This window comes from Echeneis naucrates, chromosome 12 (assembly GCF_900963305.1).
Source record: "Echeneis naucrates chromosome 12, fEcheNa1.1, whole genome shotgun sequence".
Taxonomy (NCBI): Eukaryota; Metazoa; Chordata; class Actinopteri; order Carangiformes; family Echeneidae; genus Echeneis; species Echeneis naucrates.
Window position 1 is genome coordinate 17,670,096 of NC_042522.1, and position 67,995 is coordinate 17,738,090.

General features: G+C 42.7%; 8 protein-coding genes and 1 long non-coding RNA gene across 14 annotated transcripts in view; 6 read left to right on the plus strand and 3 right to left on the minus strand.

The window, feature by feature from the left end:
- Positions 1-74, minus strand: part of egfl7 (EGF-like-domain, multiple 7) — a 10,036-nt gene extending 9,962 nt beyond the window's left edge. The window contains exon 1 of the mRNA XM_029515261.1: positions 1-74. This exon is cut by the window's left edge and continues 175 nt beyond it. The gene's annotated coding sequence lies outside the window, so the exon portion shown is untranslated.
- A 3,117-nt stretch (positions 75-3,191) lies between these two features.
- Positions 3,192-7,462, plus strand: LOC115051693 (uncharacterized). The gene is made up of 4 exons (XR_003841312.1): positions 3,192-4,562; positions 5,304-5,416; positions 5,525-5,610; positions 6,338-7,462. It is a non-coding gene; the product is annotated as an uncharacterized LOC115051693 (long non-coding RNA).
- Positions 7,463-17,620: 10,158 nt separating this feature from the next.
- LOC115051964 (torsin-1A-like) lies at positions 17,621-21,767 on the plus strand. Of its 3 annotated transcripts, XM_029515787.1 has the most exons (6): positions 17,621-17,643; positions 17,732-17,954; positions 18,959-19,224; positions 19,308-19,483; positions 20,000-20,127; positions 20,209-20,453. In XM_029515787.1, the coding sequence occupies exons 2-6, from the start codon at positions 17,756-17,758 to the stop codon at positions 20,451-20,453; spliced, it is 1,014 nt and encodes a 337-aa protein (XP_029371647.1). In that variant the 5' UTR covers positions 17,621-17,643; positions 17,732-17,755. The 3 variants fall into 3 exon arrangements, with proteins under 3 accessions (XP_029371647.1, XP_029371648.1, XP_029371649.1); XM_029515788.1 differs by lacking the exon at positions 17,621-17,643 and having other exon boundaries at positions 17,756-17,954; positions 20,209-21,767; XM_029515789.1 differs by lacking the exons at positions 17,621-17,643; positions 17,732-17,954 and adding an exon at positions 18,254-18,556 and having other exon boundaries at positions 20,209-21,766.
- Positions 21,768-21,957: 190 nt separating this feature from the next.
- Positions 21,958-24,731, plus strand: LOC115052122 (torsin-1A-like). Of its 2 annotated transcripts, none has more exons than XM_029516056.1 (5): positions 21,958-22,169; positions 22,743-23,011; positions 23,085-23,260; positions 23,745-23,875; positions 23,953-24,731. In XM_029516056.1, the coding sequence occupies exons 1-5, from the start codon at positions 21,977-21,979 to the stop codon at positions 24,195-24,197; spliced, it is 1,014 nt and encodes a 337-aa protein (XP_029371916.1). In that variant the 5' UTR covers positions 21,958-21,976; the 3' UTR covers positions 24,198-24,731. The 2 variants fall into 2 exon arrangements, with proteins under 2 accessions (XP_029371916.1, XP_029371915.1); XM_029516055.1 differs by having other exon boundaries at positions 23,745-23,869.
- Positions 24,732-25,214: 483 nt separating this feature from the next.
- Positions 25,215-28,588, plus strand: LOC115052050 (torsin-1A-like). Its single transcript, XM_029515941.1, has 5 exons — positions 25,215-25,514; positions 25,795-26,063; positions 26,177-26,352; positions 26,545-26,633; positions 26,732-28,588. Exons 1-5 carry the CDS (start codon positions 25,271-25,273, stop codon positions 26,986-26,988), a joined length of 1,035 nt encoding a protein of 344 aa, XP_029371801.1. The 5' UTR covers positions 25,215-25,270; the 3' UTR covers positions 26,989-28,588.
- Positions 28,589-28,651: 63 nt separating this feature from the next.
- Positions 28,652-31,097, minus strand: nsa2 (NSA2 ribosome biogenesis homolog (S. cerevisiae)). Its single transcript, XM_029515925.1, has 6 exons — positions 30,963-31,097; positions 29,988-30,175; positions 29,698-29,848; positions 29,410-29,589; positions 29,122-29,314; positions 28,652-28,918 (listed from the first exon to the last, which is right to left on the minus strand). Exons 1-6 carry the CDS (start codon positions 30,963-30,965, stop codon positions 28,851-28,853), a joined length of 783 nt encoding a protein of 260 aa, XP_029371785.1. The 5' UTR covers positions 30,966-31,097; the 3' UTR covers positions 28,652-28,850.
- A 251-nt stretch (positions 31,098-31,348) lies between these two features.
- On the plus strand, positions 31,349-37,254 carry gfm2 (GTP dependent ribosome recycling factor mitochondrial 2). 2 transcript variants are annotated; one of them, XR_003841337.1, is made up of 20 exons: positions 31,349-31,611; positions 31,693-31,762; positions 31,986-32,031; positions 32,110-32,207; positions 32,314-32,439; positions 32,544-32,632; positions 32,738-32,826; positions 32,931-32,991; positions 33,162-33,347; positions 33,422-33,502; positions 33,578-33,726; positions 34,084-34,224; positions 34,348-34,447; positions 34,534-34,720; positions 34,814-34,890; positions 34,966-35,104; positions 35,196-35,378; positions 36,295-36,410; positions 36,490-36,688; positions 36,780-36,919. XR_003841337.1 is itself a non-coding variant. In XM_029515758.1 (20 exons), exons 1-20 carry the CDS (start codon positions 31,570-31,572, stop codon positions 36,906-36,908), a joined length of 2,292 nt encoding a protein of 763 aa, XP_029371618.1. In that variant the 5' UTR covers positions 31,349-31,569; the 3' UTR covers positions 36,909-37,254. The 2 variants fall into 2 exon arrangements, 1 of the variants encoding a protein (XP_029371618.1); XM_029515758.1 differs by having other exon boundaries at positions 36,506-36,688; positions 36,780-37,254.
- On the minus strand, positions 37,112-42,872 carry hexb (hexosaminidase B (beta polypeptide)). Of its 2 annotated transcripts, none has more exons than XM_029515760.1 (14): positions 42,523-42,872; positions 42,271-42,428; positions 41,257-41,322; positions 40,656-40,702; positions 40,432-40,542; positions 40,246-40,347; positions 40,035-40,167; positions 39,747-39,927; positions 39,580-39,666; positions 39,411-39,483; positions 38,248-38,428; positions 37,723-37,813; positions 37,538-37,642; positions 37,112-37,445 (listed from the first exon to the last, which is right to left on the minus strand). In XM_029515760.1, the coding sequence occupies exons 1-14, from the start codon at positions 42,789-42,791 to the stop codon at positions 37,382-37,384; spliced, it is 1,668 nt and encodes a 555-aa protein (XP_029371620.1). In that variant the 5' UTR covers positions 42,792-42,872; the 3' UTR covers positions 37,112-37,381. The 2 variants fall into 2 exon arrangements, with proteins under 2 accessions (XP_029371620.1, XP_029371621.1); XM_029515761.1 differs by lacking the exon at positions 38,248-38,428 and adding an exon at positions 38,763-38,937.
- A 3,072-nt stretch (positions 42,873-45,944) lies between these two features.
- On the plus strand, positions 45,945-58,358 carry enc1 (ectodermal-neural cortex 1). Its single transcript, XM_029516491.1, has 3 exons — positions 45,945-46,237; positions 50,840-52,656; positions 55,664-58,358. The coding sequence occupies exon 2, from the start codon at positions 50,846-50,848 to the stop codon at positions 52,619-52,621; it is 1,776 nt and encodes a 591-aa protein (XP_029372351.1). The 5' UTR covers positions 45,945-46,237; positions 50,840-50,845; the 3' UTR covers positions 52,622-52,656; positions 55,664-58,358.
- The last annotated feature ends 9,637 nt before the right edge of the window (positions 58,359-67,995 follow it).

A 67,995-nucleotide genomic window follows, 5' to 3' on the forward strand; every position in this document is an offset into this window, starting at 1 on the left:
GAGGTGCTCCCCGTGAGTCGGCCGGCGGCAAATGAAATGTCTTTGGGCGTTTTTCAGTTGCTTTTTATGCAGAGCTTCCTGTGGAACGCAGGAATTGGACGGACAATCCCAAACCGGAATTCCTGTGAGTGTTTGGCGCTGATAAAAACCTTCTCCTGCACAAACACTCTCCATCCTGCTCAAATCCTGCTCCACGAATCTGATTCTGAAGCATTTTTCTGCCCCCATTGTGGTGCAGACACTTTAAGGAGGCAACAAATAAGTGTGCACTTCAAGGCCTTCTCCTGCTGCCTTTGCAGTCCAGAGGAAAACGCAGGAATCAACAGCACTGGCGGGTTATTTGTACTTACAGACTCTAATGGCTGCCTGGCTTCATGTCACATCGGTGTTATTTTAGGTAGTTCAGTTGGTGGCTCAATGGCAGCTCATATAGGTTCGTGTTTACAGCATTTAAGGAGATCCAATCTGTTAAATTGCAGCTTGTTTAACTCAAACAGTTGCACGATAAGGAAGAAGCCCCCCCACACCACCACACACACACACACACACAGAGCTCAGGAAATGCAAACACAAAAAATATAACCTATTCATTTTTATTTGCAAATTTTGAGATGCTGTATTTGTTGATCTTCGACACCGTAATCCAATTAACGGTTGGTTGACAGCAAAATTAAAAAAAAAAAAAAAGGGTGTAGTTCCTGAGCTTTCAAGCAGAACAGGACAGCGGTGAAAAACAAAAAGAGGTATGCAGTGAGGTTGTTTGCTCTGCTGCGCTTTCCAAATTCACAAAACAACTGAAACCCTTTTGCTAAATTTGATGTTGCCAAATCTGGAGAAGAAAAACAAACACAGCACACGTCTAATCATTCACGCTCTGTTTGTGAAGTTTCGGGGCTCTTGCAACAATTTTTTTTTTCTTCATGATCCAGCACACCTGTCTGAGTGGCTCTCTAGAGAACAAGGAGAAGTCATTGCAGCTGACGCATCGAGGTGGGGGGGGGGTCAGGCCATCAGGGTTCAGATCAGGTACCTAATGTGAGCCTGAACAGCTTTTGAGTCGCAGCTTCTGACGTGACGTACCGAAGACAGAAAAGGCTGATCTTCCTCTCTGCCTCGAAGGCGAGCTTGACTTGGATTAGTCTGACAACCAGGACTCATTTGTCATTTTAAGAACATGCGTAACCACACAACATCCTCGCACAGTTAAGCGTATACAACTGCCTGACACACATTTATGGTTCAGTTGCTGAGCTTCAGGGGGCATGAACCAGAGCACGGATTACTTATCTAATCTAAATTTATGATGAGAAACGACCTGACGTTCATTCACATTTTACAAGCTTACGTTTTTTTTCTCTTTTGTTTTGAAATGATAAATTAATGTGTGTCCTTTTTTTTTTTTAAAAAAAAGGGCCCTCCCTCCATACAAAGAAGTATTTGTATGAAGTACCTCTACGTGCCGAGGAGCCATGGGAAAGCTTCACTTCGGGGTCGCAGGTGAGACGCACCAACACACCCCTTCAAGGCTGATCGCTCAGAGGAGGAGCTTCAGAATATAGGATGTAAAATCAGCATGTGCTTGTTTGTGTGAGAGAGAAACCAAAGTAGGTGGGTATCTAATTTTAAGGAACTCTTTTCATTCTTTGAAATCAAGACTTGGCCGACACAAGCAAAGTTTTGCAGTCCAGATTTGTCCCAGAGAAGATGCAGCAGCAGGAGGAGGAGGAGGAGGAGGGGGAAACAAAGAAAAAATAAAAAAAAAACTGAAGCATAGCAGCACTTCCTCTTTCAGAGGAAACAGGAAAAGGCTGAGGGAGTCAGATTCTGGAGCCTGCTCCCTTGGAACAATAAAAATCTCACTTTGACAGGAAACGGATCTGCGTCAGAGAGGACCTGACAGATTTTGCTAAAGGGCAGTAGCAGTGACCCTTGATGGGGCATGAACGAGGAGGCAGCTGTGCCGACAATAACGCAAAAAAAGGAAAAAGTTCAAGTTTGTGCAAAACACTGTTCGAACTCCTAGATTTCAAGTCCGCGCTGTGCAGAAGGGATGCATGTGTGTGACTGCACACAGGGGAAGCAGGTGAACGTCCACGCCTTTACAATAAACGCAGCTTTATGGTGGAGAGTAAAAGCAAGGCAGGAAGAGTTCGACGACACAATACAGATTAAATATTATTGTTCCTCACAAATATATCCCAACAAAAGCCTCCTGCCTTGTGTTGATTACAAATTGTTTCCATCTTCAATAGTTTTTGTACACGCCGGAATGTTTTTGTTGCTGGTTTCAATCAATTATGAATGTTTTTTCTGCTAATTTTTGTATGCAAATGAGTGTGTTTCTATGTGTGTGTGTGTGTGTGTGTGATGGAAGGGAAGAGCACCATCAAGCATTTTGGTCCAGAATCTCCCATATGTGTTCAAACAGGCGGAGAGGAAGCAATTTTTTTTGTTTACAGAGAATTAGAAAAACTTTACTGTCCAGTTGCTAACAATGGAAATTTGTCTTTGACACGGCTTAAAGACAGCTAAAAAAACAACACAACATAATTTAAAAGCACGAGAGACAAGTTTTCCCGCTCATTTATTCTTTTCTTTTGCCACCTTTATACCAGACGTGGTCCAAGGAGGGGAAAAGCAGTGAACCAGCGGCAGGGTCACGGCCGGTCAGGGGTCATTAGCGCTCCAACAGATGATCCACAGTAGCTCAAACTGCTGGAGGCGCCTCAGACTGGTCCGGTCAGGATGTCCACCACCAAAATGGAGCAGTGTACATCAGATCTGGACCTTGGAGCAATGGAAGAAGGTTTTCTTTGACGTCGGGTGTGTGAGGCTTTGGACAATGTGGATGTTTCTCTGACACGTAACACCAAACCAAACGTTGCTGCTGCAGGCCAGAAGTCCAGCTCTTCAGGGAAACAGCATTCCCTGATGGCAGTGGCCTCTCTCAGCAGGATAAGGCTCCCTGCCACACAGCAACAATGCTTCAGGAGGCTCCAAATTCCCCAGATCCCAGTCCGATTCAGCATCTGTGGGATGTGCTCAACAAACAAGTCCAAGTCCACGTCGATCCACGGAGGCTCCACCTTGCAGGTTCCAGGACTTAAAGGTTCTGTTGCTGATGTCTTGGTGCCAGATACCAGATCTCACCTCCAGGGTCACGGCTGCTTTGGTAGAAAAGGGGGAATTTACACAATATTAGGCAGTTGGCCGTAACGGCCATAATGTTACGGCAGATAGAAAATAAATTAAGGTGAAACTGAAAGTTAATTTGCAACGTTACTTCAGAAACACATTTCTTTTACTGATTGACAACTATGTTTTGATTATTTTAACATTTGTGTTGGTGAACAAAAGACAAAAATGTTGAAATGTCCATTCCACAGAGACAGCCAATCCTAAATGGGCCCATTTCTTTCCACAAGGCGCAGTGAGTGAGAGCTGCTGACATCCCACCAGTGAAGTAACATAAACAAAAAGTTCATGTTAATCAAATCAGTCCAAGAATTAGCAGGTAAGGCCAACGAATTTCCGACCTTTAAATCACTGAGAGTCGAATTGAAACTTTATAGTAACCTGTCAAAAAGAGAAAAACAATGTAATGTAATGGAAATGTAACATGACGCTGCTAAGCCACGAGTTGACAGCATTTTTATCTTATTTTGAAGAAAGAGAGAAGCATGCAGAGCAGCTGATGTTTCCAGTTTCGAAGCAGTGTTGTGTGCCAGAGTTTCACGGTCAACATTTTGTCATCCCTCCTGATGGAGGAATGGAAGTCTGTGGAATGAGTGTTTTATATAACTGCAGCTTTTAGGGATCTGATACTTTAATAAGGTTATAACGCGCTTTGCTGTCTACAGAAGCGAAGCCAGACCTAATGCTGTGTGATTGTGTTTGTGGTTTACTGCAGAAGGAGATGGGTGTGATGATAGAGACTCACTGCAGTTGTGCAACAGCATTCCTGGCGTTTCTGCAAATTTCTCATAATTTCTCATCTGTTAGATTTTGTTTGCGGCAAATTTAACAACAGCAAATTACTGACTACTATTACGCCGCTTTGCTGATTCATAAGTGACCCGGGCGACACTAAAGATGGAGCATTGTGTCTCTGCGCTGTAGATTTCCATGCTGAGCAGTCAAACAGGACATCCTGTTGTCCAAGGCCTGCCACCACACCATCACTCCCCCCGTCACTCGTCCCCCGTCTCCATGTTGGACAAAGCCGAGGCGTGCACTCATCTGCAGCCCTCCTGGAAAGTCTTTGCCTTGGTGGTCTCAGAGCTTCCTGTGCTCCACTTCAACAGCCAGTTGAAAATCCATCATTCAAAAAAGCTGTAGGACTACTGTGAGACTGGACCAAACCAAAAATATCCTTGACTAATTTTGCTCTGTGTGCGTGTTTTCTCTGCAGCTCCATGTTGTCATGTCCCCGTTAGTGGCCTCTCCTTCGTACAGCATTTCCGTCCTGCTGCTGCCAAGCTCTCCTTGTCAGTCTGTCATCAACAGTGTGGAGCGATTAGGGAGTTAAACACATTCCACCACATTCTGCGTCTCAGAAACACGTGAGTCTGATTTAACCATAGTAATCAAATTCTCCCGCTCTGAGGCTCCCCCTTGGAACAGTGGCCGTTTCAGCCGAAGTGGGGCTCTTTGAAGCTGAGTGTTAAATGTGGACACACTCTGCGCTGCCACAGTAATCCTGAAATATTTTCCCCAGCTGGTTCCAGAATGATTTAATGCTCCAATCAGGAACAAATATTTATTGCCTGGATGCGGCGGTGTCACAGTGAGGATCTTTGAAATGTAATATTTCTTGGCGGTGAGATTCGTCATTACGACACCTTGTCAGCATTTACTGTTTCTGTTCGTGTTTAACTGTTAGATTTCTGCTGCAGATTATTTTTGAAAAAACAGGCAAAGCTGGAAAATTATATTGAATGGGAACATTATTCATTTCAAAATGGTTACAGAGACACGAGCATGTGTGTTTCATAGATGCAGGAACTTAACCGGCTGCCTGCACGTCCAGTTTGCTCCAGATATGACGTTCAGAATGGAGGCCAGTTCAATCTTTGTTTGAGATCAGAGAATCTTGTTTTTTACTGTCTGGGAGTCCATTAGTTGTTGTTTTTTTATTTATTTATTTATTTTTTTTGGTGCAAAATTTCACTTGATGTCCGGCCAGTGTGCCCCCCCGACTGAAGTCCTGGTTGCTTCACTTCCATGAGGCCACTGTTCTCTTGAGAACCTTCGGTGCCTCACCATCATTCCCGTCTCTCTGCGGGCTGTTCCTTCCTCCTCAGGGATGGTCTAAAGGTGGACTCCAAACAATACGTAGAAACGTCTCAAAGATCATCAGGAGAAATGGCGTCTTTACAAAGGAGGCTGAATAAACTGCACCCATCTAAATTAGCAGGTAAGTGTTTTGAATTGCTGATTATTTAACATGCATTCAGTTTTTCTGGCAGATCCACGTGTCCTCTTGGTAATTTGTTATTGAAAGCCTGCTTTCACTCCACGATAGATGAGTTTGGCTTCGTCTAACGCAGGTGATTCTCCTCCTGCAGCAGCGACTCCCACTCTGGATGACGGCTCTGACGGCAGACACGGGTAAGATGTCCACACCTCTAAGTGGATGAATGCTACATCAAAAAGGACTGAGTGACTTCAGGGGGGAGCAGAGAGCAGGAAGGTTTCTGTTCTGTCAGGCAGCCCTCAGGGAGACCATTAAGACCAAGACCACCCAACACACTGACAAGATCTTTGCAAGAAGTAAGACCCAAGCATTTGGTTGCTAATGAATAAAATATGTCATAATTATCTTTTATCTCAATTCAACATTATTATTTAAATTTAAGTACATTTTTAGCTCCAGTTTTGGTCTCCACAAACTTTCCATAAGGACAGTTCAATGCTCCACTACGTTGCCCACGCACCAAATCACCGCTGTGCTAATTTGAATGTTTGTTGTTGTTGTAAATTCTGTTTTCGGCCTTATTTCCTTTCAGGTTTCAACATAAAAATGTTTGTATTTGTGCAGAATTTTAAACCAGAAATATATCGTTCCACCAGCCGAGCTTTGAAGTTTTTTCATTGGACCAAAAGTGATGTGAACCTTTTTCTTGGTTCTAAAAATCCATTCATGTTAATTCTTTATCACAAAAACGTGTGAAAAATTGAATTTTGACAAAAATATCATCGACATATTCAAAGCCCCCAGCAGGCCGCGCCTCTCCTCAGTTCAGAATCCTCGAAGCTCCGCCCTGCTCTTTCTCTCGGGTTAGAACTTGATTCTCATTGATGTTTTGAATTTTTTATATTTTTTTTTTTCTTTCAGCTTTCGTGGAGATCCCAGCTCTTTAGCTCTGTGATGAGGTACAGTATGGTTTGAATTGTTGTGTTTGGTGGGCCCGTCGGTGGACCACAGAGAAGGCATGCCAGCCTTTCTCCTAATGTCTTAATGATGGGTTCATTAAAAAGGTATCTAGTTGGCTAACTATGCACAGATGTCCAATACGCAGTTATGCTATATCAGACAGATTCTGGAGGAGATTAATGTCAGACCACTGCTGAACCCCAGCAGTCTTAATGTTACAGCCATTTGATCTCCTTTCTGTCTCCAGTTGTACTTGAGCTCCAAAGCTGCACTGTCCTTGACATCCATTTAATATCAATGTGAATACCCTCTGCAGCTACGCAGAGCAAATCAAAAGTGGCAGTTTGTTCAGCGTTCCAACAAACGTGCCTGTTGAACTAAGTGAAAACACCCGGGGGTCGTCGGATCCCACCGATGGGAAACACGCAAAGAATACGTTGTCAGTCATTTTGAATAAGTGAGCAAGAGAATATAAATCATGCCCTCATAACCTTCGATGGTAACCAGCATCCAGAGCGGCGGGAAAAAAAAACACGCCTCACAAATGCTGTGGTGGGGCTCACGGCTACCGCACATCGGAGCGTGCAGGATTTATGAGGCAAGGCGCGCTCGTAACTGTGTCAAAGACATTAGCAACAGGGCCCTAACACGCCCACAAAATGTGAGTGGCATTGCCCCATCAACATGGACGGAAAGTAAAAACGGAAAGGCATTAAGGAATGAATGAGGACAAGGGAGGCCGATAAAACGGGAAAGCAGGCTGAGCCGAAGTCACAGGCAAGATGAACAAGTTGACAGCAAAAAAAATAGTTGAGTTTAATCTACTTTTTTACCCCCAAAGTGGTTTCTCCTGCTGTTTGAAAGGCTTTATCACAAACTCCGAAATGTATAAAACCAACTCCTGACTGAAAACATCAGCTCTGTTCAGCCTTCATTCTGTGTCTTAGAGGAGCAGTTGGTCAATTTGGGGCAAATACACTTTTTTCTTTTTATTTAGCTTTCTTGCTTCAGTTAAATGTGACTTTGGTGTCTTTTTGGAAACTTTGAAGCTACAGATGGCAGCCACTTTCTCTCCAGAACAGCCTGCTTGGCTCTGTCGTAAGATGAAAGCATTTTGGAGATATGGGATAAAAACACAAGCAGGAACAACAGGATTGTGTTTATTTTTAAGGCTCATCTCTGTTTTCCTCTTGTGAAATACTCGCTCTTTTGTATTTTCATGGCTGCAAGAATTATTCAGATTGAGCAACAAGAGAAAGGAAAGTTCAAAACTCCCGGGGCTGTAGGGAAGAGAGGTTACAAGAACACATCACTTTGCATTCCCAATCCCAAAAAGTGGGAAAATTAATATCTCCCACTTCTCTGAGAGGTCATCAACCTGGATTTGGAAAAATCTTTGCCGTGCTCGGCTTCGCATCCTGCCGCTGCTGCTGCAGTTTCCTCGAGAGTCATTAGCAGGACTGCCCTGAGGTTTGTTCAGGGGAAAATGCGCTGGATTTCCGGATGTCTGTGTGCAGAGAACCGGGCATCGTTGAGACGTCTCCAGAGAAATATACCCTCTTACTAATAAAAGCCTGCAGACCTGACTGGTGATGAAGACATGTCTGACATCCTGCCGTTAGCAATGCCACACAATGGAAGTGTCAGGTGTGGTTGAGTGGTGGAAACGGGGTTTGTTGAGCCAAGGGAGGTTTGGTAAAACAAGAACAAAGCTGAAAAATGTGTGCGTCTCACAAGTGAAGCTCGTGGGCATTGGCCAGCCTGTACACACACACAAATACACAAAGGGCTTCCTTTGAAGGGGTCAGTGTTTATATCAGTGCACTGGGACTGCAGGGATTTGGTATGCCTCTGGACCCCAGCCTGAGACGCACACAAGGACGGGCCTGCCACAGGATGTGATGAGGGTGTGGTGCTCGACTTTTTTCACTCTCCCACAGACCTCGGGACATGTTTAGGACACACAACGCACACACAACGCACACACTGCTGAACTCATCGGACATAGTAGAAATACATGTGCTGTGCTATATGCCCCCTCTGCAGACTCATTCATTCACAAACACAACAACAACGACGACGCAGATATTCGGAGCCCTCTCCCACCTCAGCGCTCCGCTGTGCAGAGGTTAATGAACTTGTTTTGAATTCCTTCACCGCTTGCAGGAACTACATTCCAAGCCTTGAAAATAGCGGCTAAAACAAAGAGAGGAAGTGATGTGAGAGCACTTCCCATCAACTCCCCTCTGAATTTATCTCAGTCCTACAGACTGCACTCCCCCTCTTGTTCAGCCCCACCCAGACCAGCTCTGTGAAAAATGGCCAGATTTGCAGTGCCAACCTTTTGTCTGCACACACCAGCTGGATTAAACCCCGACAGCCCCAAAACCAGCCTGTTTCTCATTATCCGCCCTCGATGGCCCAAAGTTAAGTTTCTCCTCAACCTCCCCCTTTGACATAAATGTAGATGTATTGGTGCTGAGAAGTGGAGGATACATCTGCAGCATGCGTCAGGGTGTATTTTGTGCTCAGTTCAATGCAAACCTGCTGTGACCTGCAACCTCTGCGGGGACTGCGGTGGGCGATGGCAACAAGCAGAACACCTTTCAGAAGGACTGCGTCTCACGTTGACCGGAGAAATCTGCTTATTTTAAATGTGACTAATGTTCATTATGCAAACTACAAAATGAAATATGTAAACCTTGAGTGGCCCCTTAATGGAAAATATCATCATTTCCTCCATTCTAACCTCACTGCAGGTGCACCTGGTTGACTGTATAATACATTTGCTCTAGCGTGAATGACATGGTTGATATTCAGCGCTGGTTATAAATGCATAGAGCGCTAATCTTCACTTTAAATGGGTCATTTCACAAGGCTATAGAATGTGGCTTTTAATGTTGATGTAATGGTTCTTTAGGCAGCATTAGAGTGTTGGTGGGGGGGATAAGAGGTGGGAGACAGGAAGCGTCATTTAGCTACTGGCTCAATCTCCAGCAGCAGATCTTCCGGTCAACGGGTGCTTCCCTGCGTTAACGCTACAATAATATATGAGTCACAACACGGGGTGATAGATGAGGAGAAGGGCCGACTAAGACGGGGATAAAAGGCGCTGCAGCAGGAGTGGAATTAGAAATCTGTGATGTATAAGAGCAAGATCTGCAAAGCGGGTGGCCTGTTTGGGCAGTAACACAGCCTGGGGATGTGTAAGGTCGAGCAAAAGAGAGGCAGCGCTCTATATTTCACATACTGGTAAGCCTTGCTGCCACTGTGTTCAGGAAAGAAAAAAGAAATAAATATAGCTTCTCCTCGACCACACGGGTTCAGGATCAGGTTGCTCCGAAAGACACAAAACCAAGCTCGATGGCCGGGTTTCCTGCTGCACCGATGCAGATATTCGTGTTTCTGTCTCTCCACCTCTTAATCATTCGCTTGGGTCTCTGTCACAGGCGCCATCTGTAGCGTTTCCCAGCATGTAATATATACACCGGAGAAGGCAAACTCTCAGTGAAACACTCAATGAAGTGCTGACATCCCATATTGGGAAAACCCCCGCAGTTCAATCATCTGCACACACTGTAATATGAGTTCAGGTTCCCCCTCTTAGAAACAACATAATACATGTTGCGCTTGGTGGCTGATGGTAAGATTTAAAGGCAGCTAATGTGGTGATGGTGGGGGGGGTGATAACCCCCAGAGCGATTCCCCCTCCTGCTCCTGCCCAAAGGGGCACGGCGAGGTCCCCCCTTTTAACGAGCCTCCGCAGGCCCATCCGTCTTCCCAGAAACCCTGTCAGTCGACGCTCAGGGATTTATCAGGTTGAAAAACAAACCGGGTCTCACATGAAAAGGCGCCATCGGAGGACTCTGTGCACAGCGGGGCCTCAGGTAATTTTGAATGTCACTGTCTCAGAGCAGGAGGTGGCTAATTCTGCTTCCACTGAGCTAAACCACACCAGGGTACAAAACTAAAATCATTTCCTGTTGCTTTCCATCCCAGACAGAGAGAGAGAGAAAGGTTATCCTTAGTCTTATTCTGCGTGTACACATAAGTTCACAACATGCAGTTGTCTGCTGCTGGGGATTTCAATCGAAACAATAACAGATTTAGGTGACGTAGTGAGAAACTGGGACTGAGAGCAGCTGGTAACATCTGCTTGACTTATTTCTCTGATAACTTGTGATTCAGATGTTGAGGAGGTTTTTACCTGAATCATCTACAGAGGGCTCCTGCTCTCCAAAGCAAACAGAGCGGGTAATTAAATTTGGTAAAAACACACTAAAAGCTGTTTTACATGGACGATCTGTGTTCGTCTGATATTGTTCAGCACACTCTGGATTTGGATGTTTGATTTGGTTTCTCTCATGTCCGAATAATAAATGACTAAAAACATAACCAAAATATTTAACAACAAAACTCAGTAAAACTTCAATTTAGGTTCCCTAAGTTTGAAAATAGCTGGAAGCATGTGGGATAACGTAATCACACATCTCAACAAAGCATATACAGCTTTTGTCATTGTTTGAGAGAAAGAAAAAGAAATTAGATAGTAGTCACTTCTACTGCCTGTCATGTTCTGGAGGGAAATATAAGTACAGCCTGGCTCGATTGTGTTTTTCCACCAGTTGCAAATCAAAGTGGGTCAAGTAGATTGTGGATATACAAAACCTGAAACACGAGTAGAAAAAAATTTGTTCGGACGATATGTATCGACTTACTGCGACTTGGCTGGTTTGTTAAAAGCCAAAGTTGTGGTTCTTGCAAACCAAATGTGCTGCTGTGGGTAAAGAGGAAGAAGTTTTGATTTGCTTCACTCACTTTTCCAATTTGTTTGCGGACAGGCTGTGGGTGGCAGTTAGTCAGTGCAGCGGTGGTCGGGGGGGTGAGTGAGTTAAAACAGGAGCACAAACATCCTGACACACTTGTACAGATGGTGTGTGACCATTAATCAGCAGCTTCACTCTTATCAGCGTCTTGGTCCAGTGTACGTCTGCACCGAGTCACTTTCACAGACCGATCAGCACCCTCTGAAAAAGCATTTATTATCTGCACTACTGTGTGTGTGGGGGTGGGTGGTTGGGTGGGGGGGCAGAGGTCAAAGAGTAAATGACAAGGATTCCCAGAGTTGTGAGGTATAAAGGCAGCAGTTTGGCTTCGCTGACCTCACGCTCTCCGTCTTCATCAGGAAAGTTCAGGTAATTCATTCTTTTCTCACAGCTGAGCCTTTGCTGCCGTCCACTTTACAACTTTTATTTGGGTGCACGTGTCCCCTTTTGGAGTTTGATATAAACTTATATTTATAAAAAGTGATAAAAAGCACTTCACTTAAGAATCCTTTTTGGATGATCTGTAATCCATAAGAAAAACTTTCAGGCCACCAGATATGACAGATGTGATTATTAAGGATCTATGAAGCACTGGTAACAACGATACCATCATCCAATCAAGCATTATTTATAATTAGCTGTAATAATAGATTTATTAATGTTTCTTCGTCATATTAATGATTTATGCATAGGTCATAAGAAATTTATAAGAACAATATTTGGGTTGCCAGATCAAGGACATTTTTGAGCACTTAGCTTGTTAGTTTGGTTAATGGCTCTCCATGAATTTAAAGGGCCCAGTATACATTAAGGTTCCAGAGTCTGGCCCGCACTCCATCTCCTGGTGGATGTTGGCTGGCGCTCTCTGGTGATGGCCGACAGCCAAAAGATTTTCTTTGTGTGAGCCAGAATTGGTCCAGATGTGGAAGTAGCATCTGACCATCAAGCTGTATCTGGGCCAGACTTGGACCGTGGGACTGGGGCATATATTGGACCAGAGGAAACACAAGTATGCGGCCTAAGTACGGGCCAGATGTAGTTCACTCTCTGTGAGCTGGGAAGAAAATATGATGGGCAGGTAATTTACAATGGACAACTACATGCTACAACTCAAAGACAGGATTGAGAGTAAAGCAAAAATAAAATGCTAAAGTTTTGAAAGACTTTGTCCATTATGCATCTGGTCATTTGATCCTTTCATGAGAGTAATTTTAAATATTTGTCTCTTTCAATATTACATATATGACATATTTGTAGACTTAAAGAAAGAAAACTGTCTGTAGATAAATGAATGCTCCTGTCGTTCACCTCTGTTCTGTCAGTAAAAAAAAAACAGGCTGGTGTAAAACAAGCCTGTGTTTGTTTGTTTCTACCCCTCACCTGCTGTTCATTTATTTTGGGTTTCCTCACTTCATCCCTCGCTCCTGGGTCTGTGGCAGGTTGTTCCCAAGCCCTCATCACAGCAGGGATCCACAGATGGTGGCTTTGGACAGTTCACAGGCCGCTCTGCGCAGCTTCTGGTCCAGCTGTGGTTTCATGTTACCCAAATTCAGAGTCGTTACTGCTAACGCTGCAATCTATCGCTTTGACTGAACTGTGTCTGAGGAAGGAGTTCTGCTAGTTTTTATCAGCCGTGTCAAACATCAGCTCGAGTTGCTCCACACAGCTGTTTGAAGAATCCTTGACCCGAGTTCGAGGTGTGTTTGTTTAACTCTCAAACCTGAAGGACACCCAGTCGCATGCAAACACCGAGTGAGAAGGCCACTTACCTTGAAGGTCGGCACAGGTGTGTTTGTCCCTTTTTACTGTTTCCCACCGTCGTCACCATTCCGTAGGAGTCGTTGAAATGGAAGGGGAAAAAAACAGAAAACAGAACTGCGTCACACTCCAGCAGCTTGCAGTCAAATTTGTCACGAAGACAGACGTTTTAAAAATAATAGGTGTTCAGCATCAGTGCTTTTTGTAAATATGCAGCGACTGGCTCAGAGTTGGGAATGGATGAGTGACACAACTTCATTTACCAAAATAAAAAAGGGCATTTCTTTCAAATCTAATTTCACTTATATGGGACGATAACGAGCCTGAACACAGTGCTTCATATCAGATGAAGTTTTGGCCCTTCAATGATTTATTAGATCCCAGCAACAAAATGGTGAAAGATTTTGTCTTTGTGTTACTCATGGATTTAAATATAGTAAGAATATTTATTATTTTCCAGGGAAGCCCCATGAACCCCAGGGAGTCCCCCGCTTTGATAACCAGCATCTTAAACCAATCAACCGTCTTCCTTCACTAACTTTTATTCCCACACATGCCTTTTTGAGTCGAGTTGTTTGCTCATTACTGTGCACAGATTAAAGACATGTGGACGAGTGTGTTTTAACACAGAGCCGTATAATGTTTCTGGCTACGGCCCAGCTTGAACCTTACGGCTCCCTCATAAGGTTTTATGACGGAAAGCCGAGCGTGTCGGCGCTTTTTGTCAGCTCCCTTGCTCCCTACATGTTCGTCATCTCGGCTTCATGCTTTTTCTGTTGTAATCAGTGGAGCTAAAAGTGCTGTGACAGGTCCACAGTGGATATCATGTTGATTTTCACAGAACAGTTAATATTTTAAAATGACTGTAATGACAAGAGACACCCTGTTAAATCTCTGCTCAGTGACTTTTTTGTGTAAACATGAATTAACTACAGTTAATGGCTTAAAGTGAGGAAGACTCTTGGATCATTAAATAAACATTTAAAAAATTGTATTTTGAATCCAGAGATGATGTCAGGTGACCCTTGAAAGAGGAGACGATCCATTTTCCAATTCTGCTTCATTTAAAAGTTTTCATACTTTTTTTGTGAGTAATATGGAAATTAATGCCTTTGACTTGGTGCCAATGTTTTTTCAAACAGATGTTGACTGATGTCTGTGCCTCATTTAGAGGTCTGCATGGAGAGCTGCTCCACAAGAGTCCCCGTCTTTTTCTGTCATCGCTGTTGCATCACGAACGGGCTCGGCACAAATCCCTGCAGTCTGAGAAAACCAGCTACAAAAAATAAACATCACCTGTTTTAAAGCTGGCTGCTGAACCTTGAATGAAAGCATGTCACTACACTGATTACCTGTTTGGATTAGGATTGATTTGAAGAATTTATTGGTTCCAATAAGTTTACTTTCCGCCACCATCCAACTACACTTTGTACAGCCTGTGGTTTCCAAGAACATGAACCTGCAGCCTGTTGAGGTTGAAGACTTGCGGGGATTGCAACTTTGCTCTCAGAGCTCCCCAGATCTGGACTGATCTGAGATCGGTCAATTTGTTTAAATTCACTTAGTATTTTCAATTATTATTTGACTGGTAATTTGTCATGAATGATATATATTGCATCACCAAATTATAGTTAGTATTTTTATGAATACTAAAAAGTGTTATACACACCATGTGCCAATAATTTCAGTCCTTAGTCATCTGAGTTTAAAGAAATAATAAAACATTTAATACCTGTAAACTTCTAACTGAATCAAGCTGAATTTAAACTACAAATCCTCCCACCGCTGTGTCAGAGGCCACAAATATACATGTTTTCAGGATGAATGAATCTGTGAATAACATGAGCTGACAGCACCATTCGGGTCCACGCTTTGCACCGGGTCCTGTCTGCTCTCCTTCACCCCCCATTCTTGATCAGGGGAGGTCTGCTGCCGGGAATGTTCACCACCTGAGAGAGGAAGACTGAGGCGGATGTTGGCTATGAAATCACTTCCTGCTTGAGGTCTGAATATAGTCGTGATGGGGTGCAGAGGGGATGTTTACATTGTGGCCTACAGGGGCTCCTGACACAATAGGGACAACTCAGAGCGTGTTTGTTCGATGACGACAAGTATTGTACTGTAGAAATATATTCTCCCTCCTTCTCTCTCTGAGACTCCAAGTCAGCTCCAGTTAGCCCTTTGTTGCTCTGTATTGCCCGGTTGCATGCTGGGATATCTGTGTTCCCATTTAGCTGGGGGAACATTCAACTTTCTGCAGGGTGCCACAGGAAACCACTCGGAGACGGCATCGCTTTGTCATCATGTCACATCTGTAGCTGGAACAACAAAAAAAAAAAAAAAAAAGTTATCATCTCTCTTCAGACACTTGTTGCCTGACATTTATTTGGCAGCAGGAGCCAACAGAAAACACGACCCGTTCCTGCAGGGAGCAGACAATACTCTGGGCTCTAACACATTCGAACAGACTGTCTGGTTGCCGTCCAGGCTTGTAGAGTTGTACAGATCTGAGACCAGGTGTTCTGGGTTATCTATGTCAAATGGACTCTTCCTTCCTCTCCGTGCCATGTCTCAGCCTGTTTGATGGACTCAATTCGTTTCCCGGGGCCAAACTCCTGAACGGTTTCTCTGATGTTCGCTCTTATGTTCTCACATATGCACTTTTGATTTGAATTCTCTTGTTGACGAAGGATTTCCCCGGTTTTTGGTGGTTCATGTTGGTGATATGATATGATAATAGTCAGTCAAACGCTCATGCATTAACAAACTTTGAGTCAGTGCAAATAAAAATAACTTACCATATAAAGCTTAAAACCTTCGAAGGCACTTCACTGGAAACTGATGGTCCAAATTGGCTTAAGTTTATCATTTGACTAAAGTTTAATTCAGGTGGCAGTCCTACATTATTTCTGTCCTCCATCTAACTCAGGAGCAGATTGCTTCAAAGTTAACATCACACTTGTATGAAAGCCATTACACCCTGTCATGATTTGACTACACGGGTTGGCTGACTTGGCGTTGCACTGTGAATGGCACCACAGTGTTGACATTGGCATCACCCAATAGGAGACGGCCTCCTTCCAGCCAGTAGTGGTTGATGCTGGAGCTCCAGGCCTCTGAGACCAGAGGGGATGGAGCACCCCTAGCCTGTAGAGGGAGATGTGGCACATACAAGTGTCCACAGAAAAACCAGCATTCTGGAGGGGTGTGAGCCTTATCCTGCAGCGCCACCATCAGGTAGAAGTCTGTGACCTGCAGAAGAGCCCAGGTCCATGGACTCAGCCAGAGACACTTTGTCTTACTCATTGACATCAGCCAGACTAATGACCCTGTCCTCTACTGTCCTCTCAAGCGGCAGCTCACCAAGGTTATCCTGAGAGCTGGAGCTGGAGGCTGTTTGTAAAAAAAAAAAAAAAAGTAGGAACAAAGATAATTAATGTAGAAAATATTCAAGCAGTCTGCCTGTATGTCGTTGAAGGCTACAGACATTTATCTTTTCTCTCACCAAAGTGAATAAAAGACCAAAAATCAGACACCTCGGAGGGATGAACACCACTCCTGTTTAACAAAAGCTCTTGTACATGTTCTATTTGGTTGAGCTCTGGAGACTGTGAAGGCCCCAGAATGTGATTCACATAATTTTCATACTCATGAAGCCATTTTGTGACTCAGAGGTGAGGGCGCTATCATCCTTTTTGCCCATTCGAGTTTCAAGTTTTTATTTCAATTTATGTCTTTATCTCTTTAAATGTCTTTATCAATTTTTCATTAAATTATTGGAAAAAAATAATTAAGTGTTCAAGAAGCTGAGCTTCAGTTATTACTGGTTCTTTTTTACCTTTACAGAGAAGACAAACACCATTTGTATGTAACCCTGATATTATGGAGCACAGCACTTAGAAAACAGTAAACGCTTGTCAGGTAAGTCACAAAGGACAAAATCTTCCCTTTTGCCATATTACATATTTGATAATATAATTTTATTTCCTAATACTTCAGTGAGTATGTCCATAAATGTAAGCAGCATGGATTGATCTGTAGTCTTTGTGTAGAAATTGACTTTCTAACAATAATACATTTGTTGGCTTCTGTGTGATTACAAGTGGAAAATGTTCGACATAAGCTGTATGTTTTCCTGTGATCCAAAAAGAAATTATTATTTCTTTGAATGTTCAAGTAAATGGACTGCATCTTACATAAGATTGAATTTGAAAGTATTGCATAATATTTTGGTTGGATGAAAAATTCATGTATTCATTGAGCCTATGAATGTTGTAGGTGCAAGTTGAGTTGTTTTGGTATTAAATGAACTGATATTTCTTTAATCCACAAACTAAGCTTTACAAAAGCGAACATGGAACAACCACCCCACCCCCAAGAGCTGAAAATGTCTGATGACCTTTAAAATAGAAACCCTTTTATTTATTTTGCTGGAAGTCCGAATGTCGTGTACTTTTAAACTTCTTATTTCTTATGCCTTTTTTATGCGCGAATACTTTCTCAAAAGGAGAAAAATAAAAAAAAATTAGGGATATCCAACATGCAAAAGAAAGAGAAATAAAAAATATATATATAAACAGCTAATATATATTTATATTTATTTTAATCGATTGACCTTTGGACTCTGACGTCATTCCACCCACGGATGTTCACGACAGCCGGTGCAGCTCAACCTTCTGCTGTGTTCGTGTCTGTTTGTTAGAAGCCTTTTTTTTTTTTTTAAACATACATTATTATTATTTAAACTAATTTAGATTTTTCTTTTTTTAAGGCAAACAGCGGTGTAGACTGGGACATGAAGCCGAGCAGACGGCACTTCCTGCTGCTGTCCGTGCTGCTCTGCTCCGGCCTCGGCGGGGCCATGGAGCCCATCAGCACCACCATAGCTGTGGGCATGGCCGCCACTCTCACGGCGTTTCTGGCCAGTTATCAGGACATTTTATACCACTTCACCGAGTGCTGTCGACCGGGCTGGATTTCTTTCAACGGGACAGGTAACACAAACACACACAAACGCTGCATTTCTTATTACTGTTACTAATCCGGTGCTCTTTCGCGGAGTTTTAAACTTTAACAGCTTTAAACTAGTGATCGATTCAGCTCTGCCGTTAGCAGAACATGTGCTACGCTGTCGATTAGCTCTAAAAGTACCCGAATATTGCAACCAGTGATGATTTTTTAACTTAAATACGTTTTATTTATCAGTTATTCACCCCTTTTCGGGGAGTTGTTAAACATTAGCTAGGCTGTCTTGAACCGCGCTTCCTGTGTGTCGGTCACGTGTCCGTGACGTACGCGGAAGTTCCGCGTTGTCCCGGAGCTAGTTTGGTGAATTAGCGCTCTTTAGCCGCGTTTTTAAAGGCTGTTTTCGGGTTCAAAAAAGCGACTAATGCGGGAAGTTCAGCGCTTTCCAGGATGAAGGTGACACGCTTGTGTTTGTGGCTTCACGCGTTGTCGATCACCGGCGTGCTGGTGGGCGCGTTTGATCCGATCACAACAACAGTCTTCGTCGGGGTCGGTGCGACTCTGGGCCGATTCATCTACAGTAAATTTCAGGAGAGCTGTAATGCCAAGTGGATCTTTTTCAATACGACAGGTGAGCATGCAGTTGTTGGTTTTTTTTTTTTATATATATATATAAAGTTAACATGCAAACGACGCAAAGTGTTTACAGCAACCCGTAGCTCCAAGAGCAGATGAAGAATCTCACTATATCTGATAATCTAAACATTTTGTGTTTAAGGATTATGTAGTCAACCCCTTTTCAGTCGTTTAAATCACCTTTTTTTTCTTACAGCATCTTGTTCCCCAAGAGTCTTCAAACAACCGCTGAATGTGGAAAAATGTTTTCTTATTTTGTTTCCACCCCAGAATCCGTCCAACATTTGGTTATTCCGGTTCAGCATCCCCCGTCTGCTCAATAATCTGAGGGAGATTTTTCAGTCAGTTTTAGTTTGCAGCCACTAATCGTTGTGACTTTCTTCTGTGTGCTCCGTAGGACTCGAAGAAGACCTGAATAGAAACGTGTTTGGACAGCACATCGCCTCTCGAATCATCTTGAAAGCTGTGAGTGGATTCATGAACAATCCAAACCCAAAGAAGCCGCTTGTGCTCTCTCTGCACGGATGGACCGGCACCGGGAAGAACTTAATCAGTCAGCTGATCGCTGAAAACATTTACAAGGAGGGAATGGGCAGCAACTTCGTCCATGTTTTCACATCCACACTCCACTTCCCACATCCAAGTCAATATCTTACCTACAAGGTATAGAGTACAAAGAAGATGATTTTGTTCACTTCTACATTGATCTTTTTCAGTGAATTTAACATGCTGCTGTTTCTCCTCAGTCTCAGCTACAACAGTGGATCAAAGGCAACGTCACCAACTGTGAACAATCCATGTTCATCTTTGACGAGATGGACAAGATGCATCCTGGTTTGATTGACAGCATTAAGCCGTTCCTGGACTACTATGACAAGGTGGACGGAGTTTCTTATCGGAAAGCCATCTTCATCTTCCTCAGGTGAAAAGCTAATTCTATTCCAAGGGGTTGACTTGTGCTTAACCACAAACCAGATTTCAAAAGGCTTTGGAACATTGTCTCAATGTGAAATTGGGGTGACATGAACGGGGAGAAGTGAAGCTAACAAGACATATTCAAACCAGGGATCCTTTCTTTTCTCATCCCCATGGCAGGAAGGTGAATGATGCAGTTTTGCTTTGGGAAAGGACACAGATGTTGACATATAGGCCCCTTAACTTTAATGACAGAAAGATATACGAGGAGGATGAAAGTAAAAATATTATTATTATTATTATTATTATTATTATTATTACAGGAGTGTTCTGTATAAAACCTGGAGCTTGATCTTAATTTTGATGTCACATAACTGTAAATTTTTTTTGATAGCAGCTTTATATGGTTGTGATGCTACAAAATCGGTGCGCAGACATATAAACCTGAGTGGCAGTTACTACTACAGTAGTTGCCTCCAGCGGCAAATTCTAACTTGTTCCCTCTTTCTAATCTCCACCATAGCAATGCTGGTGGGGACGGCATAGCACAGAGAGCTTTAGAATTTTGGAAAGAAGGGCGAAATCGAGAGGAGATTGAGCTAAAAGACCTAGAAACACATCTCGCTCTATCGGTCTTCAACAACAACCAAAGTGAGTAGGAGAGTCCTATATCATTCAGATACAACCTTTAAAGTAAACACAGATTTTTAACCAACAAATCTCTTCCTGTAGGTGGCTTTTATCGTACAAGTCTCATTGACAAGAACCTGGTGGACTTCTTCGTCCCATTCCTGCCTCTGGAGTACCGACACGTCGTCCAATGCGCCATGGCTGAAATGAGAGAGAGACAGCTTGCGACAAACAAGGATGTGGCAGACAAAGTGGCTAAAGAATTGGTCTATTTCCCCAAATCTGAAAGAGTCTTCTCTGTAAAAGGCTGCAAGACAATATCAAGCAAGTTAGACTACTACACATAATACCACCATCGAATGGACGCTACGTTCAAGCACTGTGCACTTTCTGTAAAGAAAACTGCTCTCAGCCCAGTGACTGAAGGGAAAGGTGAAGCTGACTGAACCCTGAAGACGTCTCTTTGGACGATTCTCTGTCTGACCTCGAGGACATGAAGAGGATGAGCTCAGTGAGCTGTCTGATGAAAACACAGCACCAGTCGAGTGAAGAAATAAGATTGTAATATGACCTTCTGTATTTTCTTGATTACTGGGTTTGAGCTCTGCTTTTATGTCACAATGAGAGTTTCAAAGGCGGTCTTATTTTCCTGAGATCCTTGAATGTGTGCTGAAACTATGACAAGTCACTGCTTAGATGCGTTTTTTAATGAGTACTCCATACTAATGGATTACTAGAAAATATCTGCCTTAATTTTTTTGCTTTCAGCAGTTTTAAAACTTACTCTGTTATTTTTTTACTGTGCATATTTTACACACTGTACATGCATCATTAACGTATGTGGACTTTGTGGTGAGGTGGGGCAGTTAGCTCTGCTGAGCCAACGATTGAAAAATCCCTGTTTAAACTCAAAGGTCGGAACCTGCTCTGAATATTACTTTCAAAATTCACATTAATATGAAACAGATTAGATTTTGCAGTGTTACTGATATCTTTGTGCCCACATTGAAATACCTGGGTACAACTTTGCCTTACATAACACTTTTAGAGTTTTTCTTTTTTTTTTAATTATCTGGAGCTGTAATTGGACATGTCATGAACTCAGGATGGTATTCTCAAAGCGCACGCACAAAATTTAACAAAACTTTATTTTCAAAGAAGCAGGCAGATCAAAATATTAAAAAAAGGAAGAAATGATATGGTACACAAGATCGACTGATTCTCTTTTTAAAAAAGCTTATGTCTGTCCACCAATGCAGCCAAAAGGGTTTTAATAGTTTTTTATTCTAAACTGGACTGTCTTGACTACAGTGTCATACTCCCTAAAGCATCTAAAAAAAACATGAAGGAACGCTGTAGGTGTGGATGGATGCCAAGCTGCTTTGCTCTAAACACCACCAGGAAAGAAAACAATAAACTTTTATTTTCCACTGACTGATGCTCGCTTCACATCAGCTTTAATGAACCAGATTAAACCAGGAGGTCAGTTAAACAAGTTGGTTATGGTTGAAGAATTAACATCCAGTTTAGAAACCAAAGTTGACTGGTTTGTGGGATTTACCTAAAAAAAAAAAAAAACAACTAACCAAATGTCTGCAGTCACTTCAGTATCATCTCAATCACATAAAGGCGCTTTTCTAAAAGAATTCGGTCTGTAATTATAAATATATAATTCACTTCAACTGTAAATCCCTCAGGTCTAAAACAAAAGATATCATGTGGAGATTTAAGAAAAAGAACACGCTGCATATGAAAGTACATAGCGTGATTTTTATTTTTCCCAGAGGGAGGAAACGATTTCGAAACAGGGAAAAAAAAGGAAACAGTTTCCGTGTCCTCCACTCATTTGACTCATCCGGCTGCAGGAGACATGAGGCTGATGAAGCCGGATCTGCTGCCCATGTGGCTGCTGCTCTGCTCCGGCCTGACCGAGGCCTTCGAGCCGGCCAGCAGCTTCCTGGTCGGGGCAGCCGGGGTGGCAGCCGCCGGGTGGATCTCACCGAAGATCTTCTGCTATTTCCAGGAGTGCTGCCAACCAGACTGGATCTCCTTCTCCTCTAGAGGTGTGTTTCACTGAGACATCAGGGTAGGACCTTCTCATGAACTGAGTTCAAAATACGTTTGATTTGACTTTATGCTTAAATCGATGCAGTCTGGTCTGACTGGAATATCAGGTGGACCATATACTGTCTATAACGACAGAAATAATAAACACATTTACGTTGAACAACAAAAATCGAAACTGAAAGTTAAAGAAACCACAAGATCCTTAAGACTGTGATATTTTACACACATTGGTTTATTAACTGCATGCTGACAGAAAAACATCACAGTTCAAACACAAGAAAGTGGGAAAAAAGTGTGAAAAGTTCATGGTTTGTTAATGTAAAGGAAACAATAAAGTTTTATTTTTCTTCTCTCCTGACCTCATCAGGACGGACCTTCAAAGTTTTCATTGTAATTTCACGTTCCTGGACATATATATATATATATATATATATTCCATATTGTGATCCACCTATATATATATATATATATATATAGGTGGATCACAATATGGAAGAATGGCTGAGAGGTTTTCAGTAAGGTGTCACTACTCCTTTTTGACTTTCTGCTGTGTGTTGTGTGTTCCCCAGGACTCAAAACTGACCTGGACAAGAACTTGTTTGGACAGCACATCGCGTCTCGTATCATCCAAACAGCCGTGAGTGGGTTCATGAACAGCGACAGACCAAAGAAGCCGCTTGTGCTCTCTCTGCACGGATGGACCGGCACCGGGAAGAACTTTGTCAGTCAGCTGATCGCTGAAAACATTTACAAGGAGGGAATGGACAGCAACTTCGTCCATGTTTTCTCAACCACAACTCACTTCCCCCATCAACAAACACAGCTTAACAGCTACAAGGTATGGGGTGCAAAGAAATCTCATTCCAGTGGTGTTTTAGCTTTTCAGCCTGTCTTATGCTGTTTCTCCTCAGTCTCAGCTACAACGGTGGATCAAAGGCAACGTCACCAACTGCGAGCGCTCCTTTTTCATCTTTGATGAGGTTGATAAGATGAATCCTGACTTGATTGAAAGCATTAAGCCGTTCCTGGACTACTACGACAAGGTGGATGGAGTTTCTTATCTGAAATCCATCTTCATCTTCCTCAGGTGAAAAGCTGAATGTAATCTATTTTTCCTAACAGTCTCTCCTGAAAGGTATTACACCGAGGTCATGTTGCTGCAACTTTGCAGGAATTGTTGCATCAAGGTTCAGGTTCCAATGTTCAGAAGAAATTGTGTAACTGTAGTAAATATAAAGCTGGAGACCTTCAGAGTATCTCAGAGTAAATGTACACTGTGTTTCAGTATTTATCTGCTACACATTCATTCATCTTCTAATGGTGATCCAGTCACAGTCACACTCATACCTGCGGACAATTTAGAGTCACCAGTTAACCCAAACATGATGCCTTTGGACGGTGGAAGGGAGCCGGGCAGGGGGAGAACATACAAACTGCGCATAGAAATGCCCCAGGCCTGGGAACCGAACCCACGACCATCTTGTTGTGAGGCGACAGCGCTGACCATGCTGCCCTGCTACGGATACACAGAGTCAAATTCTAATGTTGCCTTTCTCTGATTCTCCTCACAGCAATACAGGGGGGGACAACATCGCACAGATAGCTTTGGATTATTGGAAAGCAGGAAAAAATCGAGAAGAGATCAAGTACACTGACCTGGAGGGGCCCCTGTCTGAAGCCCTGTTCAACTCCAAAGGTAAAGGTCAAGAAATGCTGTGGAGTCATTATCATTCAGAAAACGAGCTGTGAAGAAAAATATTTCTGAATCTCTCACTGCAGGCGGCTTCTTTCGTTCGGGTTTGATTGAGAATAGTCTGGTGGACTTCTTCGTCCCGTTCCTGCCTCTGGAGTACAAGCACGTCGTCCAGTGTGCGCTGAGAGCGATGAGAGACAATGGATATTTGGAAAAGCAGGATATGGCAGAGAGGCTGGCTGGAGATTTCATCTATTTCCCAAAAACCGAAAAGGTCTTCTCTGCCAGTGGCTGCAAGAAGGTACAAACCAAGTTGCCCTTCTACATGTAATGTCGCCGTTGGATGGACGTCGGGTGGACGGCACTTTATACCAGCGTGGAGTTTTTTAGGTTCTCACTTCCAACATCTTTAAAACACCTGTTGTGTTTTACAGACATTAGTTTATTGACAGTGTTGGACTTTGTAGGTGGCTGAGCTGCTGATAGAAAAATATCACTGATCAAACACATTATATAATGCAGATAATTTTATACATACAATTCACATTAACTTGAAGTTCTTAATTCTGAGCAGCCACATACTTCTATTATATTTTCTATGTTTATTCTGTGAACTTAATTGGATCTTCAATTTCTACAAGATGTCAGCAATATTTTTTTTTTCTTTTTCAAGCTAGAATAGAGACATTCCAAGTTTGTCAGTATGAAAGTATGAAAGAAATCATAAATCAAATCAAAATATTTATTTTCCTGTGCATGTATTCATTAACTTTTAATCATTTTAATTTTGTAAATTTATCTTATTTTATATATTGCATTATGACCTTTTAATGATGTTTTAAGATCACTTGTTTTAAGATCACTTGTTTTCTTACAGTTTTTAATTCTCTCAATATGTTCTGTTGTTTTTTATGTAAAACACAGGTAATTTATTTTGTGTATGAAATGCAAATCATAAATAAACTTGACTGCAGTTGCTTTAAAGTTTTATTTTTCATGATGTTTTTTTTTAATAGTATTCAAATTGCCGTCGTTGAAACTGAAAAAAATAAAGATTTTTATTCCTGTTTGTGTCAATCTGACAGGATGTCAGTGATTTCATGGGTCAGAAGTCGTTTTTAGACTGAAAATGTTTAAGAGCAGAATATTTTTTAGTCAGTAAAAGATGTGTAAAGGTTCTTTTCACCAGTCTAATAACATTCACTCGCACAAAAATTGCAAAGCAATAAGAAGATCTCTGAGGACTTTTTCAAATTTGAAAATCGTTTCAAACACACCTAAACATCCGATAACTGTCGACAAAAGTGAAAGTGAAAAAAGAAAAACAACAGCTTCCGGATCCTGTGAGTCCAGAAGCTTTGTCAAAAATTAGTGTGAGAAGAATCACCTGTGGGGAGTGAAATAATGAGGTACGCGCTGATCTTCGTCGTTTTGGAGCTGGTGTTTGAAAACATGTTCCCCGGTGCCTATGTGAAGCCCATGATGTCCACCCTGAGGTTCATCCGAGCCTTGACGTCCAACAGCGACAGTGAAACGGTCAGTAAAGCCGCCTCCGACACCGTGAAGGCGTTTTATGACAACCGACAGGAGATACTGTGCAACTTCAACGAGTGCTGCCGACCAGACTGGATCAAATACACATGGACAGGTGAGAAAGCCACATTTCATCTGGTTATTCATCACTTAAAGACAAAAAAAAAATATATATATATATATATATATATAATAGATTTTATCAAAGTGGTTGTTGTGCAGGTGAGTTTGTTTCAGACACAATCTTTATAATTTTTCCACTTTTTTTCTGGATAAATGAAGTTTTAGTGCGTTTTTTTTTTTTTTTTTTTTTAATCAAAGTTGAATGTATGTTAACAACATTGCAGCCACTTCCTGAATCTAACTGCTGACGTTCTTCCTTTTTCTTCTTTTAGGCCTGGTGAAGGACCTGGACGACAAAGTGTTCGGACAGCATATCGCCTCAGGCATCGTCTTAAGAGCTGTGGATGAATTCATGAGCAGTGAAAACACAAAGAAGCCGCTCGTGCTCTCTCTGCATGGATTGGTCGGCTCAGGGAAGAACTTTGTTACTCAGCTGATTGCTCAAAACATCTACACAGAGGGAATGAAGAGCAAATTTGTTCATCTTTTCTCACCCACATTTCACTTCCCACATCCAGACAGCTATCTTCACAGCTACAAGGTATGGGGTGCAAAAGAGAAAAAAAAAAAAAAAAAAAAAAGCCAGATTTATTTTACCTCCAGCTCAAACTTTGGCCTTCTGTATCGAATAAAGATGCTGCTGCTTCTCCTCAGTTTCAGTTAAAGAAAAAGATCGAAGAGGCCATCACCGACTGTCAACGCTCCATGTTCATCTTTGATAATGTGGAAATGATGCACCCCGAAATGATTGACGTCATCGAGCCATACTTGGGCTACTTTGAAAAGCTGGATGGAGTTTCTACTCGGAAAGCCATCTTCATTTTCATCAGGTGAGAAGCTGAATACATCCATGCGGGTTGATTTGTAATTGGTTACTGGTGCAGACGGTGACCTAAACTCCTTTAAATTCCTTTCACTGAGATTGATGCTCATAGAGTTGTTTATTTATTTATTTTTTAAATCAGGATAGGTATAACGTGAAATCTGTCAGTTCTAATGTTGTTGTCTGAACTCACTCATAGCAATGCTGGGGCAGACGTCATCATGAACGCAGCTTTAGAATTCTGGAAAGCAGGACGAAAACAAAATGAGATCAATCTCACACACCTGGGTGAGTGTAAAATACACAGAAAGCTGTTGTCATTCATGTGCTTTGTTTGTTTGTTTGTTTGTTTTTTATGGTAAATACTTATTGGTCTCTCTCTGTAGATGGTTTTGAATCAAGTTTGATTGAGAGGACCTTAGTGGACTACTTCATCCCATTCTTACCGAAGGAGCGCAAACATGTCAAGCAGTGTATCAGGGCTTTGATGAAAGACCGCGGACAACAGCCAGATGAGGATGTGGTGGAGAAATTTGCCAACATGTTGGTCTACATCCCCAAATCTGAAGGAGCCTTTTCTGTCAATGGCTGCAAGACAATAGAGGTCTTGTTGAGCAATTACTATGACAAGGCGTCTTCATAAAGGAAAAGACTGTTGACCAAATCACATTGGAGGTTTCTGTCTGACCTCAGAGCCACGAAGAGGATCAGCCGGACCTTCTCCAATGTTTGGTCACATTTAAACTGAGAGCAGCGGCTGATGAAAGCACACAAGAGCCAGTTGAATTGAGCTCTTTTCTTATCAGAGGATGTCTCCAGTATTGTTTTACACACATGGCTTTTACATAAATTCATTAACAGTATTGGACCTTGCCGCTGAGGTGGACTGGGTCAAAAGGAAAAATGGTTATTGAGAAAACTTGAAAAACGTTTACATGTCTAATGTGAAATAGGAGGAATGGTACAAAGTCTACAGTGAAATGTAGACGTACACGTATAAATTAGCCTATCGTTCATCTTCTACTGCTTATCTGTCCCTGGACCGGTCTCCAGTCCATCACAGGGAAACAAACAACTCACACTTTTTAGAGCCACTGTTTAATCTAAACATGATGTCTCTGGACGGTGGGAGGAAACTGGAGTGCCTGGACGAAACCCGCGAAGGCAAACTCCCTACAGAAAGGGCCCGGGAACCGAACACGCAACCTTCTTATGGTTTGATAACCACTATGCTGCCTCGCTGCCTTAAATTAGCCCATTTGGCTTTAAAATTCAAATGACAAATGATTGTATCCTTGGAGGGCAGCACGGTGGCATAGTGGTTAACAAGGTGGCAGGTTTCTGTGCGGCGTTTGCATGCTCTCCCCGTGTCGGTGTGGGTTTCCTCCGGGTACCCCGGTGAGTCGTTGTTCATCTGTCTGTCTCTGTGTGTTGGCCCTGTGATGGACTGGCCACCTGTCCAGGGTGTACCCCGCCCCTCACCCAATGTGAGCAGCCCCATGACCCAGAAATGGAAAAAGCATTAGATGAGTGAATCCTTGAAAATCCTTAAAAGAATTTCACACCGTTCCAGATTTGAGCAAAAAGTTTGTTTCAGGGTTTAGTATTGACGTTATATTTCCTAAATGTTTTGGGTAAATGCTTTTTACTTTCTTAAACTGATTCTTTTGTATGCCTGTGAGGGAACATAGGTGTTGATGAGGAAAGCTGACGTTGCTGAGCTGCAGGGGAAAAAATGAAATGAAGGTTATAGTCATGGACTGTTAATTGGACTGAGCCTGTGAGGTACTGACTTTTTCATAATCAGAAATCATCTTGTCTTGAACCATTTATAATTGTGTGTGTGTGTGTGTGTGTGTATAGTGTAGTGTATATATATATTTTTTAGAGTAGAAGAACTTCAGTGATTAAATGCAGAAAGTCCATTCATATTTCAACAATAGCTTTCTATTGTGGCAGTCATTTTGCTACTTTGCTTATTCCAATCAAACTGACACTCACTACTTGCTTTGTGTATGTACTTCCTGTACTGGTACAGGAGATATGTGAAGATTTACCTCAGCTGGAGTATGTTCTGTGATCTCTGTGGCCTTTAAGCCCTGAAAGTAAATTTGTAATATCTTGTCACACTAGTTGTGGTTTTAGTCTTCCTTTTCATTTTTAAAATGTCCAGCTTTTTTGCTTCGAAGAATGAATGTTTTAATTTTTACTAGGATGAACTCAGCCCATGCCTTCCACAATAAGTTGCTTATCTGATAGCTTACTATGTGGAATATTTTTAGTAAAAAAAAAAAAAAAAAAAAAGATCTGGTTTCATATCAAGTTTATTTATAACAAACTTAACACAGTAATCACATTTTCTTCTGAACATCCACAAAATGTTGCATTGCATCTGCAGTATTGCTGCAAATTTCTTTCCCCTGGCACGTTGGATCTTTGTAGTAATCAGTACTCCTCAAAGAAATGAAGAGCTATCAGGCAAAGTCTGTATAAAGGTTGAGAGTCTTATACCAGCAGGACTGCATTAATGCAGCCATCGTTTTCTGGATTATTTGTCACCTGGGCGTATTTACCTAAGAAAGAGAATACACCTGTGTTACAACATTATCACACACCACGTGAACACCTACAGAACATCTCACTGCTGGTCTGATCTCAACATCGTCGCATCTGGGATATCACAAAAAAGCCTCAAGTTTTCCAAAATACTGGTTACTGCTATACATGTTAATACATTGACTTATGTGCTTGTGGAATCCCAGAGTTAAACACTCACCCCAGACAACCTTTCCTCCTTGTGTGACCAGGCCCAGTTCACTGACATTGACCTCTATGACTGTTCCTTTGGTGATGACGCCTAGAGTGGTGTAGAGGGGAGAGGAGGGGTTCTTCTTCACTCCGAGGATGGGCAGACAGAATGTGGCTTTAAGCTCTGGATGTGTGACATGAGCCTTCTTAAAACGCAGACCCTACAGAAGAATGAGAAGACACGAACGTAGCTCTTCAATCAAAACAGACGTGTACAACTTGACAATGTGTAAACATAACACTAATGTGCTTTTACCATTGGTCTGATGAAACGCTCATATTTTGGAGGTTTACGAGTGAAACCGTCGCCCACGAAGCAAACTTTGGTGACCATTCTTTTCCAAGCCTTCTTCTGTCTCTTTCCAGTTCTGATGACTTTCAGCACCTCCGTCTCTCCCTGGGCACGCACCTTGGGTAGGGGCACCTCCCATTTACCCTACAGAAAATGTTACACATTTACGTTAAATCACTGACATCTTTTCCAAACATTTATACAACCACCAAAAATGAGTACAGCTGACGAGCCAATTTCAGCGACACTTACAGCCTTTTCTTTCCTCTTCTGTTTGATCATATTGGATAAGACTTTAGCACGAGACTGGCCCTCTCTGTCCAACAGGTAAGCTGGTACTGCTCCCTCTGGGGTCTTATCGTCATTCTTCTGCTTTGTCTTCCTCTGTTCGTGCATTTTGATGCTGAAAACATACAAGTTATAATTGTCTGTGTTAATAGGGAACTGCTTTAATTTTTTCATTTTTCAAAAGCAGCTAAAAAAAACAAAAACAAAGACCATTAAGAGGGCTAGAGGGCCAATTTTCCTCCCTATGTACTCACGTCTTCTTCATCTGGATCTTCTCTGCATGTCTCTGTTTGTGGTACAGTTTGGCCTTCAGACCGATCAACTTCCTGGCTTTATGTGACCGCTCATGGGCCTCACGGCTCTCCTTCTTCCTTTTCTTTTCATGATGGTCCAAGCGGTAGCCATGCCGCTTGCGGTGCAACTCAATGTGCTCGTTCTGGGGCTGCAGAAAAACAAATATGCAAGACACGCAATTGAGTTAACTTTGACTGGAAGTGCACTAAACTTACAAATTCTGTTAGCTGCATAAATCCATATTCTCAAGTGTCAAGTAAAAACTCTGCACACAGGGTAATATATAAAGAGAAAAAGCTCATGAAGTACATAATGTCATCTAATAGCTTGCTTAACGGTAGAGCTTTATGAAACTTTTGGGTTGTATCACCCGAATTTACATGAAAAAGTTCCCTAGAGTGACTCTTACTTTCACATATTTATATATACTATTATGATTTAAATGAATATAATTCCTTCCAAATAAAAAGCTGAAACAGTTAATCCATCAATTATTCCATAATCAACAGCTGTTTCGTCATAAATAAAGAGCATTTGGATTAATGATTGTTGGATGGAAACACACAAAAAAAATCCCCTTTAGACTGCATGATGCATTATAAATGTTGTAACTGAAGGGTTTTATGTTATAAGTGATTTAAAGTTGTTGACTTATCTTTAACTGAGGACGCCGCCGTACGGAAGTAAACAACTCATCTAACTAATCAACAAATCGATCTTACATTTCGCACTCTTATGACTACCACAGTGTTTGTCAAATGAGACCAATTTGTCTTCATATAAACACTCAACACACACAGATATTTAACACACAAAGCAGAGCAGCACGACACGCTGCCACATGTCAACCTAAGCTAATGCTAGCACAACATGCTAACGCATTCGACTGTCCCTTTTCGATCAAAAAACGCAGTTTAAATGTGTTACTTTCCTACCATTGTGTGTTCAAGAAGTTACGTGTTACGATGAATGCTCCAAAGTCGGTTACAGGTGTTTCGGAGGTGTGATTGTTGGTGTTTTTTCTTGAGGCTGGGGGTCTTTGAGATGTTGTTTTCCCCGGAGCCGAAACTTAGAGGAAGTGCGTCATCGTTGTGCATCCGGTTGTGCTAACGGTTTGTCACGACACTTGTGTTGATTATGATTAAATTAGACTTTTGTAATAACTTTAAAATTAATTTTAATAGAAAATCAAACGTAAATAATTTCATGCATGTACATAGATATATTTTTTAATTAATTTAATTTTATTTTTATTTCCGGAACTATAAGACCGAGACACTTTGTTCCCACGGGTGTATTTTGAAGACGTACTTAATGAAAGTGTGGCTTTGGTGACAGTTTAAAACATTTTAAGCTTCATGTTTGAGGACATTTTAATGCGTTCAGACTTTCAGACGTCCGGGATTATTGGGCCGATGACACACTCGGATGATCTGTCCGCTTCTTCTTCCTGATTCGGGTCCAGTCGTTGAAAATGAACATGACATTGCTCCGTCCCGCTTTCCTCTAATTCAACGTTTCACCTGACGAAGAAACGCAGAGATGCGTCTAAGAGGCTTGCTCACACATGGCGGGATGGTTTGGGTGAGATAGAACATCTGTGAAATGTTGTTTTGTCAGTGGTAGATTATTGTAAATTCATAATATGTAGGTTTTCATTCACAGGGGAGGAATTTAATAGCTGCTGGGCTTCAGAGCTGCAGATGCAGAGTGAGACATTACAGCCTCCTTCCTGGTACGATATTCCCACAAACATATCCATTAAGAAAACGTAGAGATGTGTTTTATATCTGTTTCACATCATAAATATACATCTTTTGCATTGTTGAAAAAATAAAACAATATACCACATGATTTTGTGTCATCAGCATATGTTGTCTTGTTTTTAGCCAACACAAGCGTTACTGTGCATTACTTTGACATTTTATTGACTTGTGTTTTCATGTTTACTATCTTAGATGATGTGAAATCATTGCGGGCTGTGGTAAACCCAGATGTATCCAAGTAAGTAGTGGCTTTCTGGAGTTTTTGAAAATGATCTCCAGATTCAGCTCTGTGTTAACGTGTGCACTGCATCTGCAGGATCAGAAACATCGGCATTATGGCTCACATTGATGCGGGAAAGACAACAACCACAGAGAGGATGCTTTATTACTCTGGCTACACAAGGGCACTGGGAGGTGAGCAAGACAAAGACATGTGGACGCGCTTACGTTTTTTTACAACCCTCAGACTGCCTCTTTGTTTTTTCGTCTCACAGCTTATTTCTCTCACTGTTGGTTTTAGACGTGGACGATGGGGACACAGTCACAGATTTTATGGCTCAAGAGAGGGAGCGTGGCATCACCATACAGTCGGCAGCCGTCACATTTGATTGGAAAAGTCATAGAATAAACCTTATAGATACTCCAGGTAGAAATGCTACAAGAAAACATTGTTTTTATAGTTATGAAGATATCCCCGGGGAAATGAGAAGAAGCTGTGAGTCAAACCAGGCTCTGTGTGTCTGATCACAGGACATGTTGACTTCACTCTTGAGGTGGAGCGGGCTCTTCGTGTACTGGATGGAGCTGTTGCAGTGTTTGACGCCTCAGCCGGTGTGGAGGTCAGCCTGTTATTTAAAAACTTTTTTCATTTGAAGCAAAACATTTTGTGTGATTGTGATTATTATATTCAGTCTGATCATAACATCTCCTGCTGTCACAACCAGGCTCAAACTCTGACCGTGTGGAGACAAGCAGAGAAACACCACATCCCCTGTGTTTGTTTCCTTAATAAGATGGACAAACCTGCAGCCAAGTGAGTCACTCAGCAATCCAGTCATACTTAGAACAGCCCGTTTCCTTTTTTAAAAATATAACTGGAAACTATTTTTATTTATTTATTTTTTTTTTTACTTCCAGTCTGAGTTTCTCCATCAAGAGCATAAGACAGAAGCTAAAGGCTAATCCAATCCTGCTGCAGGTAAGCCTTAAGAAAAATAAGTCTGCTATTAAAGACATTACTTAGCAATTACTGAAGTAAGTACTGAAACTGCATTCAAATAACAAAAAAAATATTTTTATGACTGTACAATTTTTAATTGACAAAAATGTAAAAAATAGAATTATTATATTTTGAATTATTTTCCTTAGATTCCTGTCGGTACTGGCAAGAACTTCACAGGTGTGGTTGATCTGTTAACCAACCAGAAGCTTACTTGGAAGCTAAGATCTATGGGAGATGATGGGCGAGTATTTGAAAGCGAAACTCTCAACCAGTCTGACGAGCCAGATCTCCTGCAAGTGGTGAATGAGGCCAGGATGGCTTTAATTGAGCAGGTACGTGATATCTTTCTCAGCAATGACTGAGAGTTGCTTTATTTTCAGTATTGGATTTCTTTTCCCAATCACAGGTTGCTGATCTGGATGACGAGTTTGCTGAAGTGTTGCTGACTGATTTTAGTGATAATTTTGATGCCGTGCCATCAATCAAAGTGAGTAATATGTGATTCCAGTTTACATTGGAAAGCTGCAGTTTCACAAATTAAATTGTGTTAACTTGTCCCCAGCTCCAAGAGGCTGTGCGACGGGTGACTCTGGCCCGTAAAGGCGTCCCAGTGCTTTGTGGGAGCTCCTTGAAGAACAAAGGTGTCCAGCCTCTTTTAGATGCCATCGTTGCCTATCTGCCCGCCCCCACTGAGCGGCACCATGATCTGGTGTGAGTGAGCTCTTTCACATGTGAAATGTTTTGTTAAAGGATGATTCCAGGATGATGATTATTTGTTTAGGCTCAGTTGATGGTCTTGTAGTGTTTTTTTTTTTTTTTTAACAAATTCTAAATTCATTCTGTTGCAAATAAAAGATCACTTTTTGTCTTTTGATTGAGTCAAGATTGACTGTAACCACAGATAATATCAGCTTTTGACGTACAGAGCATTAAGTTTTATTCAAAAGTGGTGAGTGAGGGTCAAGGTCTGCGTGATCTTTATTATTCCCCTGGGGTGAATTGATATGTAGCCAGCAGTAAATAAAAAAATAATAAATTTTACAGCATAAAATCCTCCTCATCCCACAGGCGGTGGTACAAAGACGACTTGTGTGCTCTGGCATTTAAGGTTCTCCACGACAAGCAACGTGGTCCTCTGGTATTTCTCCGGATTTACTCCGGTACTCTGAAACCACAAACAGCTGTCCACAACATCAACAGGAACAGCATGTGCGTAGTTTCCGTTGGAAATGTAAACCAAAACTAGTTTTGATTGACATTAGTGGGTTTGTTAAATCTGTGGTTTTTTTTTTTTTTTTTTTTTTTGTTTTTTTCTTGGAAACATGTTTGTAGTGAGAGGATGAGCAGACTGCTGGTGCCGTTTGCAGATCAACACGTAGAAATCCCCTCAATGACAGCGGGAAACATTGCACTAACTGTGGGACTGAAGCAGGTGAAGCATCGCTGACCATCTTTCTCATTCATTATGTTGGAAGATTTTCTTCCTCTAAAGGTTGTTTGCTTGATCTTTCACTTCAGACAATCACAGGAGACACCATCGTTTCATCCAAGGCTTCAGCGGCAGCTGCAGGGCGCCGAGCCCAAAATGATGGCAGGATGGAGAAGAAACACGGTGATAGTGTGACCGTGGTGCTTTCAGGAGTGGAGGTTCCTGATCCCGTCTTCTTCTGCACTATTGAACCTCCAACCATGGCCAAACAGGCTGGTGAGTAACAGCAATCATTACACAAGAGCTCAAGCTGAAAACCTTTGTCCACTCACAAATTTGTATGCCCCCCCCCCCCCCCTTTTCCAAAAGATCTAGAGAATGCACTGAACTGCCTGCAGAGAGAAGACCCCAGTCTTAAAGTCAGGATTGACCCCGACTCTGGGCAGGTAATATCACACTTGGCTTAGCCATGATGTTTTATATCCACAGCTACAATCAGTCCTCTCGCTCTCCTCTCCCAGACTGTTCTGTGTGGGATGGGGGAACTGCACATTGAGATCATCCATGATCGAATCAGAAGAGAGTACGGCATTGAGACTCACCTGGGACCACTACAGGTGGCCTACAGGGAGACTATTCTCCACGAGGCCTCTGCTACAGGTTTGACTGATACACGTGTTTTATCCAGTGCACTCTGTGTTGGAGAAATAACTCCTGACAGTGTTTATTCTCCTCATGGCTTATGATGTAGATACGCTGGACCGGACAGTTAGTGAGAAGAGACACGTTGTGACAGTGGAGTTGGCTGTCAGACCTGCCGACATCTCTACGCCTGGTTCTTGTGACCTAGCTTTCACAGAGGAAGTTGAGGGTCAGCTACCACAACAAGTGAAAGATGCAGTGGAGAATGGAGTGAACAGCTCGTTTCTCCAAGGTAACTCTGACTGAACTCATTGACCTCCCAACGGTTCTCTACTAAATTCACGACTAGCTAAACTACAGGTTAGGTTTTTTTTTTTGTTTCTTTTTGGGGGGGGGAAAGAAGATATTAACTATCCTGCCTTTGATCGATATGATACTCAAGAACCTGCAACGGCAAGCAACTATTGCAGGAAGGATTACAGTTACACAATCTCCCCTTCCTGATTTTCAGGACTGAACAATGGTGAGAAGTATTTTTGCAGTTCACAGTTGAACTTTTTTAACCTTTTGGATATATCACTTTATCCTGTCAGAAATTTTTGTTCAGTTAGTGCACAAATTTGTGAGTTTGTCAAAAAAAAAAAAATGTCAGTGACCTTTAACTTTGAAATGAAAATGAAGTTAATTCTTGAATCCAAGTGAATGAATTAACTGAATTTATATTCATAATTCTCTGAAGGTGTCCCTGGGTTCAAATCCCAGCCAGCTGGACAATTAACAGTATATCTTTCCCTCCTTTTTCTGTTTTCTGGCTCTGTGGTGAAACTTCGAATGCCAAAAAAATTGGGGTGGATCTGAGACAGATTGTTGTCGCTGGCACAGGCCCATTCTCAGCTGATCCTCTTTGTTCATGCTGGATATTATTTATGCAGGGACAGGGATCAAGATAGCTCTGAGGACAAAGTGCAGACTCTTGATATCGCAACACAATTCAGCAATCATCACACATACACACGAACAAAACCAAAACCTTCTTGTACAACCTCACTGCGTGAAATAAGGAACTGAAATACAAATTTTTTTATGTGCTTGTTTTTGCACCAGTGAAGCAGGAAGCTGAACCCAGTATGACCTTTTTAAGCTGTGAGTCTCTACAATATCAGATGACTCGCTGATCATTTGTTTTCAACGTCTGCTTACACCATCAGGTCCATTGTTAGGCTATCCTCTGCAAAGTGTGTCTGCACTGATCCAAAGTGTCAGCATGGAGCCAGGAACGTCTCTGGCTATGGTGTCGGCCTGTGTGTCCCGCTGTATGCTGAAGGTGAAGCATCATTGGTTTCTGCTACAGAACTGTGCAAACTATGGGGATGTCGGAGAAACAAAGTTGTCTCTTTATCAAGCTCTCTTTGGACGCAGGCCCTGAAGCAAGCAGGAAGTCAGATCCTGGAGCCGGTGATGTCTTTGGAGGTGACAGTCGGGGGAGAATACCTGAGCACCGTGTTGGGTGACCTAGCCCAGAGGCGAGGCACCGTCAGAGACATCCAGAGTCGCCATGACAACAAGGTGCTACTAGCAACTGTCCCCCTGGCAGAAATGATGGTGAGGCGACACCCGACTGAAACATTTAGTCATTTTTACTCTGTCGATATGAGAACCGCTTACTCATTAGTTGCATTTTTTTTGTGTGAAGGGATATTCCACTATCCTGCGAACGCTAACGTCCGGCAACGCTACCTTCTCCCTGGAGCTGGACACGTATGAGGCCATGAACCCCCAGGACCAGAACATGCTCCTTAAAAGAAGATCTGGCATGTTGTGATTCATAAGTGGCCCGGAATGGGACCAATGGCCTTCGGAGAAAGGAACATAGCAAGCATCCTAACAGACCTTTGCAGGTCTGTCAGATCTGACTGTATAAAGTACTATTTATAAAGTCAATGTCGAAAAAAAGGCAAAGGTAAAAACAGTTTTTAAATTCTTAATTATTTATGTAAAATAAATGTGCAGTTAATTACTTAAAAACCTTGTTTTTTAATTTTATTCACAATTGTACAAGCAGTCATTGAAAAAAGAAAAAGTTCATTCTCAAGTGAGGATGTTGAACAGCATCAATGTGATCAAGAATTTCTTATATGTATGCAATACATTGTCGGTGCATCGCTGTAGAAGCAATTTGAGTGTTTGATTTCTTTTTTTTTTTTTTTAAATGCAGTCGACCTTGTATGGACCTGATTCTTTTTTTTTTTTTTTTTCCCCCTTTCCTGTCCACATGGCTGGTGCCTCAAGTTATCCTCAGATACCTTTGTACTCATGTGGGCAGAAGCCGTAAAACAGAGGCTCTGCCGGGATGCCACGCCTGAAAGGAAATGCAAAGAAATATGTTTTAAAAAAGGGGTGCAATTTGCAGATGGATGGTGGACAGAGTAAAAAGAGTGTTGAAATACTTACTGCACCATGCGACAGCGGTGCACGGTGAGTCTGTTGTAAGCATCGCTGATGTCCTTCACGTCCTTGGAGCTCCACAGACGCTCCGCCACAGCGCTGGCACGAGGCCTGGGTGTGACAAAATCACATGTCAGTCCACCGTCATGTGATGTGTCCAGATTCAAAGGACATCATCAAATGAGTCATACCAAAGTCTGGGTGTCAGGTTGGTGGCGTCAACATATTCTCCCCACAAACAGGCTTCTCCACCGATCACAAGTTTCTTTTGTGCTTCAGTTCCTGTATTAAAATGTGATGTCTGATGAGTTCAAGCTGCACCAACAACGTCCAGGGAAGCTGAAACTCTACTGGAGAAGTGGTTAATACAAAAAACCCCCCAAGTTTCATTAAACTAATTCACAATTATGTTGAATCTCTCCCCTCCGAGAACTAAATGTAGATCATTTCCCCGTATTCATTCAACAGGCTTACACATCTGCACAGCGACAACTGCAAGACATTTCATCTCTGTGTGAGGAATCGAACAGTAAAGCTGATAAAAACGAGCCAGAGCAATAAAGCTGAACTCTGTGACTGAGGCAAACTCTCAAAGCGCTTATGCACATACTGAAGAAACAAAGCCCTGTTGCAAAAACAGCAAAGTAAAAAAATGGTCACGAGTGGAAAAAAAACCCAAAACCTTGCTGAATAAAATCAATTATGCAGACACAAACCCTTGAAATCCTGCGGGTCGGCTTTGTAATGGCCCTGCCAGTCCTGGCCGTAGGAGATACGGTTCAGGTACCAGGGAGTGGACAGCAGGGTCTGGTACCCTGATGAAGTTATATTTGCCATCTCATTCTGGTATTGCTGCTGGGTTCCTTTCCAAACGTGGATAATTGTGTCTGGTTTCAGCTACACGGCACACATAGATACAAGTATCAGTATTAGCATGATAAAGAGGGAGGACGGGTGGAGTTGAAAATATCAGTCTTCTGCTATTGACCTTTGACGGAAGAGTGTGGAAATGGAAAACGTTCTCACTGAACAACGCCAGCACGTCAGAGAAACATCTAAAACCACCAACCACGCTGCCCCATGTTCACCTCATGTCTGACTTCGACTCCCTCTCCTAGTCACAACTGTGCACTTTTCAAGTGTAAGCCTGTTGAACAAAATTTCTTTTCTTTTTTTTTTCCCCCAGGTGAAGCGACTGGACATAACACACTGTGTTTGTGTGAAAACTGACCGTTGAAGCTGAGCGGCTCAACCTTGTAGTACTTCTGCCAGTCCTGGCCGGTGCTAATATAATCTAGGTACCATGGGGCGGAGAGGATGGTGGTGTATCCCGCTGCCGTCACTTTGCCCATCTCCTCATTAGACCCACCGCCGATCCACACATGCACTACTGTGTCTGGCTTTAGCTGGAATTGTTACAGGCCAAGCTACTGTTCTTAGATCACATACTACAGAGCTGTTGATGATGGTTAAAGGGAGACTTAAACATTTTGGGAAACACTGACTTTTTTTTCCAACATGAACATGAAGCAACCAAAACAGACTAAGCTCATCTTGGATTAGTTTTACACAACGTCTGAGACCCAAATATCACCAAATCCGTCTGGCAGCACTTTTAAAGTTCACTTGTTGCCATATTACATTTTAAATTCTCCCTTTGTCTTTTTGTATGAGAGTCTTTTGAACTGGCTTTTTGGAACAAAAGTAAATTCTTTTCCCAAAATGTCAAACTATTCTGGTCACAGGATGAACAACAAAACTCACCTTTAAAAGGCTGAAAAACATATTGTTACAGTTAGCATTCAGTTAGCATTAGCATCGACATTCAAAAATGGAAATAAATTTACTGTTCTAATTCTACATCCGAGTTCTCTCTTACCTTAACACCATTGTCAAAGACCTCCTGCCAGATCATGTAGCCCTTCTTAGTGGTGGTGACGATATCCAAGAGTCTAAATCAAAAAAATGGAATAAATTAAGAAAAATGTTCAAGTAAATGAAAACTTAATGAGCAAATAAAATACCCCAAGTATAAATGAGAAACACACTTTTGGATGTAGAAGGACTCCAGTTTGCTGTAGTCTTGTCCAAACCCTTGTTGGTCCATAAACTTCTTAATGTCTGGGTTGGACTTCCTGTAGAGTAAAAGCATCAGATGTTAACGGACGTCCAGTCCGTGACGCTGAGACATTACTGACGCTGTGCTCAGTCTCACCAGCAGCTGAAGTCCACTTCATCACCTCCCAGGTGAACGTAGCCGTCAGGGAACACGGTGCTGACCTCCGTGAAGAACTGCTTCATGAAGTCATAGGTGGTGTTCAGGATGGGGTTGACCGGGCCGAAGGTGCCGGAGGGCGTGGAGCCAGAGTAGCAGGGTGTGAGCAGATCTGGCTGACCTGAGGAGGAACGAAGTAGACCAGGATTTATCTTTCATGTGTTCTCCAAACTAAAAAAAAAAAACATGGGGTGGTGCTTCTAAAAGCTCCTCTTCACCAACACTCACCTTTGCCCCACGACTGTGTGTGTCCTGGAGTGTCGAACTCTGGGATGACCCGAATGCCTCTCAGACGAGCAAACTCAATGACCATCTTCACATCAGCGGGTGTATATACATGTGTGTATGGGTGGTAAGCTCCCTGGGAACATGATAATAATAATAATAATATTTACAATTTTAAGTCCAAATGTGAAAACCTCCACTGGTCTTAGCTGACCTGCTGGCTCAGCTGGGGGAAAGTTCGGCTCAGGTACGGGAAGGATGGATCGTCTACAATGTGCCAGTGGAAGACGTTGAATTTATTCATAGCCATCGTTTCCTGTACGGATGGACAAAAGGAACAATGGATATGAAATTAAACTTTAAAAGACCGAAACAAAACAAAAAGCTCTTGCCGACATACCAGATTAGCCAAGATGACTTTGATGGGCAGGAAATGGCGAGAAGTGTCCAGTAAGATGCCTCTATGTGCGAATCTGGGGAAGTCGCTGATTACAGAGGAGTTGATGCTTTTCTGGAAATACACATGGTTAAAATAGGATGGCTGACCGATGTTGGACACCAAGTGCAACAAAGTGTCTCATTATGACAACAAAGATGGAAACACTCGTATCGTCTTTCACTTACAGCTCCGTATTCATCTTCATACACCAACTGGCTGAACGTCTCCAAACCTAATAAATAAAAAGTAAATAAGGAGGTCATCCCTACGTTATCAACACAACACGCAAATACAATGTATACAAATACATCCAGACGTCAAAAGTTTAGTAGAATTAATTTACAGACAGATATAACAGAATAGCTTTCATGACCCACAAATCGTGCTTAAAAAAAAAAAAAAAAAAAAAAAGGAGATTTATATGAGAAGATCTCCTGTTTGTTCATTTAATATGAAACTTAACTTAGCAAAACTAGAACTTCCTCCAAAAAAGAAGCTACTTATCAAACCAAAATGTCAAAGATTCTCATTATTTAGCTTTATAGGATCTCTGCTTTTCTTGGTTTTGATATATTTGGAAATTGGGTCTTTTGGAAAAATGAACAAATTTCAAATTTTAATAACACCATCTGGTGTGTTACATTCCTTTTTCCCCAATATACTGTATGTTAGACCAAACAATCATTTAAAAAGTCAGTCTCCTGATCAGTTGATCATGTAAAAATATTGTCCTAATGCAGAAATTGCTATAAAGTGATGGAAGGATGGGCAGACGAAAGGTCCTACCATGAAGGGCTCCCCAGACATTCGGTGCCTTCAGGACAGCAACAGGCTGATCGACGGTCAGTTCGTCTGTGGTCACAAACAAAAGTTCACTGCATGTAAAGCTCGACAGGTTATTATGGTGATAAACTTAAGGTATTAGAGGGGTCTTTAAATCTTCAGTCTAGAATAGCTGTCTTGTATTTCCTGTTCAGGTAAACTCTATTTCAAAGGGCAAATCTCAAAGACACACCTTTTTTCTGGTTGTAAAATGTGATATAAGCAAATCAGATATATGCCCCAAGTACTCTAATCTGCTTCCACTAGGAAGTAAAAGTACCAACGCAACCAGGTAAAAATACTTTGATAGAAGTAAAAAACCTGCAAATGGCCACTTAAGACAGTAAAAAATGTGACTGAACGAAACTGAAATGTCAGATACTACCTAAACTTATAAATAAATAAATAAATAAACTTAACATTGCACAGCACTCTCCATCCCTGTATCTACATATTTTACAATATCTAGCACAATGTTTTTAAGAAGTGGAAAAGAATTCCTGTCATAATTAATCTTACAGCTTCCGTTTCTGCAGATGCAGGATGGAGAAGACCTTCAGACGATTTAACTAAAACAGACATTAAATTAAGGTACTTTGTTAATTATAAGTGAAGGAGAAGTGACTTCATTGTTAGAGCAGGACATCAATGATGCATTCGGCTGTCAACAATATTTCACTGCTACAGGTTTAACAGGTTAGTGTGTGGTGCGGTTCAACTGTATTTCTTTTGTGCCTGATGTTTGGCAACGGCCCCCCCTCACTGATTTGACTGGAGTAGATAAAATAATCTGATTATCAAACACAACCGTCCTCCAGAACTGATGAATTTTAACGGTTAGGTCTGCAAAATCTTAATCTGTTGGAGAAGATGAAGATGTGGCTGGAGGGACACTTTAAAACAGGAGTAAACACAGAAAGGTACGAAAACAAACAAACAAAAGCAGGAATAATGTGATTCACAGAGGAGGAAACTCACACGACTCGTCAGAGGTCACACTGGGAAAGGCGTCACAGTCAGAGTCAGGTGATGTGATCCACACCTGGAGCTCCGTCAGCTCAGACGGACCTGACCTCCAGTTTTTACCCGGCTTCTGCTTCTTCACACCGGCGCCCCCCAAAATATACTCATAGTACCTGAGGAGAGAGACAGCACAGGTGAGCGCGGCACCTGGTGGCTTCATGTATTCACATTTATCCACAGAAATGAACCAAACTCGTGCATCCCCACCTCCGGTAGGCGTTCTGCAGGAGGCTGCAGCTCGGACCGGCGGAGGACTCTTTGGCGTCGCGGATCCTGAAGCCGGAGACGGACAGCCTGAATGAGACGTCTGAGATTTGGACTTTCTGCGGAAGAGGCCACAGAGATCCGTATTTCGAAGACCCGGAAGCGGACTGAAGCTCCGGGTCTCCCTGCTCGGTGTAGTCTGGCTGCAGCCCCCGGCAGGAGCCGAAGACCCCCAGCAGCACCAGCACAGTCCTCATCCAGCCGGAGTCCATGTTGACTGAAGTCCGGACGGTCACAAGACCTGAGAGCACCGGTCCGGGGGCGGGGCTCCGAAGGCGGAAGTACGATTTAAAGGGGACGCACCTGCATTACGAAACAGGAAGTTGAATACAAACTGCCAAAAATGTTGCTGTTTTTTAAAATGTAGCTTTATTTGTTTATTAATCATCTTTGTGGTAGAAAAAATATAACATGTAAATAAGTTTGCTTTGTTTTGTTTTTTTTTAAGAAAAAAAAGTTTATTAGTCATCTTAGTGCCATCCTCTGTGGAGAAATAATTCTAATACGTCTAATTAAAATGCAGCAGTAAGGAGGCAATCACATTTCTTGCCCCCACATATTGATTAAGTCCAGACAGTCATATGTGAACTTTTCTGTGTGATGCTTTATTTAAATTTCTAACCAAATCATTCCTTTTACACAGCGTCACAGATCTGCTCATTACTGTCAGTTCACAGTATTATTCCTGGGAATATTCTGTCCACTAGGTGTCTGTCATGTCGCAAATATGAAGCATTATCTGCCAAACGGGCTCATCATATCCAAATACACACCGTCTGCTTTCATTTATTAGTTTCCTGTGGAGTAGAATGAATTGATTTCTCGTCTGAAAGTAGGTAAATACATAATAAAACACATCTTGAAAACAGGAATCAACAGTTGAATAATAATTAAAAGAACCGCAGTGTGAAAGCTCAGGGATATATTGTCACAGCTCAACGGGGTAAAATTTATTAATCAGAAACACCACACTGATAAAAGTAGCTGACAATGACAGGTGTATTATTCTTTGACTGTATTATTATTAATATAGCAGTGCATGATACATGTTTCTGGGTGCTGCTGAGAGAGCTAACAGAAAGTACAAAACCTCCTTTAACCTTCTGCTACAGTCATTTGAAAAGTCGTCACATAAATAATTGAAAAGTGAAACAAAAACAGATGCAACCCACAAACAAAAATATGAGTCAAGACTTCCTGAATCCGTGTTGATGCTTCTGCATCTCTTTCTCATCCACATACAGACTTGGGCGGCAGTTTGAAGATGGAAAACAACTTAATGAAACACTGGCAGATGTCATTTCCTCTCAAAGTCGTGCTGAAACAAGTATCAGCCGGCCCGACGACCTTTAACACTTACTCATAATCAAAACCAGATCTGAAAAACTCCTAGAAAAAACAAACTCCCTTATAGTTCAAGTCACTTGTTTTGACAGTTTCGAGGCCTTGTGGCATCAGGAACTGGCTCAAAGGAAGGACGATATGAGGAGATCACTCATGACTCTTTAAAATAAACTAATTGTTTCAAGAAAACCAATGTGTGTGGTGTTTGGGTGTGTGAGCACCAGGTGTAAGAAAACCGAACGTCCAATCCAACCAAGAAAGCCAAGACTCATTCCGTCTCCATGCCAGTCTCTATTTCCTTCATGGCCTTTTCCAATCCTCTGCAGTATAGCTCCAGGAGTCGCCCACTAGGTGTCTCTCACAACACACATAAGATGTGTTTGCCTCCATAACAATGTTTTCTCCATAATTAAATACACTTCTCAGAGGAACCCTGCACTATATCATCAGGCTACACTAATTGTGTGATTCTGTCTTCATAAAAAACTGTTGATGGGAAACAAAACCGGACGCAAGAAACTAATCACCGCAACACAAGTTCACTGCAACATAAAAACAAAACAAAATAATGGAATTACGGCCTCAAGGGTCCACTGGAGGGTTTAGTCACAGCCAAAAGTACTTTGTGAAAGGACCACAGATGTGACTCACACAAGATGTCCAGGGATAAAATTGGACTTCCCATTCCCAGCTGCCCCGGCCAGAAACCACAATGTCTTTATAATCCTATAGGATTTATATCGTGGCTGTGACATTCAGTGGAGGATTTGTTGTGACTCAGTAAGATTTTATGGTATTTCCTATACCTTCCTACCTTGTTTTGCAATATGTGGACTTTAGTCTGCGTTTCTAAAACAGCAATGCCACAGAAGTATAAGACAAACAATACCTTCATTTTCCTCGAGGGAATTCCAGCGGTGGGACTCTGTGAGTCTTGTGGATCCATCAAGATGGGGACTAGAGTCTGGAAAAAGTTTTAGACAGATATGGACAACATAAGAAAGATTGTTGGAGATTTGATGTATTTAAAATATTTTAAACTATCCAATGTGAATCATGAGCTATTACAGTAACATTTAGGGTGGAGCTGACTCAGGCACCTATTGATTTTCCACAGATGTGTTCACATGATGAAATCTAGACATAACATCTGCGTATGCAGGCTATGAAATAATGTTTATGTTTTCCTCCAGAGTCAAATACAGTTCCACAAAACACTGTGGGAAGGGAAATTCTGATCATTTACTTAAAGACCATACAAACACCCCTTTATGACCACAGCCTCTTAAATTTTTCACTCAGAGTTTACACATAAAAGTCACCAGGGACAGAATCTACTCTGCTGACAGGCCACAGTTAATGTTGGACCGTCGTCACTGATCCACCAACATCTAAGCATCACTTAGTGTTGTAATTGAACAAGATTAAATGGATTTAAACTGATTCACGATGATTCACGTTCTTCATAAAGCAAGAATATGCTGTAAAATGTGATCATTGCAGTATAATTCTGAGGTATAACATCACTGAGATGAAATCAGTAAAGGCTGAGAGCTACTGAACTACCCCAACTAGCAACATATAACTTACTGGGGCAGTTTAACCAGCAGTCCCATTATTCCAGTAAAACTTTGAAAACAGAAACTCTGGGCCACTTGTTACTAACTATTGTTTTTACACTGATTTATTAAAATTGCATGGAAAAGTTGTGATTGGTGTCACAACAGTGCAGACTGGAGATAGGTGGGCTTCCATCACTGAAGGCTGTTTAACAAACCAACAAAAAAAATCCCCATTTGATTATTACATGCGTGTTTATTATTATTATTATTATTATTATTATTATTATTTATTTTTATTTTTTTAAAAATAAAGGGGAGGGGAGGGGGGGGCTTCTCTCCTCTCCACCCCCCCCCCCACCAACCACACACTTCATTTCCTGCACGAGGTGACAGTCCTGCCCCCTTCCCACAGTAAACACACCCATTGATCTGAGAGAGAGAGGACTGGGAGCGCAGGAGGAGAGAGCGCCACACCGGAGCGGAGCCGCGGCGCCGGAGCACCGTCAGCCCGTCCATCCTTCCTCTTCCAGAGCCCGTCCGAGCCGTGAACGCAGCCAAAGCCACTCTCACTCTCACTGCTCAGCAGCAGCGTCCGGAATTGGCCCAGACAGGAGGGAAGATCGCGGCCCCTCGGAACTAACCCAAAGAGTCGCCACGCTCCCCGGGCGCACGGCCGCATCGTGGCTCTCTCCGGAGTGGCATGTTCCAGAGATCCAGCGGGCACAGTTGAACTCCTGCTTTCACCCAAAGAGGTAGGCGACCCCCCCAACACCCCCACCACCCCCACCACCCCCACCACCACCACCACCACCCCCAAAGCCTGCACACATCCATAACGTCTCATTTCTAATATAAAGACCCGCCGCTTTCCTCCCGATCACCTGATGATGGAAAAGTCGGGAGAGAAAGCGGACCACAGGTTGTTTCTGAATACGGCTGCTTTTATTTATTCCACACTGAGCTGTTATTGAATTCTACCACAGAGCTGCAGTCCTTCTCCTTTGTGCGTCCTCCTCCCGCAGCGCTCAGGATGTTTCACATGTTTTAAAGGCGACACCAGGTTGTGTTGGAATTGTTCGTTTGTTCATTTAGTGGCTTTCACGTGTGTGCAGACATGAATCTGATTCAGGTTGATTTGGATGCAGATGGATGGACAGGGGCAGATCAATAGCTGCTGCTCTCTCCTCTTGTTTTGCATATTGTGCCTTTTTTTTCCTGGTCTCTTTAAGTGGCAGATGTATACACTTGGCCCATATAAGTCTGATGTTTACTTTTTGAAGTCTCTCCCTCCCATCCCTCTTCCTGAGTCCATGGTTGACTGTGAACACCTGGCAATGATTTTAAACAGACTGCAGCCAGCCAGGCCTCAGAAAGAGTCCAGAGGCTGCACATGCATGCCTTTTTTCTTTCCATCTTTCTTTCTCTTCCTATTCTCTTAAACCATGTTCTTTCTGAATATGTGCTTTCCTGTTATGGATCTGCTTTTTTCTTGAGGGGAATGAGGATGAAAACTCTCCCAACCAGCCAACCAGCCAGCCGGCACGCTCTCACAATGCTGGCATCGTTTGCTCCTAGCAAGGCACGTTGGCGTGAATGCGCCGTGTCTGTTACTGCAACAGAAAATAGATCTATGAGATCAATCACAGGACCAAAAGCAAATTAGAGGACAATGAGCTCTGGTTGTTGATGATTATTGATGGTAGCGGTCGGCCTCAGGGCTGGAACTAATCTGACAATTGCTCTAAAGATTTACATCATGAACATGCTTGTCCAAACAGTCCAAAAAATAAAGGTAATTGCTCATGTGGAAGAGGAGAGGAGTAAATCCCACATTTGAGAATCAGATTCTAGATCTTTTTCACCATCTCTGCCTAATAATAATAATAATAATAATAATAATAAAACCCTCAACTGAAGCAAACCTTAAAATACCTGGTGATTTCTTCACTGTCACTCAGCCGGTCCACGATCGCTCCGGTTGTTCATGTAAACAATCAATCTTCATAGTTTCTGTGCACAAACAGAGTGACACTCTCTCAACAATAAATGTCAAAGTGAATAAAAACGCTCATCAGAAAGAATGAGGAAACACAGTGAAGCCAAAAAACAAAACAGCCACATCATCACATCATGAGGGCGACAGGTAATCGGTTGGTTTGGTAACTCATGAAAGAGGAATTTAGACTCCCTGCTAATTATATATAAATCATCAGTGATGTGACTTTTGTGGAATTTGCTGCATCATAAAATCAATTATAAATCTAAGTGAGGCAGCCAAAGACGGTGAAGTTTTTCCTCTCCCCCTGAGGAAAGAGTAAGAGCAGGGATTTAAAATGACTCATTATCAGCCTCTTTGTCTTTTGTTGTGATTTTTTTTTTTTAGATTTTCCTTTGATAAACTTCTTTGACGGTCTAATTATAATCAAATCATTTATGTCATTGTCATAAAGTCTTGAAGCATGAGATGTTGATGTCAAGTTTCAAAGCAACTTGTTGCACTCAAGATGTTTTCAGTCTCACTGTAACTTGGTTAAAGCGAACAACCAGATGAAAGTAAAAGCTCTAATTTAATGCGGCCACGTCTGATTGAAGCTACCCGATTTTCTTATTAGCCTGTGTTTTAGTCCACGTCCAGAGGGATGTGTGGTCGGTTACATCTTCACATTACAGACAGCCTATTGTCTAAATCGCTGCTTTTGAGCGACGAGCAGCAGAATCAAACACGTCTATAAGAATCCTTGGACTCTGTTCTTGTTAGAGTTTGGCTCACAATAATAAAACAGTCTTGCTGGACAAATGTTGGGGAACAAGCAGAGGAGAACAAAGGAAAAATCCAATTTAAATTACAAATGTATGAACAAAGGGTTTTCAGGACCTGCAGGCTACTTCCACTTGGTAATCCAAGCTTGATGCTCCAAAATGCAAATGTGGTTTTACTGCTTCCCTTGTTCTAAAGCTCTCGTGTGCTCATGGCATGTATGAAGGAGCTCCTTTTCCGAAAAACTTTGGCCATTGCTTGATAAAATTGAAAAACTTTTTGTTTTTGGCCAGCAGCCAATCACCTTGGTCATAATAATAATAATAATAAAAACAGCAATATACAACTCATAATATTTCTGACCACCAGGCAATTAAAGTAAAAGTCAAAGATATTATATTAAGATTAAATGATTGGATAGGTTTAGCTTTTGGGGAGACTTAAACTGTGACATGCTGTGTTTTTTTTTTATCAAGATCAGATAACGTACTTCCTGTTTGAGTCACTGAAAAAAGGTAACAATTATGGTTTGCATGCTGGAAGTGAGATCACCAGGTCTGAAACACTAACAAATACTAATTTAAGTGTTGCATGCTAGTGAACATGAAATCTGGACTACAGACTGTTACATTTATGAACATGTCAGTGATTACCATGTGTAAGCCTCCGCTCAGGTTTAGTGCCTGGTTTGTTCAATCAAGCCACTTACATCCTACATCTGATACGAAAACATGAGCTGCAATGTGTGTGTGTGTGTGTGTGTGTGTGCGTGTGTGTGTTGGCGAATGTGCAAGAGAGGGAGTGAAAGAGAGGATGGCCTTGTTATAGCTGACTAAGCCAGAGGCCAGGAGATGACGGGTTGCCAGTTTTGTCAGCGCTGGAATGCAATAAATCCTGCTGAACCAAAATCAAGAATGGTTTAGCATGAAATCAAGTTCTGATTAATGATAGAAATTCCCCTTATTATTAAAACTTGACTGTGTGGAGCTGGAATCCAATTATTAGGCACAAAAGTGAACAAACTCATTTTTCAAAAAGTCAAACTATTCCTCTAAGACAAAACATTGGCTGCACATATCATTTGTAGAGGTCATCTTAGTATTTTGCTCACACAGCTCCATTCTAGCCTGCAGCTTTGGCTCCGGATTGAAATGCTATGCAGGTATCTTAAATACATTATGCTAACACAAGCAGCAGGTTTGTGCTCTTCGCCATCCTCATGTGATTAATAACAAGTAACAGTGCAGTTCAGTGAAAGCCGATGTGGCTGATGCTGCTCAGCAGGAGGCCAAGTTGGACTTTCACGAAGTACCTGCAGGGTGCAAACTGGATTGTGTATTCAGGAGGCAGCATTGTGAGAAGATATTTTTTGGAGCAGATGATGCAACTCAAGGAAAATCAAAACTGTCCTCTCGTCTCTGCGGCTGCATTCTAGAGGAATCATTTATGACATCTGGAAACTTTTGAACTCGTTTAGTGAAAATCAACCTTTTCAGTGTCAAAACCTCAGCTCCTCGAGTTTAGCAAAACAGACAATAATCTATTTGGTCAGCTCCAGCTTGGTCAGTTAGAATTATGAAGATTTTAGCATTGAGAAAATAAAAATAGTGAAAAAATACAGGTCTGTCATGTGCCATGGCTTGCCTCGAAGCTATAAAGTTAGTTATTTCACTGTGTTTGTGCTGAGCACACAGAGTGCTGCCAGAGTTTTTAGAAAAGTTGTTTTTTTTTTTTTAGTGGATGGTTTTCCACCTCTGAAAACAGCAATGCCTTGAAAAGTCAACAACACAATCTATTGCCCCTGACAGATTTAGAGGAATTTTCAAACATGCTGTGGATAAAAGCTCAAGCCTGTTTCGATTCGCAAACACAAATTTTGAGCGGAGAGCAAAGGGTGTCGAGGTTCACTGTTAAATTTAATCTTACTTCTATCATTTCACAAAATATTGCTCCTCAAGACGGAGCCCGCAGCAGGCTGGGGGCTTGAAAGGTCTGGTCGAAGAATCTGTCAGCTGTGCATTTACTAGGTCAGACAGGGCCTCAGTTCCTCTGGAAATAGGGTGCTGGAAGCACTTGACGTGTCTGGAAATTGGGTGGAATGAAAGCGAACTCTGTGCAAGGATGGAGAAAGGACAGGGAGGCTGTTACTTCTGCTTCTGTACATTTCTTACTCTCCTCTTTTCTTGCTTATAAATCTACATGAGAGGAGTTAATACTGAGCCAACGTATGAAACAGGTCGTTGTGTCAAGGTCTCAGGTCACTTTGAAATTTATCAACAATTATCGCAACACAGACAAGAAAAAAGGAGTGTGGATTATGAATGTCATGAAAAATATTAAAAAATTGACTGAATTATGCTGGAAGAAGAGACTAGAGGAGTTAAGATATGTGGTGAATTTAGACAGATTTAAGGGCAGAAGACTTTAATGACCTTATTTCTTTCCTTTCACTGTCTTAATAACAAACTGACTGCTTCCCTTCCTCTTCACAAGAAAGCCGTTATCATGATGCTGCATGGTCAGCTGGAAGATATAGTAGTTGGGTGAATCGATGAATTGCACTAAGGAGAGATTTTTCTTGTCTTTTCTCTTTCAGGATTCAATGAAAATGTCCGTGTGCGTCCATGAGAACCGAAAATCGCGGGCCAGCACCGGCTCCATGAATATCTACCTTTTCCACAAGTCCTCCTATGCCGACAGCGTCCTGATGCACCTGAACTCGCTGCGGCAGCAAAGGCTTTTCACAGACGTCCTGCTTCATGCCGGCAGCCGCTCCTTCCCCTGCCATCGGGCCGTGCTGGCGGCCTGCAGCCGCTACTTCGAGGCCATGTTCAGCGGCGGGCTGAGGGAGAGCCAGGCCAGCGAGGTCGACTTCCACGACTCCATCCACCCAGAGGTTTTAGAGCTTCTGCTGGATTACGCATACTCGTCACGTGTGGTCATCAACGAGGAGAACGCCGAGTCACTACTGGAAGCGGGGGACATGTTGGAGTTTCAGGACATTCGCGACGCTTGCGCTGAATTCCTGGAGAGAAACCTTCACCCCTCTAACTGCCTTGGCATGCTGTTGCTGTCCGACGCCCACCAGTGCACCAAGCTGTCGGAGCTCTCCTGGGGCATGTGCCTCAGCAACTTCCCTGCCATTTGCAAGACAGAGGACTTCCTTCAGCTGCCCAAAGATATGGTGGTCCAGCTTTTATCACACGAGGAGCTCGAGACAGAAGACGAGAGACTGGTTTATGAAGCTGCCCTTAACTGGATCAACTATGACCTGGAGAGGAGGCACTGCCACCTTCCAGAGCTTCTGAGAACGGTCCGCCTCGCCCTGCTGCCCGCCATCTTTCTGATGGAGAACGTCTCAACAGAGGAGCTGATCAACGCCCAGCCCAAGAGCAAGGAGCTGGTGGACGAAGCCATCCGTTGTAAGCTGAAAATCCTGCAGAACGATGGCGTCGTTAACAGTCCATGTGCTCGACCGAGAAAAACCAGCCATGCCTTGTTTCTTCTGGGAGGGCAGACATTCATGTGTGACAAGTTGTACCTAGTTGACCAGAAGGCCAAAGAGATCATACCCAAAGCTGATATCCCGAGCCCCAGAAAGGAGTTCAGTGCCTGCGCCATCGGCTGTAAGGTGTACATCACTGGGGGGAGAGGCTCAGAGAACGGTGTGTCCAAAGATGTATGGGTCTACGACACTGTCCACGAGGAATGGTCCAAAGCTGCTCCCATGCTCATCGCTAGATTTGGCCATGGCTCCGCAGAGCTCAAACATTGCCTCTACGTGGTGGGAGGTCACACGGCAGCGACCGGTTGCCTCCCAGCTTCTCCGTCAGTGTCGCTCAAACAGGTGGAACAGTTTGATCCGGTGGCAAACAAGTGGACCATGGTGGCTCCTTTGCGAGAAGGCGTGAGCAACGCGGCGGTGGTCAGCGTCAAGCTCAAGCTGTTCGCCTTCGGGGGAACCAGCGTCACCCACGACAAGCTACCCAAGGTGCAGTGCTACGATCCGCAGGAGAATCGATGGACCGTGCCAGCGTCCTGCCCGCAACCGTGGCGCTACACGGCCGCCGCTGTGCTGGGAAACCAGATCTTCGTCATGGGCGGGGATACAGAGTTTTCAGCATGCTCTGCTTACAAGTTCAGCAGCGAGAGCTACCAGTGGACTAAAGTGGGCGATGTGACAGCCAAGCGGATGAGCTGCCAGGCTGTGGCATCAGGGAACAAACTGTACGTGGTGGGCGGATACTTTGGCACGCAGCGGTGTAAGACTCTGGACTGCTACGACCCCACACTGGATGCTTGGAACAGCATCACCACCGTGCCATACTCGCTCATTCCCACTGCTTTCGTCAGCACCTGGAAACATCTGCCTGCTTGAGCCCAAAACCATTCCGCGCGCACCATTTTCATCAGGTAAGGGAAATTAGCACATTACAGCCCATTTTAAAGTCTTGGTTGGCGGCACTGCTGTTAAAAACGGAAGAAAGTTTGAAGATATAAATATGGGTGCTAAAATATGTGGAACTAGAAAGACCTGCTGCTCATCTCCGTCTGAGGGAAGTGGCTCGAGGCTACACCTGAATCTGTGAATTGCGTTTAATGCAGCTGCCACTTTCTGAAGAGAAAACTGTGGAATCAAAAAAGACGATCTCTTTTAGTTCTGCTGCATCTATTTTTTTTATTTTTTTCCCCCTCTGCTGTCCACCGTGTGGGTCGGGTCAGCTCAGGCTTTCCGGTTTCCACGATAAGAAAAACTGACAGAAGCTGGAGGGGAATATAGAGGGGAGTGTGGGGGTGGGAGGGGGACCGTGGGGGGATTGATAGGGGCTTGTGTGAATTGGTTAAGTGAGTTATACAGCTGTGGGGATGGGCTGAAGGACAGAGAGGGTAATTGAAAGAGAATAGGATACTTTTATTGCTCCTGTGGGGGAAATCTCTCAAAGAAGGAAAACAGGGTCTGCCAATTAGACAAGCCACACCAGCAGGCTACAACACCCTGGCGAGGCTAATCCACTCTCAGTCGCCTTCCTTTGTTGAAGTTATGGTCTTTAGTTTGGGTGAGAGGGAGGCAGCCAGCGCCTCACACGGTGTCGGAAACCATTCATCATCGGTTACAAGCAGAGGCAACAGAGGAGTCTCAGGAGAGGAAGTGAGGATCCTACCCTCCCCCTCCCCACCTCTGCTGAAGGAGACTCTATCAGCGTCTTCTTGTCCTCGATGTCACCCTGCACTCCCGCTCTGAGTGCAAACAGGCCAGACGTATGTGGAGCATGTGTGGTCAGCTGGCAAACTTGATCTTTCTGCTTCCTGCAGGCTGCAGAGTCCCGATCACATCGCGTCGCACAAACCCTGCACCCTACGCCGATTCCCCGGCACGTATTCCTTCTTATTTCGCTGTAGGCCCAAAACAGTTGGCGGCCTGAGAAAGCAGAAAAGCACAGCGACTCCCGAGCTGTCTACACCGTTTAATAAAGCCAGGAAGCAGCTCAGAGCAGCTTCACTGCTCCCATACTGTTCCTCCTCTCTACAGGATGAAATATTTTTGAAGACTTATTATTCCCTTTCTTTTCACCGACTCATCTCTGAAAAGCAGAGACTAGACTGAAGGTTTGAACTACCTCTAAGCCAGTACGACAGTGCTCAGTCAAGGATATAATCCTGCCACTAATTTGATACTGAATTTGTTTTTTTTTGTGTGTGTGTGTGTGTGTGTGTGTGTGCCTGCCTGTCATGGCAACTGACAGTCTACTCACTGCACGCGGTGAAAAGACAAAATGTGGAGGACTGGAAAAGAAGGCTGACTGTTTAGGAATGAAAAGGAAAGGAAGTATGTTAGACCTCACAGAAGGAGACTGTAGCTGCGTGAGAAAAAAGGAGCTCTCAGTGTTTCCCAAGGGAACAATTCTCACTTCCTCCTTTAAAAAATTCTCTTTTTCTTGGAAACCCTTTTTTCGTTGGGGGCAAACGGTACCGACAAAACCAGACAACATCAATCTTCCGCTTGTCTTCATTGATGTCGATAACAGGAACACACACGCAGAAAGGATAAGAAATCACAAGATGTGTGACTCACATGGTCAAATAAAATATGACAGTTTTCCAATTTGAACTCAACTCTTGTCTAAGAGCCTGAAACTACATCCAGCAGCTGGTTACTTTAGCTTAGACTCAAGGAAGTTACTGCTCGTGGCCAAGAAATAATCTGGCACGTCGCACACTGTGGAGCCACACTGATTCATTTTTACACATTTTGTGTGGTTTAGACAGGGCAAATGTAATGTGTTAATTTTTGTATTAAATTTGTTAAAGCTTTTGAGCTCTAGAAGGGCTAGATGGTGGATTTAGCTTCAGATGGGGAAGGCTAGTTGTTTCCCCTTGTTTCCATTCTTTGTGCTAAGCTAAGCTAACAGTCTTCTGACGCTGGCTTTGCATTGAGCATCCAGACAGTACACAAGCCCATTTCTCAAAATGTCGGACTTCTCAAAGGTAAATTCACTCAGACATTTATATCTCCCGTTCTCCAAATGAAAAAAACTGGGATCTGGCCATTAGCCAGTCTGTGCTCCAACAAATGATCATTGTGACCTCGAGAAAGGTTCACGGCTTCATCACCGCCAAGATATTTCCGTTTGCTGTCGAGTACAAAGCGCCCTGCAGGATTCTCATTCGCTCGTCGCATGTATGTCTCCACCAGCACCGACAGCAAGTGAAAGACTCCTAACTCCAGACAGATAGCTGATGATATTACATTCACATTATACACACAGAGCACTGCCTGACTACAGATAAGTACATATTAAGTAAACACTTTAAAAATGGAAAGGTCAGAGTGAAATTCTGCGAGTAAAATTCGAAAAGTGTAGTAGTCTGACGGAGGAGATAAGATGCTGGACGTATGCCAGACTGTACTGTGGAAGCAGAGTAGGTGGATTTACTGAATCTATTAGTCTAGTGAGAGATGCAGCAATGCCTGAAAAACGTAATGAAATATAGGACCTCTGAAAATCAAACACAATTTTGTGATGCCTGGGGAAAAGTCGTTTCATTTCTATGGCGATTTTTTTATTTATTTATTTGTTTATTTATTTATTTTTGAGGCTGTGGTTTATGTCGGTGTCACATTGTAAAGGGAATGAATAAAATGCATTACAGCACAAGTGCACATCAAACGGGGGGCTTCAGTAGAGTTAAATCGATAGCTATTGCATTGGATCGTCTAATATTGCACAGGTGATTGATTGATTTTATTTCATCCTCCGTCGGCTCATCTCTTTGAAAAAAGACAGTTTAGCGGTAATCTAGAGTTTTATGTCTCAGCCTCCTCAGTTATTGGGTTTGTTTTGTACTAGTGTCAAGTATGTTCATACTTTTGTATATATTTTCCCGTTTAAGAATTTATTCTTTTCCTTTCTCCCCTCAGATTTCCCTGTTTTGCATCATTTACTGGACTCCGACTGTGAAGGGGCACACATCTTCCTCCTCCAAAAAGAGACATCGAGCAGTGATGTACAGACACCCACATTCATCTAAATGTTTGCAAAGATGCAGCGCCAGAGACACGTGCAGCTGGACCGCTTTATCGGAATGATGTCATCTCTGGTTTTCTGAGGAAAGGAAGCTGAGACATGCAGAGCAGGAACTCGCGCAAGCAAACAAAACAAACTGCTGCAGCTCATCACATGAGGCTCAAATCCCAAATCCTGCCGACATCTAGCATATCAGGCTTTCATGCTGCCATATGAGGACTGCAGATATATTACATGACCTGCATTTTGCCCATGTAGTCATGGCAGGCTTGTGTTGATGTTTTTCTCTGTGATTAAAAAAGAAGGAAGAAAAAAAAAAATCAGAGACTGCAATGTACAGTATAGCATGATGAATGTTCTGCTGAGATGGAGGGCGGGAGAATGCAACGACTGGTGTGCTTAAGAGAAAGCGACTCAGTTTGACTGAATACAACTGATTTATAAAAAGGCACAATGAAGGAGCAGATCTCCCCCTTCTATCCTCTAATAAGCTCTTTTCTTTCACCCATTGTATCTTTTTCTTTTCTCCATAAAAGGCGTAGAGGCAGATACAAACCTTCGACTGTTCCTCTAATGAAGGCTTTGGCAGTTCACTGTCAGTGAAAGCCACGAGGTGTTGATGAGCAACACCAGCTGAGGTAGAAGAGGATTGGGCTGGGGGGGTGTCATCCGTGCGTGGCGAAGGGTAGTGGAGGCGGTGGTGTCGAGGTGCCTCTGGGGTCACGACCTTACATGTTTGCTGTTTTGCAGCTATGCATAATCGCCCGCTGAGTGTCGGTTAACAAACCCTCCACATACAGGGGGCCGCATTCAGCTGCTCACTTAATGCTGTAATAGACCGGCTGTGCTTCTGTTATTCCGATCAAAGCGGCGCCTTGCTTGCTAGGTCATAGATAAAGCCTTTTTAGAGCATGTCCACTCATAGTGATTCAGTAAAACTGGCATGAACTCTTCTGTGGTCACAGAAATCTTGTCACCTTAACCTAAACTGAAAATGAATCAGTTTCTTTCTAAACTTGCTGCAATGTAGTCTTAATTTATATGACGATGATTACTCTGTTGCATTAATCCTATGATTAATCCTATTTATTTCTTCTCTGCCTGCATTTGTACGTGAATGTATGTTTGGGTTATGTCATGCATGGCCAGGTGTTGTGTTTTTTTTTTTTTTAAATCTCAGTTGGGCTGCATTTTGCACAGTTCAGTCTCTCCTGGGAGGAAGTAGTTCTTCTAAAAGAGAGAGGGAGCTGCGACTCTCCCGGGCTTTTCAGTTATGTCAGAGTGCGGACGGAAGAGGAAGAATTGCGACGATTTACTGATGATGCAACGCATTTAAGGCCACAGGGTCGCTGCCCAAAATAAGAAGACTGGATGGGGTTGAAAGAAAGAAAGAAATAATCATTTTACTTCAGATAGATTCTCTTCAAGCTATAAGCCGGGTCCAAACCAGCCTTAAAGTGGACCACCAGGGCCGACAAAACCAAGAAGATATGAACCATAAAACAGATAAGGCTGCTGCAGAGGTGCAGTATGCGACCCAGACGCTATCAGGAACATCACCCTGACACGGTTAGGAATGCACCAGCCGGCGCAGCTGTCTTTGGGACAGCTGGGTGACTGTCACATGCGCTAACTTGGCTCATTTTGCGGGGGGGGTTGGGGGTTTGGTCAATTCAGTCTTCTTCACCATTAAGTTGAGAAAGAGTTGAATCCAGTAAGCTGTGCGTTGAAAGGGCAGACACCGCAGTGCTTTTCATCATAGTGTTAATGATGCACATAAAAAACAAAAAAGGAAACAAAAAAAAGAAAGAAAGAAAACGCTGCAAGTTCTCAAATAACAAAAAGCCAGAATGTCCTAAACACTTGCGTATGAAATTCTTGGTAACTCTAATCAGTGTTTTTTGTCTGTCTGTCTGTCTGTCTAGGTGACCTGAACATTGACGTTTTACGATTGAATATTAATTGAATTTCAATGTAAGAGCTAATGTTTCGGTGCAATGTGTATATATTCTTTTCTTTTTCCCTTTTTTTATTTAATTTTTTTTCAAATGTCTGTCCTTGTGGATTCATCAGTCAAATCCGATATGATGGGATCGATCACTAAACAGCCCTCTCAGCTCTTTAAGCCACGCCAAAAGTTCATCCCTGAGACCTTTGCTGCTCCAAAATGTTGACCTCCAGCCATTGAACACAGAAGCCTCTGGCCCCACCAATCAGATGAGAGGATTTCTTCCCCCCGTCGAACACAAGTTTCCCTGACAACAGCAAGTAATGAATGCCCCTTCAATTTGCTCCTAATTGCTGAGTGGCATTTCCCATTCCTGCTCTTGTGCTCCCCTTACTCCCCGTTTTATCTGGAAGTCCAGCTGGCTCGGTGCGGAGCGCAGAATCCCACTTCACTTAATGATGTAAATTAGACAGAGAACGCTGTCGATGCGCGTCGCTTTCTTTCTCGTCTGTTTTCTTTTGTCATGTAAGAGTTTATTTTCTATTTTTATGGCATTATTTTGTACATGTGATTTTTTTCACAATGTGAAATTCATGGCTAATAAACATAAGAGTTTTTTCCTCTTGACTGTATACCTTCTGCCACTTTGTCTGCAGATGATTTGTATGATTGTGCACGTTTAGAGGGGGAAAAGGCAGCCTCGGCACGGCTTTCTCATTACTGCATGTTTCACATATTTAGGCAGCTTTGGAGTGAATACAGCAGCCAAAGTGTTGTGAGGTATTTAAAGTAGTATATCATGCGTACAGCTTTTGTTCTGTGGAGGAGGGACTGAAATCATCTTATCTATGCCTCTGGCTTCTAAGCTTCCCGCACAAGAACAGGCGAAACACAGCCAGATACTTTCCCTTTCTCTGTCAAATCACCTTGGCAACGGCAACCTTTATCTGCAAACTGTGGGGGCTGGAGGAGAACATGAAATCTTAAAAAGCACCTCTCTATTCTCCTCCCTCCCTGCATGGCCTGCATCCCCTCTCACTTCCTACGCCCCCTTCTCACACTTTTTCATCAGTGAAATATATTGCAAAGCGGCTCGCCACTCGCGAAGCCCTCCTGCTTCAAACCTGACGTGTCCTGGTTAGTAACAATTCGAACATCCCATTAGTGAGAGTCTGCAGCAGCATTCCTGCAGCTCCGAGCAGTCTGGAGTCTCTGTTCAGTGTTTACATTCCTCGCCCTCGACACAGCTCCTGACCGGTGACACCAGGTTGAGAAACACCAGTTTTACTGGATCCTGACCGTCATGCATTCACAAACAAAATAGACTGGGGGCGGAGGGGGCTTGGGAAATAAACAAACAATCTCTGGGCTGGCACAACATTTGCTGAGATGCTGAACTAACCTTATCTAGGATATTTAAAGTCACAAGATGATTTCTCTCAAATACTCTACGGCTGAGAACCAGAAGAGAAAGAAAAACAACAACAACAACACCAAAAAAAAAAAAAAAAAACCACTCAAGGTGAATTATAGGAGCTCTGTGTGCAGGAGGCCCCTCAGTCCCCCACCATTAATCAAGACAGGAAGTTGAATTTCCTGTCCACCAGGAAGTAGGTCTTATCCCACACCCCCGCACCAGAACATACCACCGATGGCTCAACCCGTCAGCACTGCGAATCCTTCGGGGGCCGTTAGCTTATGCAGAGCTCGGCTGAACAGACCAACAGTGAGCGTTTTGAGTGGGCAGTCTGAACATTTGCACGATTGTGGTAAAAAAACAATGTACATATTTGAACTGTCGCCTGGCAACAAGGGCATGAACCGCATCTCACTCGTGCACATTTAGACACATAGAGATGAAATCTAATGAACTTCATATTACTTTCACTTGTTCTCAAGTTACTGAAGCACGTCGGGTCACAGATATTCATAAAAATTCATTTATTTATATAGATTTTGTGATATATAATAAAATATATAAATATAAATATATTTATTTTATATAAATATATAAAAAACAAAAAAAGCAATAATTCCAAACAAATCTGAGAGGATAAGTGTGTTTTTACCCTCTGCTATATTCATATTGTCAAATCCCACAGAGACCAAAGCCAACAGTGTATTAGTAGTTTGTCTGAGTACTTAATGGCTTCCTTTCCCAGTCTGCTGCACTCACGCCCAATCCCACTGGTCCCCACTGAAAACAGGAATCTGTAAAAAAAAAAACAAAAACAAAACACAGATTACAAAGGTCCTTTTAAAAAGTACTGTCATTTTTAGCAAACATCTCATGAAGAGTTTTCAGTCCAACTACTCAGCGAAACTATGTGTTCATAAATTTCCTGGATTTTTATGGGCACTTATAGGAAACAAAGAAAACAATGTCAGATTCTGATATTAAAGTTGAAATATTCCAGAAATAATGCACACCCCCAAATGGTGTTATCAACAACAGTATCTGTAACACTAATGATGCTTTTAATGTCCTTTTTGCTTGTAATATTTTTACTCTTCCCTCAGTGATCAGTGGCTCTGATACTCTAAAGAGACAATTCTTGTTAGTTGTATCAATTCGTCTTTGGTTTTGGTATTTTAAGGCCTGCTGACCAATCGTTGAAGTAAAATTCATTCATGTTAGTTCCTACAGACCCTAAAGGGGTGTAATTTGAAGCGATATTGGAATATATAGCTTCAAGCAACGATTCCTCAAAGATACTGAGCAAGTTGTGTTATGTGATTTTGCAAATGAAAATACAGCATATTAATTATTAATATTTTGGATTACACACAGATCAAAGCCAACACTTTCCCCGAGGATTTAGTGGGAATTTCATCAGCCGGGCGAAAGGGTAGGTAGCAAGGCAAAGTTCATACCATACAGGGTGGAGCTGCTTTAGACCGTTCCAGACTTACACAAACAGACAATGTGATCATGTCAGAGATGTTTTCAAAATGAGAGAGCCGTCCGCTGGGTTGTGCTCGCTCTGACCTCTGAGTTACATCAGCATTCAGACAGGCAGCTGAAGACCGATCCGCCTCAGGCAGAGGGACTGAGTCAGGGGCCAGTGTGTCGCTGTCAGACGCCCAGAAATGGAATTCCAAGCAAAGATCTTTTTATGGCAAAGTTAACTTTTCAAAACTACTTCTTAGTAACGCACACACACAGCTGTACCACCTGGGCACCGGCTTTTTTTTTAATAAATGCCACGCCACGGTGTTGGGCGGATATGTAATGGAAAGACTGAAGTGTTCATGTGTTTTAAATTTGTGCTGGTCTTACTTTCCTTTCAGAAGCCCTACAGCTGACCCGGCTTATCTGGACCTCAAAGCAGACTCTGCAGATAACCTACCGAGGAAGAAAATAGCATCTGCAGGCCTGCTGCAGAAAAAGCCACGGCGGGCACAGATCACACAAGATTTTCGCCGGCATTCGGTCTTTCCTCCAACTACATGGATGTGCACTTGTTCTGGAAGGTGGGACACCGACCGCTCTCCGGCTCCAGCAGCTCAAATTTATGTTGCGTCTCTTAATGTTTTTGAACTAGTTTTTTCCCCTCGGTTCATTTCCTCCATGACTCCATGACACATCTTCATTAGTCCTCTGTTTATCGTCCACAGCATGGCCCCTTTCCCCTCGCATCATCATGAGGAGGCTGAATGAAAATGAATGAAAGGTAATTAACTCCGAGGAGATCTGCTCTGTTGCACAATGGCTCCTCTCTTCTTTCTCTTTCTTTCTTTTTTTTTTTTGTCCTGATGTCTTTGTCTCTCAATTGTGTCATTACTCTGGCCTCTTCCCCCAGATAATCCCGCTGACCCCATCTTTAAAATTAGCAGCCATCCCAGAAAAGACACCCCACTGATTGGGTTGCTTTGCGGCCACAAACTAATTTAGTGCTTCAACATCACCTGAAGTGATTTTACATCAGATGAGGACGTTTAGGAAAGTGCAGTAATTAACGGTACATGAGGGAGCAAACCATTACGTGACTGACCTTGACTATTTGCTTCTCAACAGCTTCCACAGACTTTCAAAGGCAACAAACTTAAACTCAAAGGGATAGTTTTAGATTTTGGAAAAGGTGCTTATTGATTTCCTTTATGAGTGGTGGGTGAGAGGATAATAAGCCACAGAGAGATGTTAGCGATTAACAGGACGAGCATATAAATCACAATGTTAATGTAAAGCTTCCTACCGCATCCATTTATGACAATTACAGTTATCAACAAGAAGCTGTGGCTTTGTGAGGTTGTACTGAGGGAGACAGCGGAGCTTTAAGTTGCAGCTATCCATATATTGATGATGCTACTAGTTTTGGATTTGTGTTGCGTTGCAGTCTGGATGGGTCAAAACGAGAGCTTTGGAACAGCTGCAGCTCGTAAATGGATGCAGTCTTCGTACGCTAACGTTTTTAATTATTTGGCCAGATAAGCATCACAACCTGTGATGACATTTTTTTGATACCAACACTCTTCCAATCCGACTGAATTCATGCTGAGGTCATGGATGTGGACGAGGATAAGAAGGTAAACCTTAACAGCTGTCACTGTTTTCATACATTCATAGACAAAACCAGGAAGAAATTAGAATAATCGGACATGTGAGGTTTTATTTAAGCAGAAGATACTCAGGAAAAGAATATATATCATTTTCCTAGACAGTAGCTCAAGAAAAAAGATAAAGATGAGGCCAGCTCTGGGGAGACAGATTCAGCGGCTGTAGAATAGGTTGGAATTTGTCCGGATGATGGTACAAGACAAAAGTCAATCTTTTTCCAACCTTAACAAAGGTTCTATAAACCAAGCCAGGTATGCATGACTCAGACTCCGGTGACAAAGTACACACTGAGCGAGTTTTACAGCTGAAATAGAAAACACATTTGCTGTTAATCCATATTTGACAAAGATTATAGGCCTATAGGTGGAAGTGATGAGAAAAGAAAGAAAAAACAGGACAGGACAGAGTGACGTCCTTCTCTTTCTAGAAAGAATCCCCTGGGACTCCGTGCAGACTGTACCGGAGCAAACAGAGGACCCCCAGAGCCGGCTGGGGTGAGGACAGGCGCTATAAGAGGACTGACATGTTTTGGTAAACAGCTGGCTCCATACCTGCATGCTGCAGCTGTCCTGAAAACCTACTCTAATTTTTTTTTTTTTTTTTTCCTGACAGCTGCAGATTTATTATGAACCTGTGAATCAAAGCACCACCTCGCCCTCTAGATATGCTGCGGCTTTATCAGGCGGTTTCATGTTGATAAGATGTGTTTGGGGGTCATTAGTACATACTTATTAACCGCTTAGGGATGCTTTTAAGGCCACTTAGCTTACCTCAGCGATCCTGAAGCTTATCTCATCGCCGAAAACCACAGCAAGATGAAACGCTGCACGGCTTCATGAAGTAGATGTAATAACAGTTTGTGGTGAGTCACTGCAGGCAGCACGCTCATAACATTGTTTACATTCCCTTTGAAACGGGTTGTTGGGTCTTTTAATCAGCGTGCCTCAAAGGCTCTGTTTTTTTTTTTTTTTTGCCCTGCAATTTCTGCTGTTATAAGGATTTTTACTCGGGTGTGGTTTGAGGTTGGGCAAAGAAAGGGGGAGGTGTGGGAGGGCTCCGGCGGTTTAGGTGGGTTGATGGGGTAAACTCACTTCACTTGAAAGTAGCATGGCTCGGGTGAAGTCTGTTGCACGGTAAACATTATTCTCTCTTGACGTGGATGCGAAGCCAAAACAATCAATTATCCTCAGCCTTCTAATTAAGGAAGGGAATTCACAGGAGAGGTGGCGGGCGTATGTGAGCGCTGTTATCTTCCTCCATTACTCGTTTCTAAACACAACAGAAAGAATGAGCAGGACACTGTGTGAGTCGAGGTATACTATATTTCTGACAAGATAAGACGTAGACTTTTACAAATCCTTCAGCAATAATCTCCGGGAGAAGATGTATTTGCAGCGGCTCGAAGGAGAGTGATATACCGTTCCATATTTTCTATTTTCTCTTTTTTGCAAAAGCTTGTATGTATGCAAAGAGAGAAAAAGGGAGCTCATCCTTCATGCAACAGGTTACATTGCATGGGTGCAGGCATTTACATTTCATTTCATCCTCGGAGGTAACTTTGAGTTCAGCGTGTTACAGGAGGACACTTTGAAATGCAGATTGAACCAACGACCTTTCAGTGAGCCACGGCACGGAAAAGCATTTTACTGCTATACCTGGTTGAGGTGGGGCTAGTTTTTATTTCTTTATACACACATGTTCCCAACGTATGGGCCAAGCTCCTTCTGAGCAGTTAAGAGATAACATATCTGATGGGTGGCGAAAAGAAGAAGAAGAAGAAGAAGAGTAGAACATGAAGGTAAACAAAAAAACTAACAAAAAAAAAATTTACCCACCACTTTTATTCAACCTTGAAAACTACTGTTTTTTCAATGTCATCTAACTTTTCTAATGAACAAATGAATGAAACTCTGCAGTCTTTCAAGGAAAACATGTGATCTGAACGCTTTATTACCCATCATGCTCAGCAGCCTGACCCTCCCTGATCCCCCTGGAACTACCCGTCAAATAAAGGTCAGCCCTGCTTTCACTCTGACAGGCATGTTTGTACAAACAACTCCTGGCCAAGACCTTGGTCTGCAAACTAAAACTGCCTCACAGATTAAAACAAAACAGAAAAACCCAAGACGTAATAACAAAAAAGCATAGCTGAGGGGACAGCAAGCCTGTGTTTACTGAGGCATGCTCACAGTGAGGCTGATCTAAGGTGGACTAATGAATGAACGAGACTGAGGGATCTACAAAACTCCAATTTCTCAGGTATTTTTATGAGCACTTGAAGTAAAGACTGCGGTTTGAAGGTGCATTTCTCACTCTCTTTCCCCAATTAGAGGAGCCCTCCTTAATTAAACGGCAGGCTTACAGATGGAGCAGAGGTGAGGCCGGGACAGCGGAGGGTGAGGAGATGGGGACGAGGGAGCCCGCAGAGTTTGTAATTAGCAGAGTAATGTGGGATGTCTGACAGCTGGTTAGGATTTTAACTGTTTTATTCTTTCCCTGGCTTCCCCCCGTGGCAGGTTGTTATCTGTGCCTTAGAGAGATTTCATTGGCTTCCTCTGACCCCCCGATGGGGGCTTTGAAGCTACATCTCAGTCCCTGACAGCGGGAGACCCCTAAACTTTTAGCATTAATCACACAAAAGGATTCCTCGCCTGACTCGGGCATGTGGTCCCCATTGGGGTCTCAGCAAGCATGAGCGACGATGAAAGGCGGCCCAAAGCTTGTGCACAGCACATTGGGAGCAGGAAAGCATCTCTGTGTTCTGTACTGGACCACACACACACACACACAGACACACACACGCACATTCATAAACACTGCTAACCGCACATGCATTTGAACACATTTCCAAACACCCACAGCCACACTCTGCTCGCCGCAGTCACCCAGACACCCGGTCCCCATCGTGCTGTGAAAACCTCTCAAAACAGCCGAAGCGCTGTGTCAGAAGTGACGAGAAGTGGCTGGCATTTCTGAGCAGCTTTACGACGCCCATTTGGTGACCACATCAAACTTTGCTTCGGCTGTTGCTCTTCACAGATGTTTCCCTGTCTAAAATCTTTTACCTCTTATGGACTAAGTAAAGGAGATGGAGCTGGGGCTGTTATTTGTGCTCTCATCACATATATTTATATATACACATGAAAAAGTCTTATTTTCAGAGTCAAGCAGCAGCAATATGAAGCTGCCAAGTCTCCCTTATATGTAGAAATTTAAGCCATTCCAAGTGATCCTGAGAGGATTGAATTTTCCACTTTCATTTGAATTTCTTAATCTCACTTTTCAACATGAATACTGAGAATATCCTAAAAATGCATTCATGAATTATTTAATGAATCGCACTGGCGGAGCAGATGTGTATTTCAACAAAGCAGATCCACATATGGTAAACGTTAGAGGAAATTACTGGTTAAGCACTGTAAGCTACTCTTTGCAAGCAACCTGCGCACAGTCTGGAAGGCCTAACGCAACAATACAAGAGCAAATACAACCACGGTAAGCAAAACAAAGTGGAAAATGTGCAACTTCAGTTGGAGAAGCTTTGCTGAAAAAGAGAAATCTCAGTCCCCTCGGAGTTCTTAAGGGTTTTAATCGATGCTATTCAGAGCAGAAGGCGCCTTTCCTGAAAACTACAGGAACTACAGGAAGGCTGAACTGCACCGCACTGTGTCACGTAGAGTCTTTAGAGTACAGTCAGTGGTAACGGCTCGGGAGCAGAGCAGAACACCAGCCCTCCAGTGAGTGGATTTGCCACAGTCCACTTTTTGTTAGGGCAGTAATTATAATTGGCCTATGCCAGCTACTTCTCAATCCTGAGACCTTGTCATCTTAATCTTTGCTAATCCTCCTTTGTGTTTGCAGAAATTAGTTTGTGAAGTGGGCTCAATCTAGGTCAATCCTTCGGGTGCTTTGGAAAGCCTCTGACTGGGGGTTTGTGTGTGTGTGAGTGTGTGTGTGTGTGAGTCCCCCATGACAGATTAGATGGTTGGAGGTTGAGAGGAGGGAGGACGGAGCAGGGGTGCAGCGGTGGGCACCGAGTTGGGCAAACACCTATTATCACCCGTTTTAATTGGAGATTAGTGGGAGGATTTAGCTGCGGACAGCGTTGGGTGCTGGCAGCTCTCTCTGTGGGCACGACTTTATGTCCTGCATATAAACCTGCAAATCTGTTTATGTTCAATGTAGAAAAAGAAAATCTGAAGAGAGACTTTTTGGAGAATGTTGAGACTGAAAAAAAAAAACAGAAGATGATGCCAGGCAATTCTGTTCAAAATGAGTTTGCCCTTTGACAAAGTCACACTCCCAGTGGATTCCTCATAACCCCCCCAGTAAAACATTTAGTGTTATTTTTACAGTTTCTGTGTGGATTAAACCAATAAAATATTATTTTAATCATCGAGCCTTTGGGCAGATTCTGTCACCATTTGAAAAAGCCAAGCTACCTCGCCATGTTTCCAGCGTTTATGCTGAGCTATGCTAATCGGCCTGCTGCCTATAGCTTCATATTTAGCATACAGACACGAGAGTCTCTCTCATGAATTCTGCACCGATGAAGTTAAAGATTAAGATTAAAGAGAGGTCGAAGAGCACAATTTAGTGGAAAGTGCACTGCCGTAAACATGCAGGGATATAACCTTGGCCGGAGTGTGTTGGATTGTGATAACATGCATGCCTCTCTGTGTGTTGCTGGCGAGGGGGGTTTTAACATGATATACTGAAGCTTAATCGGGTAAATGTGCTTGAAATAATGTCTTTATCTTGCTTATTTTGCGCTTCTCCCACAACTGTCTCCTCTGTCGAGTTCTCTCCACCTCCCTGCTTCTCATTTCTCACTGTCCTCCCAGCCGTCTGCTCCTCAGCTCTGTTAGTGTTCCGCTTTTTGATATGTTTAAGCCTTTCGAGAAAAAGACATTGCAGGGCCGTCATGGAATGAATGCCTCCTTTATTCAACAGGCCGCTGGTGGGGGGCAGATTATAAACACTTCAAAAAGGGGACCGTTTCACATTTCGGGAAATGCCCCGAAGACTGATACAGCTCTCGTATCTGTGCATTAATGATTGGCCTGGCTTAGCTTAGCATAAAGAGCTACGCTATTCGGGCTCTGCACAAAGACAAAACACAATTATACCCAATTTGTTTTTACGCATACGAAGAGAAAAATGAAAAATTGTGTTTCACAGTGCATTATATTCTGGACCATTTCGTAGCCAGCAGTGGTCATAAGCTAAGCTAATGGGCTTTTTGGCAAAAATTCAATGAAGCACATTCCCCAAAATGTCAGACAATTTTTCTAAATATGATCTGGTATCTGTATCTCTGTAAGACAAAGCCCAGTTATGACGGGGATTCAGAGATATTTTCTTGGAAAAAAAAAATATCTACGTCTTTTAAAATATTTTTGGTTTTAAAGCTGCAGGGCGAATAAATCCTCTGTACAATACTTCACCCTGCAGTTCTCATCCACATAAAGACTTTAATCCACAGAGCATCTTATATCGAGGAGTGAAGGGTTTGGAGGAGGCAGAGTTTATGAAGCCGTTGTGAAAAGCTCCTTATGAAACGTATTAATGCATTTGAAAATCATCTCGTCACCAGTTTGGGGTTTGTTTTAGATTTTCTTTGCCTAACACCTCGTTTCCCCGCTCTCAGATAAGCAGCAATGTTTTTTTTCCTTCCACCATCCATCCATCTTTACTCCATCCATCTCTCTCCTCTCTTC

Coding starts and splice junctions, on each gene's coding strand:
- LOC115051964 (XM_029515787.1), top strand. CDS start 17,756: ATGAAGCCGAGCAGACGGCACTTCCTGCTGCTGTCCGTGCTGCTCTGC. Junction 19,225..19,307: donor GTCAATATCTTACCTACAAG/GTATAGAGTACA, acceptor GTTTCTCCTCAG/TCTCAGCTACAACAGTGGAT. Junction 19,484..19,999: donor GCCATCTTCATCTTCCTCAG/GTGAAAAGCTAA, acceptor TCTCCACCATAG/CAATGCTGGTGGGGACGGCA.
- LOC115052122 (XM_029516056.1), top strand. CDS start 21,977: ATGAGGCTGATGAAGCCGGATCTGCTGCCCATGTGGCTGCTGCTCTGC. Junction 22,170..22,742: donor GATCTCCTTCTCCTCTAGAG/GTGTGTTTCACT, acceptor TGTGTTCCCCAG/GACTCAAAACTGACCTGGAC. Junction 23,261..23,744: donor TCCATCTTCATCTTCCTCAG/GTGAAAAGCTGA, acceptor TTCTCCTCACAG/CAATACAGGGGGGGACAACA.
- LOC115052050 (XM_029515941.1), top strand. CDS start 25,271: ATGAGGTACGCGCTGATCTTCGTCGTTTTGGAGCTGGTGTTTGAAAAC. Junction 25,515..25,794: donor GATCAAATACACATGGACAG/GTGAGAAAGCCA, acceptor TTCTTCTTTTAG/GCCTGGTGAAGGACCTGGAC. Junction 26,634..26,731: donor GATCAATCTCACACACCTGG/GTGAGTGTAAAA, acceptor CTCTCTCTGTAG/ATGGTTTTGAATCAAGTTTG.
- nsa2 (XM_029515925.1), bottom strand. Junction 29,315..29,409: donor AGCGTTTCATCAGACCAATG/GTAAAAGCACAT, acceptor ATTCTTCTGTAG/GGTCTGCGTTTTAAGAAGGC. Junction 28,919..29,121: donor AGGAGGAAAGGTTGTCTGGG/GTGAGTGTTTAA, acceptor TCTCTTTCTTAG/GTAAATACGCCCAGGTGACA.
- gfm2 (XM_029515758.1), top strand. CDS start 31,570: ATGCGTCTAAGAGGCTTGCTCACACATGGCGGGATGGTTTGG. Junction 32,633..32,737: donor ACGCCTCAGCCGGTGTGGAG/GTCAGCCTGTTA, acceptor TGTCACAACCAG/GCTCAAACTCTGACCGTGTG. Junction 32,992..33,161: donor CTAATCCAATCCTGCTGCAG/GTAAGCCTTAAG, acceptor TATTTTCCTTAG/ATTCCTGTCGGTACTGGCAA.
- hexb (XM_029515760.1), bottom strand. CDS start 42,791: ATGGACTCCGGCTGGATGAGGACTGTGCTGGTGCTGCTGGGGGTCTTC. Junction 40,543..40,655: donor ATGAAGATGAATACGGAGCT/GTAAGTGAAAGA, acceptor GTGTATTTCCAG/AAAAGCATCAACTCCTCTGT. Junction 40,348..40,431: donor AAGTCATCTTGGCTAATCTG/GTATGTCGGCAA, acceptor CCATCCGTACAG/GAAACGATGGCTATGAATAA.
- enc1 (XM_029516491.1), top strand. CDS start 50,846: ATGAAAATGTCCGTGTGCGTCCATGAGAACCGAAAATCGCGGGCCAGC.